The sequence below is a fragment of the Henckelia pumila genome, chromosome 4, assembly GCF_033568475.1.
Source record: "Henckelia pumila isolate YLH828 chromosome 4, ASM3356847v2, whole genome shotgun sequence".
Classification (NCBI taxonomy): Eukaryota; Viridiplantae; Streptophyta; class Magnoliopsida; order Lamiales; family Gesneriaceae; genus Henckelia; species Henckelia pumila.
In genome coordinates, this window is record NC_133123.1 from 170,005,461 (window position 1) to 170,077,549 (window position 72,089).

General features: G+C 40.2%; 3 protein-coding genes across 3 annotated transcripts; 2 read left to right on the forward strand and 1 right to left on the reverse strand.

Annotated features, from left to right (window-relative positions):
- The first annotated feature begins 1,081 nt into the window (after positions 1-1,081).
- Positions 1,082-11,186, forward strand: LOC140862314 (uncharacterized). The gene is made up of 4 exons (XM_073265327.1): positions 1,082-1,915; positions 9,529-9,675; positions 9,907-10,619; positions 11,156-11,186. The coding sequence occupies exons 1-4, from the start codon at positions 1,082-1,084 to the stop codon at positions 11,184-11,186; spliced, it is 1,725 nt and encodes a 574-aa protein (XP_073121428.1).
- Positions 11,187-14,502: 3,316 nt separating this feature from the next.
- Positions 14,503-17,465, forward strand: LOC140864719 (uncharacterized). The gene is made up of 5 exons (XM_073269047.1): positions 14,503-14,764; positions 14,899-15,237; positions 15,384-16,295; positions 16,487-16,720; positions 17,161-17,465. Exons 1-5 carry the CDS (start codon positions 14,747-14,749, stop codon positions 17,335-17,337), a joined length of 1,680 nt encoding a protein of 559 aa, XP_073125148.1. The 5' UTR covers positions 14,503-14,746; the 3' UTR covers positions 17,338-17,465.
- A 6,334-nt stretch (positions 17,466-23,799) lies between these two features.
- On the reverse strand, positions 23,800-50,974 carry LOC140862315 (uncharacterized). Its single transcript, XM_073265328.1, has 3 exons — positions 50,843-50,974; positions 50,409-50,471; positions 23,800-24,669 (listed from the first exon to the last, which is right to left on the reverse strand). Exons 1-3 carry the CDS (start codon positions 50,972-50,974, stop codon positions 23,800-23,802), a joined length of 1,065 nt encoding a protein of 354 aa, XP_073121429.1.
- Positions 50,975-72,089: the final 21,115 nt, after the last annotated feature.

Sequence of the window (72,089 nt, forward strand, 5' to 3'; positions counted from 1 at the left end):
AGTACAGCGTGTAGTGTGTGTTTTCGGATTTATGAGTATTTATGAAATTCTTTTCTATTTTTGAGAGTTTTATTCCTACTAGAAAACTTTTAGGAGATATCTTTGATATCTTTAGCTATATTTCGAATTATTTTGCGATATCTTTTATTATTTTGTAGTTGTATTATAAATACAACAAACATTCATTATTTTAAGAACAATTAAGAATTCAGATTTTTGATATTGATCAATTAAAATTCTCTCTAGAATTTTATCAAGCTTTTGCTTATCCAAAAATCAAACTTATCAAAGTTTTTCAACTTTGTGGCGTTTGTCGATTGATTATCCTCGTGGGTTGTCAGAAACAGGTTTTCTGAAGGTCCCGTTGTGATCAATTGTTTTTTTCGTATTTAACTGTTGCTAGTTTCGTTGTAAGCTAGAGGTGGTTAATCCCAAAACTTTTTACTTGTTTCAAGATTGGGCAATTTCTTGATTTCTTTTGTTATTGGATTGAGGGTACGATTTTAATATAGTCGTGTTTGCCTTCCATACATTAAGAATTCATATCATTTGGTATCAAAGCCAAGGTTTTGAAACAAGTAAATATCTATCTTCATCTATCTCTGTTCTTTGCGTTCTTCGTTCTTCTTATCCGTTCTTCATCGTTCTTCGTTGGAATATTTCCTTCGTCGAATTTTTGTGTCGTTTTTTTCAAACTTGTTATCCAAGTCTCGTGTCTTGTGCTACAAGTTATATATATAAAAAAAATCGATCAAAAAAAAATAGAAAGGATCGAAAGCTTCAAAAAAAAAAAAAAGAAATATTGAAGAAGCAAGATAACTTGTTGTCAATTGTTCATCCTTGGGTTCAAGTCAAAATTCGAGTGTTCATAAATTTATTCATCTTGTTTTTGTCAGTCTTCGAGAGTCAATCTTCAAGTGTCTACAAGTTGTGAGCTTGAGAGTTTGATTCACTTTTACCAAGCAAAAGCCTACATAAATTTTGAGTGAAAAAAAAAAAAGTGATTGAGTGAATTTGTTTGGAGGGACTTGTGAGAACTTGTGTGAGGAATTTTATTACTAATATTTTTCTTGCAGGTACGATGAGTTCAAATAGTCAAAATTTTTCAAAGGAAGATTTGAGTACAATGATAAGGGAAGCAATGAGAGCGGAGTTGGAAACAATGCATGAAAGGATAAGTAAACTTGAAGTTAGTGAGTATGATGAGAGTTTTGGTGAGAATTCGGGTAGGAATAGGCGAGGTCAAGACGATGGAAGAAATAGAAGAGAAGCAATGCGAGGGAGGTATACTGAAGGGGGTAGAGAAGATGGAAATATTAATGGGATTAAGATGAAAATTCCATCGTTTAATGGGAAATCTGATCCAGAGGCTTATTTGGAGTGGGAGATGAGAGTGGAGTCGGTGTTTGACTGCCACAACTACAACGATTCGAAAAAAATAAAGTTAGCGGTTGTTAAGTTTGTGGATTATGCTCTAATTTGGTGGGATCAACTGACTACATCTAGGAGGAGAAATCGTGAGAGGTCTATTGAAACATGGGAGGAGATGAAGCAAATAATGAAGAAAAGGTTTGTTCCTAATTACTATTATCGTGATATGTTTAAGCGATTGAAGAATTTGAAGCAAGGCTCGAGAAGTGTAGAAGACTACTACAAGGAGTTGGAGATTACTATGATCCGGGCTAACATTGAGGAGGATAGTGAGGCAACAGTGGCTCGATTTCTTTGTGGTTTGAATAGAGATATTCACGACCAAGTGGAGCTACGACATTGTGTGGATCTTGAAGAGATGGTACAATTAACTATGAAAGTGGAGCTACAGCTTAAAAGGAGAGGCATTGGTCGAGTGTCCTCGGGTGGAGGAACTACTACACCTTGGCATCCAAACGTTGGCAAACGAGAGGATGTCAAGCCGGTGTCCAAACCAAAAGTTGACACCAAGCAAGAAACACAAAATCAAGGAGTGCAAGATAAATTTGAAACTCCCAATAATCGTTCTAGGGATATTAAATGCTTTAGATGTCAAGGTCTTGGTCATATTGCTAGTCAGTGTCCTAACAAAAAAATAATGATTGTGAATGATAGTGATTTAAGTGTTGGAGAATGTGAAGTGGTAGATGATTTTGTATGTGTTGAAGATTCATCTAATATTTTTGTTGTAGATGAGAGTCTTATGGATTTTCATAGTGGGACTAGTAATTTGTTGGATGAGTCTTGTAGTGACCCTAACCCGGATCACCTACTAAACAGAACTTATGCATGCAATTAACTTAATAAAACAGATATCAGAATAAAACTGCGGAAACCAATAACATTATACAATCCCAAGTAAAGGAATCTGTAATTATCCAATATTATACAACCAAATCGAATAGCTGTATAAACCCAAACAACAGTAATAAAGCCTAGACGAAGCTCCAGCTGGCCAACCACTGACTAGCCCCTCCTGGATCCACCCTCCTCGTCCAATCGCAAACCTGCCCCATGGAATAGGGTGTCCAGAAAATACAGAGTACGAGACGTGAGCATAAAACGCTCAGTGCGAGAGTATGAGTATACATGCATGCAAAGTGAACTCCCTATAGACTCGAGGTCAAGGATCAGATAACAGAGACAGACCGGGCCCTGGTATGTAGCACACTGTGCCGTCGCTTCAGGAGGTGGCTCCCATACCGAGATAACTGTGGATACGCCGGACCCAAATCGATGGAAGTCCATCCACTAACAGGATAGGGTACAACCCTACTACAGACATCTCGAAGGAGATACAGCAAGATGCAAATGAATGCAGCATAATATCATGGCATATAAATCATGCAGTCACATAATACATGCATACTCAGTCAGGATATCTCGAACAGTACTTTCGTACCTCAAATACCAGGTAGGCACTACCAGCTCTAAGTCCAAGCCTAAAGTCCGCCTACACAGCGAAATGATACTACTATCATTACAGTGCTCTAAAAGCCTTAACTAAGCTATTGCATACTCCTAAATATTTATAGGAAGCAAAAGCTATACCTTCGTCCGTCGTTAGCCCTTTGATGTCGATGCCTCCAGAACTTGGGCACAACTCCGCTACGACTATCGAACGCCTCTCCGACCTCCGGACCAAGCCTAAGAAGACTAGAACAGCTCGAATATGACTAGAAATAGAGAGGAAATCCGGAATTGGCAAGGAGAAATGAAGTCTCGGCCTTCTATTTATAGACAACGATCAGAGCCTCCGATCCTCGATCGGAACGTCCGAACCTCGATCGGAACGTCCGATCCTGCCATCGGAGCTTCCGAAGATCCTGATCTGCCACGTGTCAAAATATCACTTGATGACTCCGGATAGGGGTGATCGGAGCCTCCGGTCCTGATCGGAGCTTCCGATCCAGCCACACGTCATGGATGACGTAATATCATCGGTGCCTCCGATCCTCATCGGAGCTTCCGATCCCGATCGGAACTTCCGATCCCGATCGGAGCTTCCGATCGTCCCTTTGGAGCTTCCGATCCGTCCAATCCCAAATTTATTTAATTAGCATTAATCCTTTAATTACTCAATTAGGGTTCGGGCTACTACATTCTCCCCCACTTAAGATATTTCGTCCTTGAAATCAGATCTTAAGTACCGAATGCAAATACAGAAATCAGAAACATTCTTTATTCAAACAAACGTTTACAGAGTTTGCAACTGAATACAACTTAAAGAATGAAATCAAAACAACTCAGGATGGTCTTTACGCATCCTGTCCTCAAGCTCCCAAGTAGCTTCCTCAGTGTTTCGGCGCTGCCACTGAACTAAAACCAAAGGAATGACTTTGTTCCGTAAAACCTTATCCTTAAAATCAAGGATGCGAAGAGGTTTCTCAACATAAGTCAAATCCTTATCTACCTGAACCTCAGACTGCTGCAGAATATGAGATTCATCCGCCACATACCGTCGCAACAGAGATACGTGGAACACGTCGTGAATGCTGGATAGATGCGGTGGCAATGCTAGTCGATAAGCCAAATCGCCAATGCTCTCCAAGACCTCAAACGGACCGATAAATCTGGGAGACAACTTGCCCTTAAGGCCAAATCTGAGAATCTTGCGGAAAGGTGACACTCTCAGAAACACTTTCTCCCCGACCTCGAACTGCAAAGGCCTACGCTTGATATTAGCATAGATGGCCTGACGATCCTGTGCAGTCTTAATCCGTTTCTTGATCTGATCAACAATATCTATCGCCTGCTGGATAAACTCCGGTCCCTCAGCCTGTCTCTCCCCCACTTCTTCCCAGAAGAGTGGAGTACGACAACGTCGCCCATACAACGCCTCAAAAGGTGCCATCCCAATACTAGTGTGATAGCTGTTGTTGTAAGCGAACTCGATCAACGGCAAATGATCCTGCCAGGCTGAACCAAAATCCAAGACGCACGCTCTAAGCATATCCTCTAACGTACGGATAGTGCGCTCTGACTGACCATCAGTCTCTGGATGATAGGCTGTACTCAAACTGAGAGTAGTACCCATCGCACGCTGAACACTCCCCCAGAATCTAGAAGTAAACCTGGGGTCCCGATCGCTGACAATGCTCACAGGCACTCCATGAAGTCGAACGATCTCCTGAATGTACATCCGTGCCATGCGATCCACAGAGTACTCTCGGCTATAGGCAATGAAATGCGCTGACTTGGTGAGTCGGTCCACCACAACCCAGATAGCATCACAGTTCCTCGGGGATACCGGCAAATGGGTCACAAAGTCCATAGTGATAAACTCCCATTTCCATTCAGGAATAGGCAGACTGTGAAGCAATCCTCCAGGTCGTCGGTGCTCTGCCTTGACCTGTTAACACACCAAACATCTGGAAACAAACTGATAAACACTGCGTTTCATTCCCTTCCACCAGAAACGAGTACGTAGATCCTTGTACATCTTGTTGCTCCCAGGATGAATACTCAACTTAGTGCGATGTGCCTGAGACAAAATCTCCTCTCGCAACTCTTCATCCTGTGGAATCACAAGCCTACCAGACAAACACAGAAAGCCATCTGACTGATAATGAAATCCAGACGAGCTAACCTCGTTAGCTAGACGAGCTAAACGCTGGGTCTTCGAATCAGACATCTGAGCATCTCGGATCCGCGAGTACAAGGCTGGCTCAGATAATATCGCAAACATCTGGATACTCTGCATACCTTTCTTATGCTTGAAGGTATAACCTGAAGTACAACAGTCACTGATCGCACTAGACATCGAACAAGTCTGAAGTGCGGATAGTCGCACCTTGCGACTCAAAGCATCAGCGGTGAGATTAGCAGCTCCCGGATGGTACTTAATCTCGCAATCATAGTCCTTAAGCAAGTCCATCCAACGTCTCTGCCTCATGTTCAATTCTGCCTGAGTGAACAAATACTTGAGACTCTTATGGTCGGTGAAGATCTCAAATTTCTCGCCATACAGATAATGACGCCAGATCTTCAAAGCGAACACAATGGCTGCCAACTCCAAATCATGGACTGGGTAGTTGTCCTCGTGAAGCTTCAGCTGTCTAGAAGCGTATGCGATCACATGCCCATTCTGAGTCAGGACACAACCTAACCCCTGAAGAGAAGCATCCGTGTAAACTACATACCCTCCAGATCCTGACGGTAATGCTAACACCGGCGCAGAAGTCAATCGCCGTCGAAGCTCACGGAAATTCTCCTCACACTCGGAGGACCACTCGAAATCCACACCCTTGCGGGTAAGCTGCGTCAACGGTCGAGCTAACTGAGAGAAATTCAGAATGAAGCGACGATAATACCCTGCTAGACCCAGAAAACTACGGATCTCAGCAACCGTCGTCGGACGCGACCAATTAAGTACCGCTTCAATCTTGCTTGGATCAACAGAAATCCCCTCCCTGGATATGATATGGCCAAGAAAAACCACTCTATCCATCCAGAACTCACACTTGCTCAGCTTGGCGTACAATTGCTCATCTCGAAGAGTCTGTAGTACCAACCGCAAGTGAGAAACATGCTCTTCCGTATTACGCGAATACACCAAGATGTCGTCAATGAAGACCACGACAAACTTGTCCAAATACTCCCTGAAGACACGGTTCATCAGATCCATGAATATAGCCGGCGCATTGGTCAAACCAAATGGCATCACTAGGAACTCGTAATGCCCATAGCGAGTACGGAATGCAGTCTTGGCTACGTCCTGATCACGGACTCTCAACTGATGATACCCAGATCTTAAGTCAATCTTGGAGTAAATAGAAGTACCCTGCAACTGATCAAACAAGTCATCAATACGAGGCAACGGATACTTGTTCTTCACAGTGACTCGATTCAGCTGTCGATAGTCAATGCACAGCCGCATCGACCCATCCTTCTTCTTCACGAAGAGAACAGGAGCTCCCCAAGGAGATACACTAGGACGAATGTACCCCTTGTCCAAAAGATCCTGTAGCTGATTCTTCAACTCACGCATCTCTGACTGAGCCAGACGATACGGTGCTCTAGAAATAGGCGAAGTACCCGGCATCAACTCTATGCCAAACTCGACTTCCCTAGCAGGAGGAAAACCCGGAATCTCATCAGGAAACACATCTGAAAATTCATCCACAACAGGAATGCTCTCTATCCCAATACTCTCAGCGGACAAATCAACTGCATAGATAAGGTAGCCTTCCCCGCCAGACTCTAGAGCTCGACAGGCTCTCAAAGCTGATACCAAAGGCATCGGGGGTCGCGCTCCCTCACCATAGAAAAACCAACTCTCACTCCCTTCCGGATGAAAGCGTACTAATCTCTGATAGCAGTCCACTGAAGCTCGATAGGTAGTCAGCACATCTATTCTCAGAATGCAATCAAAGTCGTCCATCGCCAGGACCATGAGATTCGCTAACAGAATGTTCCCTTCGAACTCTAAAGGGGAACCCATCACTAGACGCTTAGCCAAAGCAGATTGGCCCGTCGGAGTAGAAACAGACATCACTACGTTTAGTGCAATGCATGGTAACTTATGCCTCTTAACAAAACGTGCAGAAATGAAGGAATGAGATGCACCAGTGTCAATAAGTACAAGAGCAGGTATACCATAAAGCATAAATGTACCTGCGATGACTTTCTCATTCTCCTCCACAGCCTGATCATGTCTCAGGGCAAACACCTGGCCAGAAGCTCGTGGCCTCAAATGAGAACTCCCAGCAGACTGTCCCTGCGACCTCTGCTGTACGGTAGCCTGAGAACCAGATCCTGAACCAGATCCAGAACCGCCTCCCCCAGACTGTGGACAATCCCTCCGGATATGACCAGTCTCTCCACAACGGAAACAAGCTCCAGAAGCTCTGCGGCACTTGTCGGATGGATGGTTCTTCCCACAGTGATCACACTTGTCCTTCTTACCGAAACAGACAACACCTCCCGAACCAGAGGAAGAAGTAGATCCGGACTTCTTGAATGACTGGGCACGGGGGGCCAAAGAACTAGCAGGTCTCGACTGAGAGAAAGACCTGTTCCGCCGAATGCTGTCCTCCGCCTGGTGACAACGGCTCACCAAACCCTCGTAGGACATGTCGTCGCCAACCGCCACACGGTCATGGATCTCAGGTTTAAGGCCCTGAAGGAACAGATTATACTTCATCTCTGAGCTATCAGCAATCTCGGGGCAATAGGATAGCAGATCAAAGAACCTCTGCTGATACTCATCGATAGACATAGTTCCCTGTCGCAGACTCAGTAGCTCGCCTGCCTTCGACTGTCGGAGTGCAGGAGGAAAATACCGCTTTTGGAAAGCTGTGCGAAACTCGGCCCAGGTGGCCACTCCTCTCGCCGCAACAAAAGGTGCAGAAGTAAACCTCCACCACCTGCGCGCACGCCCATCCAGAAGATAGCCAACGGTCTCCACCTTCTGCTCATCAGTGCATTGGAAAGTCTGAAAAGTCGTCTCCATGCGGTCTAACCAGTTCTCCGCATCCTCCGGAGACTCACCTCCAACTAAGGGCTTAGGACCCATAGCTAAGAATCGACGCACAGTGAAACGCTCGTCGTCATGGTGACGATGACGCCGTTCTCGACGAGGCTCCCGGTCGGCATCACCCCAACGCCCACCAACACTGCCATGAGAACTCTGGTCGTCACGATTTGACATCTACAAAAATACCTCAAGATGAGACTAAATCCCAAGAAATCTTTTGAATGCTCTGATACCATAAATGTAGTGACCCTAACCCGGATCACCTACTAAACAGAACTTATGCATGCAATTAACTTAATAAAACAGATATCAGAATAAAACTGCGGAAACCAATAACATTATACAATCCCAAGTAAAGGAATCTGTAATTATCCAATATTATACAACCAAATCGAATAGCTGTATAAACCCAAACAACAGTAATAAAGCCTAGACGAAGCTCCAGCTGGCCAACCACTGACTAGCCCCTCTTGGATCCACCCTCCTCGTCCAATCGCAAACCTGCCCCATGGAATAGGGTGTCCAGAAAATACAGAGTACGAGACGTGAGCATAAAACGCTCAGTGCGAGAGTATGAGTATACATGCATGCAAAGTGAACTCCCTATAGACTCGAGGTCAAGGATCAGATAACAGAGACAGATCGGGCCCTGGTATGTAGCACGCTGTGCCGTCGCTTCAGGAGGTGGCTCCCATATCGAGATAACTGTGGATACGCCGGACCCAAATCGATGGAAGTCCATCCACTAACAGGATAGGGTACAATCCTACTACAGACATCTCGAAGGAGATACAGCAAGATGCAAATGAATGCAGCATAATATCATGGCATATAAATCATGCAGTCACATAATACATGCATACTCAGTCAGGATATCTCGAACAGTACTTTCGTACCTCAAATACCAGGTAGGCAATACCAGCTCTAAGTCCAAGCCTAAAGTCCGCCTACACAGCGAAATGATACTACTATCATTACAGTGCTCTAAAAGCCTTAACTAAGCTATTGCATACTCCTAAATATTTATAGGAAGCAAAAGCTATACCTTCGTCCGTCGTTAGCCCTTTGATGTCGATGCCTCCAGAACTTGGGCACAACTCCGCTACGACTATCGAACGCCTCTCCGACCTCCGGACCAAGCCTAAGAAAACTAGAACAGCTCGAATATGACTAGAAATAGAGAGGAAATCCGGAATTGGCAAGGAGAAATGAAGTCTCGGCCTTCTATTTATAGACAACGATCGGAGCCTCCGATCCTCGATCGGAACGTCCGAACCTCGATCGAAACGTCCGATCCTGCCATAGGAGCTTCCGAAGATCCTGATCTGCCACGTGTCAAAATATCACTTGATGACTCCGGATAGGGGTGATCGGAGCCTCCGGTCCTGATCGGAGCTTCCGATCCAGCCACACGTCATGGATGACGTAATATCATCGGTGCCTCCGATCCTCATCGGAGCTTCCGATCCCGATCGGAACTTCCGATCCCGGTCGGAGCTTCCGATCGTCCCTTCGGAGCTTCCGATCCGTCCAATCCCCAATTTATTTAATTAGCATTAATCCTTTAATTACTCAATTAGGGTTCGGGCTACTACAAGTCTTGTAATCTTGCAATTCAATTGAATCCAAAGGAATTTCTTGAGGATCAATTGGGATTTGAAATTTTGAGTGATATGGCTGAAAAAAAATGTGAGATAGCCATAGAAAAAGAAAAAGAAATCTTTAAGGTCGAAAAAAGAGTTCAAAAGAGTGAGATGACCTTTGAGAGAAAAAAAGAGAGGAAAGAAAAGTGAAAAAAGAGACCAATAAAAAAAGAAAATATTATGGTCCAAAATAGTGAGGTTGAAAATTTTGTTCAAATGAATAAAATCCCTAAAGTACTTTTGTACAAAGAGGTTTTATCTCATTGTCATGATTTAGCCGGTTCAATCCCGAGCATTGTTTGTTCTTCTTTGCAGGATTTTGGTGATGCATTGATGAGAAAACAAAGGAGATACAATATTAAAAGTCTTAACATGTTGGATCCATGTGAAGGTGAGGTTGAATGTTTGAAAGTTGTTCTCTTTGAGAGGTATGATTTAGATGCAAATCAAAGGTACAATTTCAATACAAACTTTCAAAGGTATGAATTTAATTCAATGTTGCATGGATTTAATTACTTTGTTGAAGGATTTGAGAAAGTGTTAGCTATAAATTATGCTTTAAGTTCAAATCTTGATGTTAAGTCTCTTGAGTTTGTGCATACTACAAGAGTTGGTTATTTGGTTTATGTTGATATGTGCGAGTGTTGCAAGAATAGTATAGGTGGTAAGTCGTATTTGCCTGATTGGTTATTGTTGACTTTTGGACTAACTAATGTGCGTAATACTTTCATGGGATTGATGGGTTGTGTTTTTCATGCATCTATGGGTAACTTTATTGTGATATACTTTGATTTTATCTTAGTATATAGCAAAATTTTTAAAGTGCATGTTGAACATTATGGAATTGTGTTAATCATGTTGGGTATAAAGTTTTTGGGTCATGAGCATGTTAGAAATTTGAATGTATTTTGTGCAAGAGAACTTGTTGATTTTGGTGTAAGTTCTCACGGATTTAGAGTTGTTGGTGAAGCGTTGATTACGTACCAACGAGGTCATGAAAATGTGGTAGTTACTACATTATCACCAAGGTATGAGTTCTTATCTCTTTTGGTTACAAGGTGCTTATGGTTTGAAAATGTTAATGAATTGCAAGAATGGGTTAATAATTTTGAGGATGTGTTTGAAAAATACTTGTGCAATGTTAATGAAAAATTTTATGTGAGCACGTATTTGTTTAAAGAAAATAAGTTTTTCTTTATATGTTCGTCATTGCATGATTTATTTGATGAAAGGACATGTGTGTTCAAAATGAAGTGTAATTTTGAGAGGTCCAAAAGAATGAGTATAATGGATGAATATTTGTTGTGGTTACACATGAAGAGATATGTTGAGTGGAGTTGTAAGTGGGATAATGCATGTGAGTTGTTTCTTATTCATAGAAAACAATGGTTGTATTTAACTATGCATTTTGTGTTAGGGTTAACTAGGTCTAAGAAGGGGAGGAACTTGAGTTTTGTAATGCTTAACGGAATTGTGATCATGTTTATGCATGCTAGTGGTTATAAGGTGTTTAGTTTGAGTATGAGAAAGTTTTTGTGTCTTGACATAGTTTTGAGTGTGCAAGGTATATTATTGCTTATGAGAAATATTTTTAAAGTTTCTAAGTTTTGCTTGGTTTTTGTAGACAAGGGGCAAGATTTGAGGACAAATCTTTTTGAAGAAGGGGAGTCTGATATGAATTTAGGAGGTGCTCGAAGATTCATATTTTTCCAAGATTTGCTCCGTGATTTACAATCAAGAATTGAAGGATTTTCACGACAGGACAGCGCTCCAGCGCTTCAAAACAGGTGCTCCAGCGCCAAACCTTCGTATTTTGAAGCGCCCCAGCGCTAGTCCATCGGTGCTCCAGCTCTGTACGGAGCGCTCCAGCGCTGACGTCCTAGCGCTCCAGCGCTACCGCACTTACACACAGTATGGCGTGTAGTGTGTGTTTTCGGATTTATGAGTATTTATGATATTCTTTTCTATTTTTGAGAGTTTTATTCCTACTAGAAAACTTTTAGGAGATATCTTTGATATCTTTAGCTATATTTCGAATTATTTTGCGATATCTTTTATTATTTTGTAGTTGTATTATAAATACAACAAACATTCATTATTTTAAGAACAATTAAGAATTCAGATTTTTGATATTGATCAATTAAAATTCTCTCTAGAATTTTATCAAGCTTTTGCTTATCCAAAAATCAAACTTATCAAAGTTTTTCAACTTTGTGGCATTTGTCGATTGATTATCCTCGTGGGTTGTCAGAAACAGGTTTTCTGAAGGTCCCGTTGTGATCAATTGTTTTCTTCGTGTTTAACTGTTGCTAGTTTCGTTGTAAGCTAGAGGTGGTTAATCCCAAAACTTTTTACTTGTTTCAAGATTGGGCAATTTCTTGATTTCTTTTGTTATTGGATTGAGGGTATGATTTTAATATAGTCGTGTTTGCCTTCCATACATTAAGAATTCATATCAGATCTTCTTGTTTTCTTGAAAACCTTGAAAACTTTGGCTATGGTGTGAAGTTTTCTACTGAAGCGTGAGAATGGAGGTGAGGGATATGATGGAGGCGGCTACTCACTAGAAACGTAGGGTTGGAGGGATTTTTTTTTTGGGGGATTATTTTGGGTAGATTAGGTTAATAATAGATATAATTTAGTTAGGTAGATAATATAACATAAACATAAGATTTTAAAATATTCAAAATACCCACTAATCTGATATAAAAGTATAAATCCCGAAATACTAATTTAGGGTATTTTTAAAAATTAATAAAAGTCAATAAAGTGGCTAATTTTGGCTAAAAATTAACCCTTAAATAAACATATAATAAAATACTAAAATTTTTTTGACAAAAATATCTTAAAATAATATTTTAAGGCTCATAAAAACTGATAAAATATTTTTGGCTAAGAATTTTGGTATCTCGTTCGTCCACGATCCCGTCTACGCGATCAAAACCAATAATTCCTTAAAAATCTAAAAATTCTAAAATAGCGGGTTAAATGCTAAAATAAATTAAATCATGCATATAATTCACATAATAACACATAAATGTCATTTAACCCAAATATAAATTTTAAATAATTATTTTCCTTAATTATGCATGCAAATTTACGTATTAAAATTTTCGGGTGTTACAATTATACACTCATCTTTTCCTATTATATTCTTTCTTGTCTTTTATTCTCTCATCTTTCTACACTAAATTTATAACACATTTTTTTATTAATTTTTTTTTGATAGTACAAGATTACAAGTAATCAATTACAACAATGTAATGAAACTACCCGCACAACCGACAAGAGTTGAACATTGACCCGAGAATTTCTTATCTCGGGCAAAAAAATTACTTAAATTTACCTAAATAAATTAAGAAACTACTCACAATCAGCGAAAATCGAATCTTAAACCAATTGATCTGAGGGTCTCACCCTTAGCCATTGGGCTAAAGGCTCACTGGCTTTTATTCAAATTAGTTACATATGAGTAATTAACATTAATTGTCAAAATTTATAATATTATTGTTATTATCTTTTGTTGAGTTAATTAATTTTGGAATAGGTTTCTTGTAACACAGTCTCACAGAAAAATCAATCATGGTCCTATTTAAAAATAAAAATAATATTTTTGACTTAAAATATAATAATTTCTAATTGACTAAAATATGAAATTTTTCACACAATTTATTCGTGAAATCGTTGAGCTTTTATGTAAATTTTGTTTTTAATTCTAATTACTCCAAAACGTGCAAAACACGTGTATGATTTTATATATATATATATATATATATATATATATATATATTTTGAGAAAAAACGATAATTATATTTGTGAGTAGGGCTGATCATTCGGTCGGTTCGATCGAATTTTGCATAACAGAACCGAACCGAATATTTTTTGCATAACCGAACCGACCGATATGTTTCTTATAACCGATCAAAACTGAACCGAAACAAAATCGGTTAATTCGGTCACCGACCGAACTAACCGAATTTTTTTGAAAAAGTTTTAAAAAAAAAGAAAAAACCAGAAACCGATTAACTCATTAAAGTTCAGAAACAAAACTGTACAATTGTTATAGTAAAACTCATTCTTATACTGAAAATCAATAATTGTTTACAAGAAAAAACAAAAAGTTCATGGAATTTCACATTACCCGAGTCCCCACGTCCGCTTTTCTCCGCAACACCATTGTAAAATTCTTACAAACAGAGAGAAATTAATGGAAGGGGTACAGTGTCGGGTACAATGACTCTTTTAAAGGAATTTTATTCGGAGCTCACCACAAAGAAATCGATTTTTGAGAGATGGACGATAAAGCAACGACCGAAGATCTACCGATGACCAACGATGAGCGCAGACAGCAGAGAGGTGAATGGGAGTGGAGAAACGGGAGATGAACGATGAACTGCGCAATTTAGGGATTGATGATTGTGGGCTGGATTGATGATTGTGGGCTGAAGTGTTGAATTTTGCAAGCCCATGTGCAAGGACCAATTTAATTAAAATCTATATAAAATATAAAAATAAATAAATTCATTTAAAATAATCGGTTAAATCGGTTAACCGATTTTTTAAAACCAAAAAACGAAACCGAACCGATTTAACCGATTTGATCGAATTTTTTGAAAATAAAAACCGAATTTTTGAATTTCCGAATTAGATCGATTCGATCGGTTAATTCAGTTTAACCGAATGAATGCTCACCCCTATTCGTGAGTAAAGAAAATGATAAGAGATGGAAAAGAATGATGTTATAAGTTATAACTCCCAGAAACATTAATTCAGTAAATGTAACTTTAAAGTTACTGAAATCCAGTCTCCAAATTGGACCAAAATTTATCACGTGACATTAAATGGGGTTAAAAAATAGTCACGTGGACCTACCCACACCAGATTACAGCTCCGCACCAGACACAGCAAATACCCCACTTGCTAACAAATCTCCCACTTTCGATGGTGCCAATGGCGGCGCGTGAACAACTCGTACTTTCCAACTGCGCCTGGTCGAGCAAAATGTACTTAATGGTCTGATCCCCTGAGGTAATATAAAAAACAAGAAAACAGTAGACGAGGAGCCACGGCCCACAGCTGCATCACCAAACACAAAATTTAACGTTCGTCTGAGCAAGAGCCCTCATCCACACGCGCCGCTTCTTCCTCCGTCGAATGGGTGCCACAGAACCCGTAAGTGAACCAACCACCGCATATCTTTCACAACCCTTTTGGATGAAGTTTAGACTATGTATTTCTTGAGATATTATCTGTTTTATTTTTTTTCCTTCCCTTCATTTAATTGTTCTTGCGATTGCATTTTGTAGGTGCTGGTGCACGGACAAAGAGAAGAAGAATCAGGAGTAGGAAAAGAAGAAGAGAAGGAGAATAGAAGGGAAGAAATAAAGGATTTGGAAAGAGGTGAAATGAATATTCACACTCATCAAGAATCAACGGTGGAAACCCATCCTCCGAGTGGATTTCACATGTCGAGAATGCAAAGGTTGAGCAATACAAATCCTTTAAGACTGGTCATGGATAATGCGACAAGGGTCGCTGCGTCTTCTCCACATCAACACCAGCCTCGCCCCTCGCCGTCGCCTCTGCAGCAGCCTCGCCCCTCGCCTTCGTCTCTGCAGCAGTCTCCCTCCACACCAACGCCACAAGTAAAAGCTAAAAAAAAAAAAAATTAAGAATAAATAAATCTAAAGTTTTATTTTCTCAGTTAAAAACATTCATTTTTTTAAAAATTATTTTCTTGGATTTTGATTGGATGTATTTTCTGGGTTTTGTATTCTGTTTTTTCTACCAGCAATCGGTGGCATCACTGAATTCAAGATCATACACAAACAAGATTTCTCTGCTTTTGTTCCTTGCTCACATTGTTCTTGCCATCGGGCTAATGGGGTTTTTGATATATAAGGGAGTGCAAGGCTTGTTAGGAGAAGGGAGAACACAAAAGGAGGAGAAGAGGGTAGTGAAGCATTTTTTGCCTCAAGTTGAGGCTGCATCTTTTCTTAGCATAACATTAGCTTTTATATGGCAAAAGGCAGTGAGATTATGGCCTAGATTCATGGTTCATTTCATTATCTGGAGTTCTTTTGCCCTTTCTTTATCAGCCGGGATCCTTCTAATCTGCTTCCAAATGCCGGCCACTGATGGGATTGGAGTCGTGTTCATTGCTTTTGCCATCGGTAATGGACTCTATGCTTGTTGGGTCACGCAACGAACTAGTTTTTGCTCCAGGCTTTTCATCAAAGCCCTCGAGCCCGCATCGAAATTCCATGATATTAACCATCCTATTTATTGGATGCTTGGTGCTGGATTCTTGTGGATGTCTGTTTGGATCTTCGCTGTGGTCGGGGCTTTAAATTTCTATGTTCCACCTGCTTTGGTTATAATCGTATTGTTACTGAGTCTTGCATGGGTAGCTGAGGTCATGAGGAATGTGGCTAATATGACAGTCAGTAGAGTGATTGCTCTGTATTACCTCAGAGGAATGCAGTCAAATACTCAGTTCTGCTTCCAACGAGCATTGTCGAAAAATTTGGGGAGCGCTAGCCTTGGGTCGCTATTTGTTCCTGCCATTGAGGCGCTTAGGATCGTAGCACGAGGGCTGAATTTGCTCGAAGGCGAAGATGAATTCATGTTTTCTTGTGCACATTGTTGTCTGAGAGTCATGCAATCTATTTTTAGCCGCGGCAACGGCTGGGCCTATGTTCAGGTAATAGTCTGCTACTATCCCAAATCCATTATCCGAGAAATTTTGGAATGGTTAGTAAGCTTGGTAACCATTTCTCCATTGATAATGGGCTAGTTTTCTGATTCCACCCCTACTTTTAGGCTGATGACCTATCAGAGTAGTCCCTTTCTTATTATTTTTAAACGAAATACCCTGATCAATGATTTGTTTAGATTGCTGCATACGGAAAAGGTTTTGTCAAGGCATCACAAGACACATGGGAACTCTTTAAGAAGAGAGAAATGGAGGAGGTTGTTGATTCTGATATAACTAGTGCCATTTGCTTCCTCACCGGAATTTGCAGTGGCTCGATTTGTACAATTGTCGTCGTTGCCTGGACGTCCGCCACCCACCGAGGCTACATGGCCACCCTCGCGGTGCTCGCTGCGTTCATCGGTTACCTAATGGTTTGTTCTATTCCTAAATGATTGGTTTCTTTCTTAAATTTAATATGTTGGATGCATGGCATTCTCTTAAAGCAAATTTGTCAATGGTTCTGAGCATACTCATCATTTACTTAAATGCATTAAATAGAAAATTGAAGCTAAGAAAGGGAGATAAGTTAAGTTGGGCCACGAGCTTGGGGACTAACTAGAGCTTTCTGACTAGTCAACCCCGAACTCAAATTTAGGCATTCAGATGCCTCTTTATCCTCGAGAAGCAACCGATGAGCTTGTGAAGTGATTCATCAGCTCTAGCTGGCTCGCTCGCACACACACACACACCAAACTTGAGTATTATTATCTTAAGCTTGTATGATCGAACTCGAACTTGTGAAATCCTTCAAGCACAAGTGGAGAAGCTCGAATTCTCAGACTAATTATCGGTTTGTTTGAAATTGTGACAGACTAGGATAGCAATGGCATTACCCCATGCCTGTGTGTGTTGTTACTACGTCTGCTATGCTGAGAATCCAGACAACAGGCTTTTTGATAAAACCATACAAGATCGTATCGACTTGATAAAATCTGGTCGAGACGTGGCCGTACCGACGCCACGGGTTCCTCGTAGATTCACTAGATAATAATCGACTGAAACTCTTAATATTTCTTCTCATTCTATCTATGTGTATATATTAATTTGTTCTAATCGAGCTTCGTTTGATACATATGCAAAATGTTGTATGTGTAGAATCAATGGAGATTTATCATTTGTGTCCTTGTTCACGTTTGAAGTATTGGATTTGATTGGGATCCAAAGAAAAATATTTCAATCAATTATTGAAGATGATCTTTCCCACATAAGTGGTGGAACTTACATGATTTGATAGTGAAAAGGTATGATCAAATGCGAGGCAAATAGGAAATTTATGTTCCAATAAACCTTTTTCTTAAAAAAAATATTCGTTCTATTAAATTTATATTAAAGCATAAAGACACTTTTAGAATCCTTAATTTTATTTAGTTTAGTTCATATATAACGATATTATTGAGTTTATAACATTAATTATTTAGATTACATAATGTAATAAGGTGTAATATATTAATAGATTCATAATTTACATTTGATGAACTAAAAAAAATGTTCTAGTATAAATATTCCTATAACGTTCATTTGAGAGTAAAGTCGAATTGACGAGTTAGAGATAATTAAAGTAGAAACTACGAAAGAACCTACTTGAAAAAGAAAGAAAAAAAATGTTAGATTGAAAATCTCCGATTGTATATTTTGAAAAAAAAAATTAAAATTGGAAGGCACAAGAATTAAGTGGTCATTAGATTCTTATCAAGAGGAGCGTGTGTAAAAAGGATAGGACCAATGATGGGCATAAAAAGGATGCCTTTTTGTCCTCTCCTTTTATTGGGTTCTGGTATTTGGTATATGCTTGTCTTTATCGATATCTTTTTAATTTTGTGTTATATATCTTAGGTTGTTATTTTTGGATAGTTATGATATTATTAATAAAATTGAAAATGAGAGTTTCTCAAACTCTAGCTTCTTTTTTTATCTTGGTTTATATCATTTGGTAATCAGAGCCAGCGATTCCACCAAATTTTTTTTCATCATGCCTCCACGAAGTCGTGTTGTCAATGCTCATGCTATTCTCACAACCCTAATTGACGAGATAACCCTCCTACGACATAAGATTGTTGAAAATTTTGAATGAAAATGTAACGTTCCAATTTCTCAATCGAAACGTTACTCAAACATACTTACTTAAAAATTTGGTAAAAATAAAAACTCTGGGGAAATGTCATCTTATTTATTAAAATAGCGTATAAAATATGCACAAAATAAAATAGCATCTAAAAATATTTGCCAAAACATGGCCATCAACTTAAAAAAAAAATAAAACTTGTTTGCCTCTCATCAAATAAAAAGGTTTAAAACATCTTCTATTCTAAAGCATTCACACTCATGCATTGCCCGTTGGACCGATCCCTGCCTCTTCTTCATGTCCGCCCACATAATCATCAATAAAAGCATCCACATCATCATTACCTGCACCATTCAAATATAGTGAGTCGAAAGACTCAGCAAGAGCATGCAGAAAAGGATTTTCTAACTTTAAAAGGAAAACATTAACTTAGACTCCCATGCAATAAACATAACTTTAATATAGCCATATCATAAAAATATTTGGGGAGATGAAGTATGAGTAGTGTGGTAACCGTCATAACGAGCCATTCATAGTTTCCTGTTGATTAACAAGCATATGGCATTAAGCCCGTAAACTTTCATTCTTTGGATAGCCGCTTCGGAGCTCAACTCGAAGTGCATACCCCGTATAACCATCCCGTGAGCCATGTTTGGATAGCCGCTCCAGAGCTCATCCCGAAGTGCATACCCCATATAATCACCACAAGACACATAAGTCATCAAAATATTTTCCATGCATCATATCATTCATCTTATCATGTCATTTCATAAATCTAGTACATGCTCATAAAGTTTTTCGTGATGCTACATGCTTAAAATCCGTCAAAACATTTCATGAGAAATTAACTTTTATGAGAAAATCACATAATCATGCAATACATAACTTGACTGATCCACGCGAGGCATTCCATCCGTTTCGGACCTTGAAAACTTTAAAATTATTCTTGAACATTCTTAAAAATAATTAAAAACATTAAAGTATCAAAATCATGATTTTTAGGACTCAAAAACTTATAAAATGGGGCGGGAAAATCGAGCCTGAGGCGCGGCCGCGCTGTCTCAACAGCACGGCCGCGCTAGCCCTGCGCGGGCGCGCTGCCCGCTCGACTTCTTGCGACAAAGCGGCGCAGGCATGCTACTTAGTAGCGCAGGCACGCCGTCTGTGCGCAGAGATTTTGCAGCTCAGGCGCGGGCGCGCTGCTCGGCAGCGCGGGCGCGCCGTCGCGGCGTCTGATTCCAAAAACTGATCTTTTCTGCACTTTTTTCAAAACCCACAGTGCTTTGGGACGTTTTTCCATCAAAATACCATTCAACAACATCAAAACTTCAAAATAACTTTTTCCAAAACAACAACCATTTCAAAGATTTTGAATCAAAAACCCTCATTCAACTTTTACCCCAACAATCTGATTTCTTGCCTTCAAATCATTCAAAACTCAATAAAATTGAACCGAAAACATCAGGAATGCTTCTCGTATCACAATCAAGCAACATACTCATAAATTTTCAAGAAAACATTCATAGATCATCAATCAAACACCTAGGGTTTTATCTTAAAAATAACTATATTCTTGAATGGGTTTAAAAAAAACAGTAAAAACTTGCCTGGATCGTCTGATTAGGATTAACCTGGACTGCGGAACGATCTAGCCTTGAGAAGCCTGAAGAACACTAGCTTGGAGATCGCAGTGTTTGAGAGAGATTTTGAGAAAGAAGAGTAAGCGTTCAAATGAGAGTTCAGAAAACTTCTGAACGCTTTTCTTCCGTGACTAATGTGCTCCAACACGGCCCATTAGTTATACTTAAAATTCTTTAAAATTTTTACTCTCTCAATAAAATACTTCTGCATCTACTAACTTTTCTTAAAATATTTTTCTTAACTCGTTTCAAGGCTAGGCTCGTCCCTACGACCCAAAATTAAACCCAACCTAAAACTTTTAAAAAAATAATATAATACATAATTCACATAACAATTAATATTATAAATAACATGCATTAAATCATATAATTAAATCAATTAATCGTGATTAAGCTAGTGGAATTTTTGAACCTTACAACTCTACCCTCCTTAAAAGAATTTCGTCCTCGAAATTTGACTTACCAAACAGTTCAGGATAGCGTGCTCGCATATCTTGTTCTGTTTTCCAAGTAGCTTCTTCAACCAACTGGTTGCTCCATAAGACTTTCACCATTTGAATCTCTCTGTTTCTCAACCTACGAACTTGTCTTTCCAAGATTTGAACAGGCATCTCCTTGTAGGACAAGTCTGGCGTCCATTTCACTGGCTCATGGCGGATAACATGAGAAGGATTTGCCACATACTTCCTTAGCATAGAGATATGGAAGACATTGTGGACACCCTCTAAGTTGGGTGGTAGTGCTACTCGGTAACCTCGAGCCCCAACTTTTTCTAGGATCTCAAAAGGTCCTATATATCTTGGACTCAATTTACCCTTTTTTCCAAATCTCATAACACCTTTCCATGGTGACACCTTTAAAAATACATGGTCACCTACTTCAAACTCCAAATCTCTATGTCGCTGGTCGGCGTAACTTTTCTGTCGACTTTGAGCTGTCAACATTCTGTCTCTGATCTTAGCTATTACATCCACCGTTTGAGTCACTATATCTGGTCCCAAAATAGCTCTCTCTCCAACTTCATCCCAGTGCAAGGGAGTTCTACACCTTCTCCCATACAATGCCTCATAAGGAGCCATACCAATAGTTGCTTGATAACTATTGTTGTAAGTAAACTCCACTAAAGGTAATTTCGATTCCCAATTCCCTCCAAAGTCGATCATACAAGCTCTCAACATATCTTCGAGTATTTGGATCACTCGTTCTGACTGACCATCTGTCTGAGGGTGGAAAGCTATACTGAAAGCTAGCTTTGTTCTCAATCCTCTATGTAAACTTCCCCAAAAGTTCGAAGTGAACTTAGGATCCCTGTCAGATACTATCCTCGCTGGAACTCCATGCAATCTAACAATTTCTCGAATGTACAGCTCTGCATACTGATTCATCGAGAAGTTATTCCTGACTGGAATAAAATGAGCTGACTTAGTTAACCTGTCAACTATCACCCAAATCGAGTTCATCCTTCGCGGTGAGACTGGCAATCCTACTACGAAATCCATAGTGACATCTTCCCACTTCCATGTGGGTATTGGCAAGGGTTTTAGGAGTCCCGCTAGCCTTTGATGCTCAATATTTACCTGTTGACAAGTCAAACATTCACTCACAAATTCTACGATATCCTTCTTCATACCCGGCCACCAATATAAGGATTGCAAATTCTTATACATTTTCGTACTTCCTGGATGAATGGAATATGGAACAGTATGGGCTTCAGTCATCACTTCCACTCTCAATGAGTCTACTGCTGGCACCCACATTCTACCTCGGTGATGAACAATTCCATCTTTGACAGTGTACAATGTACCACCCTTGGCTTCATCTCTGTTCCTCCACAACTTCAACTGTTCATCAGAAGCTTGGCCTACTCTGATTCTCTCAAGCAAACTAGGTACTACTGTTAAGGCTTCTAGAGTGCATACCTCCATTGGTTCAAATACCTCCAAACTCATACGTTCAAATTCAGCAATCAACTCCTGCTGCACTGTCAATTGGTTCAATGTTGCAGACTTGCGACTCAAGGCATATGCTACAACATTAGCCTTACCAGGATGGTAGCTAATGTCACAGTCGTAGTCCTTTACTAATTCCAGCCATCGCCTCTGCCTCATATTCAACTACTTCTGAGTGAAGAAATATTTTAGGCTTTTGTGATCAGTGAAAATCTGACACTTTTTGCCGTACAAGTAGTGTCTCCATAGCTTCAAAGAAAAAACAATTGCCGCCAACTCAAGATCATGAGTCGGCTAATTCCTCTCATGGACCTTCAGCTGTCGAGATGCATATGCTATTACTTTATCATCCTACATCAGCACAGCTCCTAATCCACTCTTAGAAGCATCGGTATAAACCACAAAGCGACCCGTGCCTTCGGGAATTGCTAGCACTGGCGCAGAAATCAGTCTTTCCTTCAATTCTGTAAAGCTCTTCTCACATTGTTCTGACCACACAAACTTCACACCTTTTCGAGTTAAGGAAGTCAGTGGTAGGGCTATCTTGGAGAAGTCTTGAATAAATCTCCTGTAGTAGCCTGCTAAGCCCAAGAAACTTCGTATTTCTGTAGCATTCTTTGGGACAGCCCAATTACGAACCGCTTCCACCTTCGACGGATCCACCTCAATCCCCTTAGCTGAAACTATATGACCCAAAAATGAAATCTGCTCCAGCCAGAATTCACACTTACTGTACTTAGCATACAGTTGCTTTTCTTTCAAAATTTGCAACACCGTAGCCAAGTACTAACGATGCTCCTCCCTACTGCGAGAATATATCAATATGTCATCTATGAAGACTATGACAAACTGATCCAAGAAAGGTTGAAACACCATGTTCATCAAATCCATGAACACAGCTGGTGCATTGGTCAACCCAAACGACATTACCAAGAACTCATAGTGGCCATAGCGAGTCCTGAATGCTGTCTTCTGCACATCTGCATCCTTTACCTTCAGCTGATGGTAACCTGATCGCAGATCAATTTTTGAGAACACCTCTGCCCCTTGGAATTGGTCGAACAAGTCGTCTATTCTTGGCAAAGGATATCTGTTCTTCACTGTAACTCGGTTCAGTTCTCTATAGTCAATGCACAATCTCATTGACCCATCTTTCTTCTTGACGAACAACACCGGTTCACCCCAAGGCGATACACTCGGTCTGATGAACCCCTTATCCAGTAATTCCTGCAACTGATCCTTCAATTCTTTCATCTCGATCGGTGCCAATCTGTACTGTGCCTTAGAAGCTGGCTTAGTTCCAGGCAACAATTCTATCCCAAATTCGACTTCCCTGACTGGAGGCAATCCCGCAACATCATCGGGAAAAACTTATGGAAAGTCCTTCACTTCCTCCACTTCCACAAGTTTCGGTCGCTGTACCTCCAGATCACCAATTAGACTCGCAAGGAAGCCTGTACACCCATTACTCAATAATTGCCAGGCTGTTACTGCAGAAATCATACCTGGTGCGCTCTTCTTAGAGGTTGTGCGGAACGCAAATGGTTTTCCGTTCTGATCTTTCAATGAGACAGTTTTCTGTTTGCAGTCAATAATAGCCTCATGCCAAGACAACCAGTCCATCCCAAAAATCGCATCGAAATCCACCATTTTCAAAACAATAAAATCTGCACACAAAACTAGACTCTGCATCTGAACCTTGCAATTTCTTACCACACTACTACTTTCCAGTTCTTCTCCTGAGGGTAACGACACACAAAATTTCGAAATAGATTCATCCGGCAAGACCCCCAATTTCATCATAAAATTAACAGATACAAAAAGTGCGTAGTTCCTGAATCAATCAACACGAAAGCAGGTAAACCAGCGATACGGATCATAACTGTGACAATTGCAGAATCTGGGTCAACCTGATCGTGAGTCATAGCAAACACTCTTCCCCTGATAGGATCCTTAGACTGCGGGCAATCCTTGGCGAAATGCCCTGGCTTCTTGAAAAGAAAGCAAGTATTGGTCCCAAGCATGCATTGACCTGAGTGTGACTTCTCACACTTTTGACAGATAGGTGCATTCTCCGGCCTTGGAGCATTGGCGTTCGGCTGATTCTGTCCCTGAGGTCGCGCCTGATTGGGGTTTTGGCGCTGCTGCTGCTGTGGTCTCCTCTGAGCTGGGGCTTGGTACGGCCTTTTCTGACTAGACCCTTGTTGTTCTCTCCCTTGGTAACTGGCTCTTTTCGCTTGCGATTCTTTGATAATATCATTCCCCTCTTTTTCTGACAACATAGCCTCATCGACTGCTGCTCGGTACGTTTGTGCCCCACTCAATCTGACATCACGACGGATAGTGGCATTCAGTCCCTCCGTGAAATGCTTCAACTCCTCTCCAGCATTACCCGAAATCATGGGCACAAAATACCTCCCCCTTTCAAACTTCTTCACATACTCAGCAATGGACATGCTCCCTTGGCGGAGCTCCAGGAATTCTCTAGCAAGTCTAGTCCTGGTGCTGATAGTGAAATATTTCCCATAGAACATATCTTTGAATCCATTCCAAGTCAACGTAGTCATATCCACAGCAGAACGGGCTCCCTGCCACCAAACCCTTGCATTATCACGAAACATAAAGATGGCACACCTCACACGGTCTTCATCAGTGTAGTAGCCCGTGCCCTAATTGAGTAATTAAAGGATTAATACTAATTAATTGAATTAGGCATCGGACGGATCGGAAGCTCCGATCAGGACCGGAGGCTCCGATCACCCCTATCCGGAGTCGTCAAGTGATATTTTGACACGTGGCAGATCAGGATCTTCGGAAGCTCCGATGGCAGGATCGAACGTTCCGATCGAGGTTCGGACGTTCCGATCAAGGATCGGAAGTTCCGATCGTTGTCTATAAATAGAAGGCCGAGACTTCACTTTCATTTGCCAATTCCGAGTTCTCCTTTCCTTTCTAGTCCTTTTGGAGCTGTTCTAGTCTTCTTAGGCTTGGTCCGGAGGTCGGAGAGGCGTTCGGTAGTCGTAGCGGAGTCGTGCCCAAGTTCTGGAGGCATCGACATCAAAGGGCTAACGACGGACGAAGGTATAGCTTTTGCTCCCTATAAATATTTAGGAGTATGCAATAGCTTAGTTAAGGCTTTTAGAGCACTTTAATGATAGTAGTATCATTTGGCAGTGTAGAGCAGACTATAGGCGTGGACTTAGAGTTGGTAGAGCTTGCACTGTTTTGAGGTACGAAAGTACTGTTCGAGATATCCTGACTGAGTATGCATGTATTATATGACTGCATGATTTATATGCCATGATATTATGCTGCATTCATTTGCATCTTGTTGTATCTCCTTTGAGATGTCTGTTAGTAGGGTTGTACCCTATCCTGTTAGTGGATGGACTTCCATCGATTTGGGTCCGGCGTTTCCACGGTTATCTCGGTATGGGAGCCACCTCCTGAAGCGACGGCACAGCGTGCTACATACCAGGGCCCGGTCTGTCTCTGTTATCTGATCCTTGACCTCGAGTCTATAGGGAGTTCACTTTGCATGCATGTATACTCATACTCTCGCACTGAGCGTTTTATGCTCACGTCTCGTACTCTGTATTTTCTGGACACCCTATTCCATGGGGCAGGTTTGCGATTGGACGAGGAGGGTGGATCCAGGAGGGGCTAGTCAGTGGTTGGCCAGCTGGAGCTTCGTCTAGGTTTTATTACTGTTGTTTGGGTTTATACAGCTATTCGATTTGGTTGTATATTTTTTGGATAATTACAGACTCCTTTACTTGGGATTGTATAATGTTATTGGATTCCGCAGTTTTATTCTGATATCTATTTTATTAAGTTAATTGCATGCCTAAGTTCTGTTTAGTAGGTGATCTGGGTAAGGGTCACTACATATATGGTATCAGAGCATGCAAAAGAATTCTTGGGATTTAGTCTCATCTTGAGGTATTTTTGTAGATGTCAAATCGTGACGACCAGAGTTCTCATGGCAGTGTTGGTGGGCGTTGGGGTGATGCCGACCGGGAGCCTCGTCGAGAACGGCGTCATCGTCACCATGACGACGAGCGTTTCACTGTGCGTCGATTCTTAGCTATGGGTCCCAAGCCCTTAGTTGGAGGTGAGTCTCCGGAGGATGCGGAGAACTGGTTAGACCGCATGGAGACGACTTTTCAGACTTTCCAATGCACCGATGAGCAGAAGGTGGAGACCCTTGGCTATCTTCTGGATGGGCGTGCGCGCAGGTGGTGGAGGTTTACTTCTACACCTTTTGTTGCGGCGAGAGAAGTGGCCACCTGGGCCGAGTTTCGCACAGCTTTCCAAAAGCGGTATTTTCCTCCTGCACTCCGACAGCCGAAGGCAGGCGAGCTACTGAGTCTGCGACAAGGAACCATGTCTATCGATGAGTATCAGCAGAGGTTCTTTGATCTGCTATCCTATTGCCCCGAGATTGCTGATAGCTCAGAGATGAAGTATAATCTGTTCCTTCAGGGCCTTAACCCTGAGATCCATGATCGTGTGGCGGTTGGCGACGACATGTCCTACGAGGGTTTGGTGAGCCGTTGTCATCAGGCGGAGGACAGCATTCGGCGGAACAGGTCTTTCCCTCAGTCGAGGCCTGCTAGTTCTTTGGGTCCCCGTGCCCAAACTTTCAAGAAGTCTGGATCTTCTTCTTCCTCTGGTTCTGGAGGTATTGTCCGTTATGGTAAGAAGGAGAAGTGTGATCACTGTGGGAAGAACCATCCATCCGACAAGTGCCGTAGAGCTTCTGGAGCTTGTTTCCGTTGTGGAGAGACTGGTCATATCCGGAGAGATTGCCCAATGTCTGGGGGAGGTGGTTCTGGTTCTGGTTCAGGATCGGGTTCTCAGGCCACCGTTCAGCAGAGGTCGCAGGGACAGTCTGCTGGGAGTTCTCATTTGAGGCCACGAGCTTCTGGCCAGGTGTTTGCCCTGAGACATGATCAGGCTGTGGAGGAGAATGAGAAAGTCATCGCAGGTACATTTATGCTTTATGGTATACCTGCTCTTGTACTTATTGACACTGGTGCATCTCATTCCTTCATTTCTGCACGTTTTGTTAAGAGGCATAAGTTACTATGCATTGCACTAGACGTAGTGATGTCTGTTTCTACTCCGACGGGCCAATCTGCTTTGGCTAAGCGTCTAGTGATGGGTTGCCCTTTAGAGTTCGAAGGGAACGTTCTGTTGGCGAATCTCATGGTCCTGGCGATGGACGACTTTGATTGCATTCTGGGAATAGATGTGCTGACTACCTATCGAGCTTCAGTGGACTGCTATCAGAGATTAGTACGCTTTCATCCGGAAGGGAGTGAGAGTTGGTTTTTCTATGGTGAGGGAGCGCGACCCCCGATGCCTTTGGTATCAGCTTTGAGAGCCTGTCGAGCTCTAGAGTCTGGCGGGGAAGGCTACCTTATCTATGCAGTTGATTTGTCCGCTGAGAGTATTGGGATAGAGAGCATTCCTGTTGTGGATGAATTTCCAGATGTGTTTCCTGATGAGATTCCGGGTTTTCCTCCTGCTAGGGAAGTCGAGTTTGGCATAGAGTTGATGCCGGGTACTTTGCCTATTTCTAGAGCACCGTATCGTCTGGCTCCGTCAGAGATGCGTGAGTTGAAGAATCAGCTACAGGATCTTTTGGACAAGGGGTACATTCGTCCTAGTGTATCTCCTTGGGGAGCTCCTGTTCTCTTCGTAAAGAAGAAGGATGGGTCGATGCGGCTGTGCATTGACTATCGGCAGCTGAATCGAGTCACTGTGAAGAACAAGTATCCGTTGCCTCGCATTGATGACTTGTTTGATCAGCTGCAGGGCACGTCAGTTTACTCCAAGATTGACTTGAGATCTGGGTATCATCAGTTGAGAGTCCGTGATCAGGACGTAGCCAAGACTGCATTCCGTACTCGCTATGGGCATTATGAGTTCCTAGTGATGCCATTTGGTTTGACTAATGCGCCGACTATATTCATGGATCTGATGAACCGTGTCTTCAGGGAGTACTTGGACAAGTTTGTCGTGGTCTTCATTGACGACATCCTGGTTTATTCGCGTAATACGGAAGAGCATGTTTCTCACTTGCGGTTGGTACTGCAGACTCTTCGAGATGAGCAATTGTACGCCAAGCTGAGCAAGTGTGAGTTCTGGATGGATAGAGTGGTTTTTCTTGGCCATATCATATCCAGGGAAGGGATTTATGTTGATCCAAGCAAGATTGAAGCGGTACTTAATTGGTCGCGTCCGACGACGGTTGCTGAGATCCGTAGTTTTCTGGGTCTAGCAGGGTTTTATCGTCGCTTCATTCTGAACTTCTCTCAGTTAGCTCGACCGTTGACGCAACTCACCCGCAAGGGTGTGGATTTTGAGTGGTCCTCCGAGTGTGAGGAGAATTTCCGTGAGCTTCGACGGCGGTTGACTTCTGCGCCGGTGTTAGCATTACCGTCAGGATCTGGAGGGTATGTAGTTTACACGGATGCTTCTCTTCAGGGGTTAGGTTGTGTCCTGACTCAGAATGGGCATGTGATCGCATGCGCTTCTAGACAGCTGAAGCTTCACGAGGACAACTACCCAGTCCATGATTTGGAGTTAGCAGCCATTGTGTTCGCTTTGAAGATCTGGCGTCATTATCTGTATGGCGAGAAATTTGAGATCTTCACCGACCATAAGAGTCTCAAGTATTTGTTCACTCAGGCAGAATTGAACATGAGACAGAGACGTTGGATGGACTTGCTTAAGGACTATGATTGCGAGATTAAGTACCATCCAGGAGCTGCTAATCTCACCGCTGATGCCTTGAGTCGCAAGGTGCGACTATCCGCACTTCAGACTTGTTCGATGTCTAGTGCGATCAGTGACTGTTGTACTTCAGGTTATACCTTCAAGCATAAGAAAGGTATGCAAAGTATCCAGATGTTTGCGATATTATCTGAGCCAGCCTTGTACTCGCGGATCCGAGATGCTCAGATGTCTGATTCGAAAACCCAGCGTTTAGCTCGTCTAGCTAACGAGGGTAGCTCGTCTGGATTTCATTATCAGTCAGATGGCTTTCTGTGTTTGTCTGGTAGGCTTGTGATTCCACAGGATGAAGAGTTGCGAGAGGAGATTTTGTCTCAGGCACATCGCACTAAGTTGAGTATTCATCCTGGGAGCAACAAGATGTACAAGGATCTACGTACTCGTTTCTGGTGGAAGGGAATGAAACGCAGTGTTTATCAGTTTGTTTCGAGATGTTTGGTGTGTCAACAGGTCAAGGCAGAGCACCGACGACCTGGAGGATTGCTTCACAGTCTGCCTATTCCTGAATGGAAATGGGAGTTTATCACTATGGACTTTGTGACCCATTTGCCGGTATCCCCGAGGAACTGTGATGCTATCTGGGTTGTGGTGGACCGACTCACCAAGTCAGCGCATTTCATTGCCTATAGCCGGGAGTACAATGTGGATCGTATGGCTCGGTTGTACATTCAGGAGATCGTTCGACTTCATGGAGTGCCTGTGAGCATTGTCAGCGATCGGGACCCCAGGTTTACTTCTAGGTTCTGGGGGAGTGTTCAGCGTGCGATGGGTACTACTCTCAGTTTGAGTACAGCCTATCATCCGGAGACTGATGGTCAGTCAGAGCGCACTATCCGTACCTTAGAGGATATGCTAAGAGCGTGCGTCATGGATTTTGGTTCAGCCTGGCAGGATCATTTGCCGTTGATCGAGTTCGCTTACAACAACAGCTATCATACTAGTATTGAGATGGCACCTTTTGAGGCGTTGTATGGGCGACGTTGTCGTACTCCACTCTTCTGGGAAGAAGTGGGGGAGAGACAGGCTGAAGGACCGGAGTTTATCCAGCAGGCGATAGACATTGTTGATCAGATCAAGAAACGAATTAAGACTGCACAGGATCGTCAGGCCAGCTATGCTAATATTAAGCGTAGGCCTTTGCAGTTCGAGGTCGGGGAGAAAGTGTTTCTGAGAGTGTCACCTTTCCGCAAGATTCTCAGATTTGGCCTTAAGGGCAAGTTGTCTCCCAGATTTATCGGTCCGTTTGAGATCTTGGAGAGTATTGGCGATTTGGCTTATCGACTAGCTTTGCCATCGCATCTATCCAGCATTCACGACGTGTTCCACGTATCTCTGTTGCGACGGTATGTGGCGGATGAATCTCATATTCTGCAGCGATTTGAGGTTCAGGTAGACAAGGATTTGACTTATGTTGAGAAACCTCTTCGTATCCTGGATTATAAGGATAAGGTTTTACGGAACAAAGTCATTCATTTGGTTTTAATTCAGTGGCAGCGCCGAGGCACTGAGGAAGCCACTTGGGAGCTTGAGGACAGGATGCGTAAAGACCATCCTGAGTTGTTTTGATTTCATTCTTTAAGTTGTATTCAGTTGCAAACTCTGTAAACGTTTGATTTGAATAAAGAATGTTTCTGATTTCTGTATTTGCATTCGGTACTTAAGATCTGATTTCGAGGACGAAATATCTTAAGTGGGGGAGAATGTAGTAGCCCGTGCCCTAATTGAGTAATTAAAGGATTAATGCTAATTAATTGAATTAGGCATCAGACGGATCGGAAGCTCCGATCAGGACCGGAGGCTCCGATCACCCCTATCCGGAGTCGTCAAGTGATATTTTGACACGTGGCAGATCAGGATCTTCGGAAGCTCCGATGGCAGGATCGGACGTTCCGATCGAGGTTCGGACGTTCCGATCAAGGATCGGAAGTTCCGATCGTTGTCTATAAATAGAAGGCCGAGACTTCACTTTCATTTGCCAATTCCGAGTTCTCCTTTCCTTTCTAGTCCTTTTGGAGCTGTTCTAGTCTTCTTAGGCTTGGTCCGGAGGTCGGAGAGGAGTTCGGTAGTCGTAGCGGAGTCGTGCCCAAGTTCTGGAGGCATCGACATCAAAGGGCTAACGACGGACGAAGGTATAGCTTTTGCTCCCTATAAATATTTAGGAGTATGCAATAGCTTAGTTAAGGCTTTTAGAGCACTTTAATGATAGTAGTATCATTTGGCAGTGTAGAGCAGACTATAGGCGTGGACCTAGAGTTGGTAGAGCTTGCACTGTTTTGAGGTACGAAAGTACTGTTCGAGATATCCTGACTGAGTATGCATGTATTATATGACTGCATGATTTATATGCCATGATATTATGCTGCATTCATTTGCATCTTGCTGTATCTCCTTCGAGATGTCTGTTAGTAGGGTTGTACCCTATCCTGTTAGTGGATGGACTTCCATCGATTTGGGTCCGGCGTTTCCACGGTTATCTCGGTATGGGAGCCACCTCCTGAAGCGACGGCACAACGTGCTACATACCAGGGCCCGGTCTGTCTCTGTTATCTGATCCTTGACCTCGAGTCTATAGGGAGTTCACTTTGCATGCATGTATACTCATACTCTCGCACTGAGCGTTTTATGCTCACGTCTCGTACTATGTATTTTCTGGACACCCTATTCCATGGGGCAGGTTTGCGATTGGACGAGGAGGGTGGATCCAGGAGGGGCTAGTCAGTGGTTGGCCAGCTGGAGCTTCGTCTAGGTTTTATTACTGTTGTTTGGGTTTATACAGCTATTCGATTTGGTTGTATATTTTTTGGATAATTACAGACTCCTTTACTTGGGATTGTATAATGTTATTGGATTCCACAGTTTTATTCTGATATCTGTTTTATTAAGTTAATTGCATGCCTAAGTTCTGTTTAGTAGGTGATCTGGGTAAGGGTCACTACAATCAGTGAGCTGCATGTAGTCAAAAATGGTCTCCACTGACTGCACCCATTCCTCGGCTACAAGGGGATCAGCCCCTCTTCTAAACTCCTGCGGCCCTAGATCCTTAAACTGTTTAAAGATCGGATTAGTCAGTAGTGGCTGATTGATGTTCCATCCTCTCGCTTGTGCTTGGATTAACTGTTGAATCTGCTCCCCTTGGGCTCTACTCTGCTCTTGCAACAGAGTCGCCAACCCAACCAAAAACTGGTTATTCTGATTGTCCTCATTGTTCGGATTCCTACGGTTAGCCATGATCCTGATGTCCATACAGTCCACATGCTTAATTACGTTATTTAAACATAACATCCTAATTAACATGCATAAATATTAATCGCAAAAGCTATCATGCATCTTAAACAATTCATAACATAGAACTTACAGACATGAAGACGAAGCACATGGTCGTGGCGAGAATGCATGCGTGCAAACAAACCCAGAGAGAACTGCTCTGATACCAAGCTGTAACGTCCCAATTTCTCAATCGAAACGTTACTCAAACATACTTACTTAAAAATTTGGTAAAAATAAAAACTTTGCTGAAGCATCATCTTATTTATTAAAATAGCGTATAAAATGTGCACAAAATAAAATAGCATCTAAAAATATTTGCCAAAACATGGCCATCAACTTAAAAAAAAATTAAAACTTGTTTTCCTCTCATCAAATAAAAAGGTTTAAAACATCTTCCATTCTAAAGCATTCACACTCATGCATTGCCCGTTGGACCGACCCTTGCCTCTTCTTCATGTCCGCCCACATAATCATCAATAAAAGCATCCACATCATCATTACCTGCACCATTCAAGTATAGTGAGTCGAAAGACTCAGCAAGAGCATGCAAAAAAGGATTTTCTAACTTTAAAAGGAAAACATTAACTTAAACTCCCATGCAATAAACATAACTTTAATATAGCCATATCATAAAAATATTTGGGGAGATGAAGTATGAGTAGTGTGGTAACCGTCATAACGAGCCATTCATAGTTTCCTGTTGATCAACAAGCATATGGCATTAAGCCCGTAAACTTTCATTCTTTGGATAGCCGCTTCGGAGCTCAACCCGAAGTGCATAACCCGTATAACCATCCCGTGAGCCATGTTTGGATAGCCGCTCCGGAGCTCATCCCAAAGTGCATATCCCATATAATCACCACAAGACACATAAATCATCAAAATATTTTCCATGCATCATATCATTCATCTTATCATGTCATTTCATAAATCTAGTACATGCTCATAAAGTTTCTCGTGATGCTACATGCTTAAAATTCATCAAAACATTTCATGAGAAATTAACTTTCATGAGAAAATCACATAATCATGCAATACATAACTTGACTGATCCACGCGAGGCATTCCATCCGTTTCGGACCTTGAAAACTTTAAAATTCTTCATGAACATTCTTAAAAATAATTAAAAACATAAAAGTATCAAAATCATGATATTTAGGACTCAAAAACTTATAAAATGGGGTGGGAAAATCGAGCCTAAGGCGCGGTCGCGCTAGCTCTGCAAGCAGCGCGGGCGCGCCACCCGCTCGACTTCTTGCGACAAAGCGGCGCGGGCGCGCCGTCTGTGCGCAGAGATTTCGGAGCTCAGGCACGGGCGCGCTACTCGGCAGCGCGGGCGCGCCGTCGCGGCGTCTGATTCCGAAAATTGATCTTTTTTGCACTTTCTTCAACACCCACAATGCTTTGGGACATTTTTCCATCAAAATACCATTCAACAACATCAAAACTTCAAAATAACTTTTTCCAAAACAACAACCATTTCAAAGATTTTGAATCAAAAACCCTCATTTAACTTTTACCCCAACAATCTGATTTCTTGCATTCAAATCATTCAAAACTCAATAAACTTGAACCGAAAACATCATGAATGCTTCTCGTATCACAATCAAGCAACATACTCACAAAATTTCAAGAAAACATTCATAGATCATCAATCAAACACCTAGGGTTTTATTTTGAAAATAACTATATTCTTGAATGGGTTTAAAAAAAACAGTAAAAACTTGCCTGGATCGTCTGATTGGGATTAACCTGAACTGCGGAATGATCTAGCCTTGAGAAGTCTGAAGAACCCTAGCTTGGAGATCACAGTGTTTGAGAGAGATTTTGAGAAAGAAGAGTAAGCGTTCAAATGAGAGTTCAAAAAACTTCTGAACGCTTTTCTTCCGTGACTAATGGGCTCCAACACGGCCCATTAGTTATACTTAAAATTCTTTAAAATTTTTACTCTCTCAATAAAATACTTCTGCATCTACTAACTTTTCTTAAAATATTTTTCTTAACTCGTTTCAAGGCTAGGCTCGTCCCTACGACCCAAAATTAAACCCAACCTAAAACTTTTAAAAAAATAATATAACACATAATTCACATAACAATTAATATTATAAATAACATGCATTAAATCATATAATTAAATCAATTAATCGTGATTAAATCAATATAAACCCAGGAATCGAACCTTGTACCTCCAGGCTTAAGTACAAAGTTTTATGATTTCCCAGGGCAAAAACCCACTGCTAGGAGTGGAGAGGTCATGAAGTGCGATGCCCGTCGAACCATGCGGTCCGAGCCCATGCAATAGGCTGGGGAGGGATGCGGTGGAAGGACGTGGGTCGTTACATAAAAAGGGCGCCCTTTTTTGTAACAACCCACGTCCTTTCACCGCATCCCTCCCCAGCCTATAGCATGGGCTCGGACCGCATGGTTCGATGGGCATCGCAATCATGACCTCCCCACTCCTGGAAGTGGGTTTTTTGCCCTTCCCAGGAATCGAACCTTGTACCTCCAGGCTTAAGTACAAAGTTTTATGATTCCTGGTACCATTGAGCTTAAGCCTGGAGGTACAAGCTTCGATTCCTGGGGAGGGCAAAAAACCCACTGCCAGGAGTTGGGAGGTCATGAGTGCGATGCCCGTCGAGCCATGCGGTCCGAGCCCATGCTATAGGCTGGGGAGGGATGCGGTGGAAGGACGGGGGTCGTTACAACTGAGACGACCCGCAACTTCTATTTTAAATAAACTTAAATAAAAATGCGGATTTTTCAAAAATTTTGGCATGACCTTTCTAAAACTGCTATAACCCACCTGTCTCAGACAACAAATAAAAAAACGCAAACAACAATAACATATAACTAGACCGAGAAGGAGCGAGAATAAAAGAGAAAAAGGTTCGACAACACAAACATCTAACGTTTAACGAATATGATATTTACAAGCCAACAAACAAACCTAGAAGTTATTACATTTACATTTACTCAATAACCAAAATAACAGACTTCGAACTTTTAAATTTAAATAACTCCTGCGGAAGTCTGGCATAGGTCGGAGGGATGTGCCGTGCCCGCATCGCAGTACACTTGAGAGTCATGCCCCTCGATCTCAACAAAGTATAACCTGCATCAAGCATAGTAGTGAGCCTAAAGGCCCAACAAGATTGTAGTAGAAATAACAAGGTTTAAAAATACATGCATCATACAAAAAATAATAGTAGGTATACAATGAGCTTGCACGAATGAAATACAATAAATGCCCGAAGTAGAGACAATCACAATATGAAATGAAAATATAACATTCATGATTCATTTCCCTTTTACATTTAACTTGTGAATTTAGATCCTTGATTGTGACTATGGTTTTTGATCGATCAATGGCTACAGTACTATGTCGGCAAGGATGCCGAGATTTCTCCCGTTAAACACCACATTGCCCCTCTAAATTTGGTAGGGATGCCGAGATTTCTCCCGTTAAACACCGATCTGCACGTCTGTTTGGTAGGGATGCCGAGATTTCTCCCGTTAAACACCGTACTACACGTCTGGTTGGTAGGGATACCGGGATGTCTCCCGTTAAACACCGTACTACACGTCTAAATTTGGCAAGTGAGCCAGGGCATCCCCCGACCCATCATTGCACGTCTAAGTCACAATCAACTCACTTCATTCTTTAACTTTTCATTAGATTTAATCTTTTCACATTTAACTTTTCACCTTTACATGCATTCTTTAATTTAAACTTTGGGAGTAGAATATCAATGAATTTGAAGCCAACACACGCGAATGAATAGGGTGTTGAATGAATAAAATGTCATGAATCACAAAATATAGTATAAACTTTGAATTAATGGATGAATGGAGTGTAAGTGACCACTCTTTATGTAGTGACCCTTACCCGGATCACCTACTAAACAGAACTTTGGCATGCAATTAACTTATTAAACAAAAATCAAAATACAACTGCGGAAACCATAACATTTATACAATCACAAGAAAAGGAATCTGTAAATATCAAAAAATATACAACCAAATCGAATAGCTGTATAAACCCAAAACAACAGAATAAAAACCTAAACGAAGCTCTAGCTGATCAACCACTGCCTAGCCCCTCTTGGATCCACCCACCTCGTCCAATCGCAAACCTGCCCCATGGAATAAGGTGTCCAAAAACACAGAGTACGAGACGTGAGCATAAAACGCTCCGCACGAGAGTATGAGTATACATGCATGCAAAGTGAAATCCCTATAAACTCGAGGTCAAGGATCAGAAAACAAAGACAGACCGGGCCCTGGTATGTAGCATGCTGTGCCATCGCTGCAGGAGGTGGCTCCCATACCAAAATACCAGTGGATATGCCGGACCCAAATCGATGGAAGTCCAACCACTAACAGGATAGGGTAGAACCCTACTAACAGACATCTCGAACGAGATAGCTCAATATTCAAATAAATGCAGCATAAATCAATGACATATAAATCATGCAGTCACATAATACATGCATACTCAGTCAGGATATCTCGAACAGTACTTTCGTACCTCAAATACTAGGCAAGTGCTATCAGCCCTAGGTCCACGCCTATAATCCGCGCTACACTGCCAAATGATACTACTATCATTATAGCGCTCTAAAAGCCTTAACTAAGCTAAAGCATACTCCTAAATATTTTTAGGAAGCAAAAGCTATACATTCGTCCATCGTTAGCCCTTTGCTGTCGAATGCCTCAAAGCTAGGCCACAGCTTCGCTACAACGCCTGGACTGCTATGTCACTTCCGTATTCCCAACGGGACGCCTAGAATTCCCTAGCTCTGAGCTGGAAGGCTAAGGAATCGAGAGAGAAGAGAGGAATTGGTGCACTCAAATGTGAGCTCGGCACCCCCTATTCATAGACGGACTTCGGAGCCTCCGAACACGTTCGGATCATCCGAACCCAATATTATGTCTCTGATTACGTCAGCATAATGACGACATCCATGAAGATTGTCGGCAGCACGATTGGAGCATTCGAACCACTCTTCAGACCGTCCGAACTCGGACTTCGGACCGTCCGAACTCACCAATAGAGCCTCCCAACCCGACAACCCTCTTACCATTATCAAGCGTTCTGAATCCATTTCCGAACTCTGTTAATCCATCTGGGACTCCCTTAATCATGTTTTATCGCATCTAAACATGATCGTATTATTAATTACTTGTAAATCGTTAATTCTGGATACGGGTTACTACATTCTCCCCCACTTAAGATATTTCGTCCTCGAAATTTGATCTTAAGTACCGAATGTAAAACAAAAATCCAAAACATTCTTTATTCAACTAAACGAGTACAGAGTTCACAACTGATTACAACTCAAAATGAAATCAAAACAACTCAAGATGTTCTTTACGCATCCTGCTTTCGAGCTCCCAAGTAGCTTCCTCAGCGCCTCGACGTTGCCACTGTACTAAAACCAAAGGAATGACCTTGTTCCGTAATAACTTATCCTTATGATCCAGGATACGAATAGGTCTTTCAACATAGGTCAAATCCTTATCCACTTGAACTTCAGACCGCTGCAGAATATGAGACGGATCTGCCACATACCGTCGCAATAGAGATACGTGGAACACATTGTGAATACTGGACAGATACGGTGGCAAAGCCAGACGATAAGCCAAATCACCAATGCTCTCCAAGATCTCAAACGGACCGATAAATCTTGGAGACAACTTGCCCTTAAGGCCAAATCTTAGAATCTTGCGGAAAGATGACGCTCTCAAAAACACTTTCTCCCCGACATCAAACTTCAAAGGCCTACGCTTAGTGTTAGCATAGCTGGTGTGAGGACCTCAATTCTAATCAACTAATTTCAAATAGTAAAACAATCATCGACAAATAAATGAGCCAATTTTTTTTTTAAAGGAACAGTGCCTCGCTCTAGCGATAGAAAAATATTCGGCTCGAGCGAGACCATCTCGGGCTCAACTATAAAAATCAATTTTAAACTCGTTCTTCGACATACATCAATTCTAATAATAATCGGGGTATAAAAATACATGCAGTAATATAAATCAGCAATAAAAGCATGCTTCAATAAATAACCGAGTTCTAAAAATTATTCGACTCTAAATCGACGCCTCACATCTATCATTCGATCCCAAGCTAACCTTGTCGACTCTGACTAGCTCCTGCCCCACTTGTTGTCAAGTACACATACAAAACAAGACAACAGCCGGATAACTCCGGTGAGAATAAAATCCCAATAAAAGCGACGTAACATGCAATATCAAATAAATATGTCAAAATCATGTTATAACATAAACATTCTTCGATGATAAATAAATATGAAATGCATGTGCTTAAAAATCGGGATTATCAAATCGGATAATCAAGGGAGACTCGATACTTCGGTTGGGATCTCGAGAACAAGATATCGTATCAACTCACCTACGCTCCCGATCGGGGTGGCAATACATATCTCAATCCTCTAGACTTCGAGCAACTATAATGAGTATTCGGGTCTCTAGGCTTAACTCAACAACCTAGGCCACTCAAATATAGCTTCCGAATCGTCTAAATCCTATCGGGGCAACTCAGTCCATTTCAAAATCAATGGATTTATGCTCAAGATGAATGCATATGAAACAGATGCAATTAAATCAAATTAAAATAACAATTCTATTTATTTAGACATCAAAATATTGTAGATGTCATCTCATTAATTCATATATTCAAAATCATGAATATAATATCAAAAATCATTGAAATAATTCCAAATAAGCAAACTCATGCTTTTCAATTTGAATATATGCATCAATTAATTCAAACAATTTCATATAGACAAAATCATGTCTTTTAAGTAATATCGAAATCAATTAATCAGTCAAATTCTCAGTCAATATCAAATAATCAAATAAACATGCAAGTATGTGATTTTAATCGGGAACTCGAGAACCTCAATCTCGCTCGAGTATTCATTTTCTTCGAAATCCACATCAGCTCATACCTCAATTTTCCAATCTAAAAAGCTCAAATCCTTAGACTGCTGATTTCTGCCTCTAATTATCATCGACTAGCTTTCAATCTGCGAAAAATCATATAATGGTCAAAGTCAACCTTAGTCAACTGTGGTCAAACTTTGACCAAAAATTTCTGAACTTAATGCGCTCTCACCGCTTAATGATTTTGAATCTCGACTCGAAATTTGGATATTTGAATTCATCTCGTCGAGACGATCAAAATTGGGTAACACGTCGATGGTCGCCGAAAAATTTGGGGGAGGCGGCGACGCAGCAGCGATGAGCAAATCACCTCCAAAAATTTTGAAGTTTGGCATGGTTGTAGATCTCAACGAGACGATTCCAACCATATAAGCCACGACCGGAACGGAGGTCCGACGCGGCGGAGATCGGAGAAAAACAGGGCGGCGGCGGTGGCTGTTTAAAAACTCCGATCTGCACCAAATATGCCGAAAAAATCTACCAAAAGCTAAAATATTCTACCCATCATCTACTATCATTTAGCAACTCGAAAAATAACAAAAACGAGCTCGAAATCGTGAAATCAAATCGAAGAAGACGATGAACAGTACCGAGAAAATTCTGTGCAGATTTTGTCCGTTCATTCTCCCTTTCCCGCGCGATCCAACCGTTTGATCTTTGATTTCTTTACACCAATAGCTTCGTCTTGATGTTGGCTACAAAGGGACCGATCGGATCTTTGATCGGATCTCCGGTAAACGTCCAGAAAATTCAAAAACTTTGACTGCTACAGTACCCACGAAAATTCTGTGCATAACTCGTCTGTTATTTCTCATTTTCCCGGCGATCCAACCGTTGGATTTTTGATTTCTTTATACTAATAGATTCACCTTGGTCTTGGCTACAATCTGACCGTTTGGATCTTCGATCGGGTCTACGGTGAATGGCCGAAAAAATAAAAAAACTACGGCTGCTACAGTAAAGTCGAGAAAATGGGAAAAATTGGGGAAAAAATCTTGATCCGTGTTTTCTCAATGTGAGTTTTCTATTTATAGTAACCAGATATTTTTGGGTCTCGGACTAATTTATTTGATACCCAACTGGTAAAAAGTAGTCCTAAATCTGATATTTTCCGGTACACGCACCCAACATCAATAACATCATTTTTCTGAAATTATACACTTTGACCAGTCAATTGAACTCATAAATTTCCAATTTAATTTCTAAGTCCAACTTAGACTCGGACCAGTCATCTCAGTCAATATTTTCCCAAATTAAATTTATCTGGCATAAATAATTATTTTTATTTCGATATCTCAATAATTATTTCAAAATGCCAAATAATACCAGATATCCAGAAATAGTCAAATTCATTGATTAACTGGTATGTTTATTTTATAAATACACTCTATAATCTCATTAGCAATAATAATTATTTCATCAACTCAATAATTATTTTAATTGCTAATTAATTCGATAATTAATTTTTGGGGCGTTACAATTCTCCCCCTCTAAGAATTGATTCGTCCTCGAAATCGCATGTAATCTGAGCACATCAGATAAAGATCTGAAAGAATCTGTACTCAATCTTATTGCAATAAAGAGATTCGGATATCTCTAACTCATATCATGTTCTATCTTCCAAGTGATTTCTTCGACCTTTTTTAAGTCATTATACTGAAACAACTAGAATTGACTTGTTCTAGAACTACTTCTCTTTCGGTACGTAATCTGTATCTGTCATCGGTTATCGATCAATCAAAGTAGTTCAAAGTCTCATTCAATTCAGTCTCATCTCGCCAAAGTATAAAGGAACGAATCTTGTTCTATTATTAAAGTCTGAATCAAGACTTACAACTCTGACACATCTGTCTCGCACTGTTCTGATTCTATTAATCACTTTCTCTGACATCTATGACCACATCAGGTCAAATCGTACTCTATCGCTGATGTATTTCAGAATCATCATTCTCGAAATGAGAAGAAAATTTGCAGTACTCATCGTATCTTGCTTCGAAAAGAGTCATCTCTAAACTCTTCTGGTATTTGTTCAAATCAGAACAATCAACCAAATCATGAATCTAGCCAACTAGTGCAAACTTTAGCACTACGGCTCGTGGAATGTCCTCCCAAAACCATGAACATTCTGCTCTAGCTGTCTATCGGTCTGAAATAATATATTATACTCTGATAAGGCAAGGAAAAAAAAGTTTCTTGAATATCTAACTCTGACCTAAATTCAGTTATCAGATTTTAGCTGTCTGTCAGTTGATAATGGATCAACCAAGAATACTTCGAAATCCTTTAACGAGTCAAAAATTCCATCTTCAATCGATCAATATTAATCTAGACTCAATACACAGTTTAGAATTCAGAGAAAACGTATGTCAATCAGACAGTTCCTAATATCCCAAACTCATATACTGAGTTAATCTTAATCAAATCGATATTCCTCTAATGTCTTCAAGTAAAAATTCGATCAATCAACATTTCGCAAAATTCCAAAATTCAATATCGAAAAGTTCTTTCTTCAATATCATTTCGTAGGATCACATATTCATCTGCCAGTCACAATATGTTCTCGCAATCATGGAGCAATCACAAATCAAAACTCAAAAATTTTCATCAAATTCTTCCCAATAACCATCAAATAATCGATCAGTAAGGCAAGTTTAAATCCCAAAATTTCTCATTCGATCATAAATCGCAAACAACATCGTATTAATCTCACCAATTGGAAGAACAACAATCAGGTATTCATCTATATGCTCTGGAACTTATTTGGTACTAGTTACACTAATTCAAGTTTCTTCTTCTTCTAATTCGCTCTTTCTGATCTCAAGTGTTAGTAATTCTCGCAATTGAGTTAGAATGCTAAAAAGAAGATGCAACATCTCTACTAACACTGCAATTCCAGTCTTATTTCTAAATTCAAAATTCTTCTCTTAGTCCACCAATAAAAATTTACCGCAAAGTTCCACAAATTCCCGAACAATCATCACAAAATCCAAAGATCAAAAGATAAATCCGTTATCACTGATTCATCGAGTGAATCATATCAATTCTTCTGAATCATCTGAAATATTCTTAAATCCTAGTTGAATCCACTGCAATTTGTTTCAAAATTTCTCAAAATACCTAAAATTGAACGATCTTCGGACATAATCTTTATCCGGATCGATCAAACACTAAATTCAGATAGTGTTATCAATCTCTATCAGTTACGAGCCAAAAAAATCGTATATACTGAAGATATAACTCAAACCATCAATGACTCTCAGAGTCAGAATCAAATCAATATCAACGAAAATCGCTAAAGTCATGATTATCAATAGAAAGAATTCTGGACAACAAACTCTGCTAAGTGAAAATAACTCACTTGCATTTCAAAATCATGGGTGAATACTTCAGATCATGCTCGAAGAATAAGGAAAACGAGCCAATCAATCAATATAAAATCAAGTGATCACTCATCAACAGGTACGACATAATGCACATCATCAAGACAAACCAAAATCATGGTTGCCAACGTGGCCTCAATCACGAGGAGTTCACACACACTCATCGATTAGGACTCAGTCCTAAGGCATATTCGAATGTCGCAAAAAATAAATCTAGATCACCAAGAAATCAGATAATCAAAATTCACCCGAATCAATATCAATGTCCAGAAAAAAAAAATTCAATTTCTCAAGAATTACGAATTTCTGAAATTCAGACTCGGAATTTCAATCTATATCAAATGACAATAATTATCAAAGTCAATGTCATGCGAATCAAAGTTGCATAACTAAAATAGGATTCAAGAATCTTCAGATTAATCGAAGGAAGACTCAACTATAACTGAATTCGGTGTCATCCCAAAAACACTAATTTCATCCTATTATTCTATAGAAAAAATATTTTCTCCTCAACATTTCTCAAATTCATGTCTTTCCAAAATATCAATCATAATAACTCCTCAAACCAATTCAATACTAGAAATTCATACAAGTTTTCTTAAGACCCAATAAAACATCATATATTGGTTACATCAATGAAATCTCGATATCATCGATTGGGACCTAATCGAATTTTCAAAATATTCAATTAATCCTAATCTTCCCAAAAGTTTAACATAAAAGTGTTGATATTCTTACATTCACAAATAACTTTCAAAAATATCGTAAACTTAGATCAATTCTAAATAATTCAATCATTTATCAACATCTAATCACAATAGATCCAAGCAATCGGACACAGTCTGTTCATTCATATATATCAATCTCATAATGCTATAAATATAAACATCACTCAAAAGACATAATCAACTTAATGCCCTTACTGAGTATATCGGGATCTCAATTCATTTCTACTCAATCTCTTATTAACAAACACAATCAAGTTTATCATTCCTGATAAATCTATCGTCTATTCCGAATGGGCATTTTGAAACATCTAGTTTTGATCTCAGAGTATTATAAAACACTCACTCAAAACTTACACCACATTATTCAAATCAACGAGTCAGGATCAATAAAATTCTTACCTCGAGAATTATTACAGGTTCATTACAATGGATGATCAAATCTGATCTCGTTCTAAAATTTTTTGAAATACTTAATATCAAAGTTCTATCTCTGTTCTGTCTAAAGGTTCATCTGACGCAAATCAATTCAATCATTGCTAAAGATTAAAATATCAACTCTTACCTCGATCAATCTAAGCCACAATAAACTTCGAGTGGTTTTTAATTAAATTTCCTCAAGAAGGAACATCATCTATTAATATTCTAGATCATCTCATCTTTCATCAATACCATTTCTCAATTTCTAGAGTATACAATTCTTCGCTCAACAAGGAGATTTAGTTGATAACGGCAGAGATATAACAATTCAGAATATCATAATAAAATCTCACTTGCCATCATACTCTCCTCAACAAATTCATGAACATAAAACTCTTTCCAAAATGTCAGTTCTCATAGCGAGCAATCTAATCATCACAATTCAAATCTGGTTTGCTAGCTATCTGAACCATATCGGCTTAACAATTATAATCTCAAATAATCACAAGCACAAATCTCAAAATATCAAAATCATCAACTCTGTTTCGATCATCCTCTAATCATCATACTCATGTAATCGCATGAGTGTTTAAATTCTCATCTCGAATTCAGTTCTGATACTCTTTCATATAATGCATGCTTTTAAAATCAATTCACATAATCAAAGAGGCACATAATTCTGAATCAGTAAAGCATGCTCGCATGTAATTCAAGTAATCAAACAATGAAATTCATCACATGCGAAATAAAATAATTCAAGCAGACTCGATCTACCCCACTCACTCACTTCTATTCCAGTCCAAGAATCTTATCGCTTTGATACCACTTAATGTGAGGACCTCAATTCTAATCAACTAATTTCAAATAGTAAAACAATCATCGACAAATAAATGAGCCAATTTTTTTTTTAAAGGAACAGTGCCTCGCTCTAGCGGTAGAAAAATATTCGGCTCGAGCGAGACCATCTCGGGCTCAACTATAAAAATCAATTTTAAACTCGTTCTTCGACATACATCAATTCTAATAATAATCGGGGTATAAAAATACATGCAGTAATATAAATCAACAATAAAAGCATGCTTCAATAAATAACCGAGTTCTAAAAATTATTCGACTCTAAATCGACGCCTCACATCTATCATTCGATCCCAAGCTAACCATGTCGACTCTGACTAGCTCCTGCCCCACATGTTGTCAAGTACACATACAAAACAAGACAATAGCCGGATAACTCCGGTGAGAATAAAATCCCAATAAAAGCGACGTAACATGCAATATCAAATAAATATGTCAAAATCATGTTATAACATAAACATTCTTCGATGATAAATAAATATGAAATTCATGTGCTTAAAAATCGGGATTATCAAATCGGATAATCAAGGGAGACTCGATACTTTGGTTGGGATCCCGAGAACAAGATATCATATCAACTCACCTACGCTCCCGATCGGGGTGGCAACACGTATCTCAATCCTCTAGACTTCGAGCAACTATAATGAGTATTCGGGTCGCTAGGCGTAACTCAACAACCTAGGCCACTCAAATATAGCTCCCGAATCGTCTAAATCCTATCGGGGCAACTCAGCCCATTTCAAAATCAATGGATTTAGGCTCAAGATGAATGCACATGAAACAGATGCAATTAAATCAAATTAAAACGACAATTCTATTTATTTAGACATCAAAATATTGTAGATGTCATCTCATTAATTCATATATTCAAAATCATGAATATAATATCAAAAATCATTGAAATAATTCCAAATAAGCAAATTCATGCTTTTCAATTCGAATATATGCATCAATTAATTCAAACAATTTCATATAGACAAAATCATGTCTTTTAAGTAATATCGAAATCAATTAATCAGTCAAATTCTCAGTCAATATCAAATAATCAAATAAACATGCAAGTATGTGATTTTAATCGGGAACTCGAGAACCTCAATCTCGCTCGAGTATTCATTCCCTTCGAAATCCACATCAGCTCATACCTCAATTTTCCAATCTGAAAAAGCTCAAATCCTTAGACTGCTGATTTCTTCCTCTAATTATCATCGACTAGCTTTCAATCTGCGAAAAATCATATAATGGTCAAAAGTCAACCTTAGTCAACTATGGTCAAACTTTGACCAAAAATTTCCTAACTTTAATGCGCTCTCACCGCTGAACGATTTTGAATATCGACTCGAAATTTGGATATTTGAATTCATCTCGTCGAGACGATCAAAATTGGGTAACATGTCAATGGTCGCCGGAAAATTTGGGGGAGGCGGCGACGCGGCGGCGATGAGCAAATCACCTCCAAAAATTCTGAAGTTTGGCATGGTTGTAGATCTCGATGATACGATTCCAACCATATAAGCCACGACCGGAACAGAGGTCCGACGCGGCGGAGATCGGAGAAAAACAGGGCGGTGGCGGTGGCGGCGGCGTTTTAAAAACTCCGATCTGCACCAAATATGCCGAAAAAATCTACCAAAAGCTAGGGAAATGTTCTACCCATCATCTACTATCATTTAGCAACTCGAAAACTAACAAAAACGAGCTCGAAATCGCGAAATAAAATCGAAGAAGATGATGAACAGTATCGAGAAAATTCTGTGCAGATTTCGTCCGTTCATTCTCAATTTCCCGGGGATCCAACCGTTTGATCTTTTATTTATTTACACCAATAGCTTTGTCTTGATGTTGGCTACTAAGTGACTGATCGGATCTTTGATCGGATCTCCGGTGAACGTCCAAAAAAATCAAAAACATTGACTGCTACAGTACCCACGAAAATTCTGTGCAAAACTCGTCTGTTATTTCTCATTTTCTCGGCGACACAACCGTTGGATTTTTGATTTCTTTATACTAATAGATTCATATTGGTCTTGGCTACAATCTGACCGTTCGGATCTTCGATCGGTTCTCCGGTGAACGGCCGGAAAAATAAAAAAACTACGGCTGCTATAGTAAAGTCAAAAAATGGGAAAATTGGGGAAAAAATCTTGATCCGTGTTTTCTCAGTGTGAGTTTTTTATTTATAGTAACCCGATATTTTTGGGTCTCGGACTAATTTATTTGATACCCAACTGGTAAAAATTAGTCCTAAATCTGATATTTTCCGGTACACGCACCCAACATCAATAACATCATTTTTCTGAAATTATACACTTTGACCAGTCAATTGAACTCATAAATTTCCAATTTAATTTCTAAGTCCAACTTAGACTCGGACCAGTCATCTCAGTCAATATTTTCCCAAATTAAATTTATCTGGCATAAATAATTATTTTTATTTCGATATCTCAATAATTATTTTAAAATGCCAAATAATACCAGATATCCAGAAATAGTCAAATTCATTGATTATCTGGTATGTGTATTTTATAAATACACTCTATAATCTCATTAGCAATAATAATTATTTCATCAACTCAATAATTATTTTAATTGCTAATTAATTCGATAATTAATTTTTGGGGCGTTACAGCTGGCCTGACGATCCTGTTCAGTCTTAATCCGTTTCTTGATCTGATCAACAATATCTACTGCCTGCTGGATAAACTCCGGTCCCTCAGCCTGCCTCTCCCCCCACTTCTTTCCAGAAGAGTGGAGTACGACAATGTCACCCGTACAATGCCTCAAAAGGTGCCATCCCAATGCTAGTATGATAGCTGTTGTTGTACGCGAACTCGATCAATGACAAATAATCTTGTCAGGCTGAACCAAAATCCATAACGCATGCTCGAAGCATATCCTCCAAAGTACGGATAGTGCGCTCTGACTAACCATCTGTCTCCGGATGATAGGCAGTACTCAAACTGAGAGTAGTACCCATCGCACGCTGAACACTCCCCCAGAACCTAGAAGTGAACCTGGGGTCTCGATCGCTGACAATGCTCACAGGCACTCCATGAAGTCGAACGATCTCCTGAACATACAGATGTGCCATGCGATCCACAGAGTACTCTCGACTATAGGCGATGAAATGCGCTGACTTGGTGAGTCGGTCCACCACAACCCAGATAGCATCACAATTCCTCGAGGACATCGGCAAATGGGTCACAAAATCCATCGTGATAAACTCTCATTTCCACTCAAGAATAGGCAGACTGTGAAGCAAACCTCCAGGTCATCGGTGTTCTGCCTTGACTTGTTGACACACCAAACATCTTGAGACATACTGATACACGCTGCGTTTCATCGCCTTCCACCAAAACCGAGTGCGTAAATCCTTGTACATCTTGTTACTTCCCGGATGAATACTCAACTTGGTGCGATGTGCCTGAGACAAGATCTCCTCTCGCAACTCTTCATCTTGCGGAATCACAAGTCTACCAGACAAACATAGAAAACCATCTAACTGATAGTGAAATCTAGACGAGCTACCCTCGTTAGCTAGGCGAGCTAAACGCTGGGTCTTCGAATCAGACATCTGAGCATCCCGAATCCTCAAATACAAAGCTGGCTCAGATAGTATCGCAAACATCTGGATACTCTGCATACCTTTCTTATACTTGAAGGTATACCCCGAAGTACAACAGTCACTGATCGCACTAGACATCGAACAAGTTTGCAGTGCGGATAGTCGCACCTTGCGACTCAAAGAATCAGCGGTGAGATTAGCAGCTCCCGGATGGTACTTAATCTCGCAATCATAGTCCTTAAGCAAGTCCATCCAACGTCTCTGCCTCATGTTCAACTCCGCCTGAGTGAAAAAATACTTGAGACTCTTGTGGTCGGTGAAGATCTAAAATTTCTTGCCATACAGGTAATGACGCCAGATCTTCAAAGCGAACACAATGGCTGCCAATTCCAAATCATGGACTGGATAGTTGTCCTCGTGAAGCTTCAGCTGTCTAGAAGCGTATGCAATCACATGCCCATTCTGAGTTAGGACACAACCTAACCCCTGAAGAGAAGCATCAGTGTATACCACATACCCTCCAGATCCTGATGGTAATGCCAACACCGGCGCAGAAGTCAACTGCCGTCGAAGCTCACAAAAATTCTCCTCACACTCGGAAGACCACTCGAAATCAACACCCTTACGGGTAAGCTACGTCAATGGTCGAGCTAGCTGAGAGAAATTCAGAATGAAGCGTCGATAATATCCTGCTAGACCCAGAAAACTACGGATCTCAGCAACCGTCATTGGACGCGACCAATTCAGCACAGCCTCAATCTTGCTCGGATCAACAGAAATCCCTTCCCTAGATATAATATGGCCAAGAAAGACCACTCGATCCATCCAGAACTCACAATTGCTCAATTTGGCGTACAACTGCTTGTCTCGAAGAGTCTGTAGTACCACTCGCAAGTGAGAAACATGCTCCTCCGCATTACGCGAATACAACAAGATGTCGTCAATGAAGACCACGACAAACTTGTCTAAATACTCCCTGAAGACACGGTTCATCAGATCCATAATATAGCCGGCGCATTAGTCAAACCAAATGGCATCACTAGAAACTCATAATGCCCATAGCGAGTACGGAATGCAGTCTTGGCTACGTCCTGATCTCGGACTCTCAACTGATGATACTCAGATCTCAAATCAATCTTGGAGTAAACCGAAGTACCCTGCAGCTGATCAAACAAGTCATCAATGCAAGACAAAGGATACTTGTTCTTCACAGTAACTCGATTCAGCTGCCGATAGTCAATGCACAACCACATAGACCCATCCTTCTTCTTCACAAAGAGAACAGGAGCTCCCCAAGGAGATACACTGGGACGAATGTACCCCTTGTCCAAAAGATCCTGTAACTGATTCTTCAACTCACGCATCTCTGACAGAGCCAGACGATACGTTGCTCAAGAAATAGGCGAAGTAACCGGCATCAACTCTATGCCAAACTTGACTTCCCTAGCAGGAGAAAAACCCGGAATCTCATCTGGAAATACATCTGGGAATTCATCCACAACAGGAATACTCTCTATCCCAATACTCTCAGCAGAAAAATCAACTGCATAGATAATATAGCCTTCCCCGCCAGACTCTAGAGCTCGACAGGCTTTCAAAGCTGATACCAAAGGCATCAGGGGTCGCGCTCCCTCACCATAGAAAAACCAGCTATCACTCCCATCCAGATGAAAGCGTACTAATCTCTGGTAGCAGTCCACTGAAGCTCGATAGGTAGTCAGCATGTCTATCCCCAGAATACAATCGAAATCGTCCATCGCAAGGACCATGAGATTCGCTACCAGAATATTCCCTTCGAACTCTAAAGGGCAACCCATCACTAGACGCTTGGCCAAAGAAGATTGACCCGTCAGAGTAGAAACAAAAACTACTACGTCTAGTGCAATGCATGGTAACTTATGTCTCTTAATAAAACGTGTAGAAATGAAGGAATGAGATGCACCAGTGTCAATAAGTACGATAACAGGTATACCATAAAGTAGAAACGTACCTGCGATGACCTTCTCATTCTCCTTCACAGCCTGATCATGCCTCAAGGCAAACACCTGACCAGAAGCCCGCGGCCTCAAATGAGAACTCCCAGCAGACTGTCCCTGCGACCTCTGCTGAACGGTGGCCTGAGAACCTGATCCTAAACCAGAACCGCCTCCCCCAGATAGTGGACAATCCCTCCGGATATGACCAACCTCTCCACATCGAAAACAAGCTCCAGAAGCTCTACGACACTTGTCTGACGAATGGTTCTTCCCGCAATGGTCGCACTTGTCCTTCTTCCCAAAGCGAACAACACCTCCAAAACCAGAGGAAGAAGTAGATCCAGACTTCTTGAAAGATTGGGCACGGGGACTCAAAGAACTAGCAGGCCTCGACTGAGAGAAAGACCTGTTCCGTCAAATGCTGTCCTCTTCTTGGTGACAACAGCTCACCAAATTCTTGTAGGACATGTCATCTCCGACCGCCACATGCTTGTGGATCTCAGGGTTAAGGCCCTGAAGGAACATATTATACTTCATCCCAAAGCTGTCAGCAATCTCGGGGCAATAGAATAGCATATCAAAGAACTTCTGCTAATACTCGTCAATAGACATGGCTCCCTGTCGCAGACTCAGTAGCTCTCCCGCCTTCGACTGTTGGAGTGCAGGAGGAAAATACAGCTTCTGAAAAGCAGTGCGGAACTCGGCCCAGGTGGCCACTCCTCTCGCCGTAACAAAGGGTGTAGAAGTAAACCTCCACCACCTACGAACTCTCCCATCCAGAAGATAGCCAAGGGTCTCCATCTTCTGCTCTTCGGTGCAATGAAAAGTCTGAAAAGTCGTCTCCATGAGGTCTAACCAGTTCTCCGCATCCTCCGGAGACTCACCTCCAACCAAGGGCTTAGGTGCCATCTGCAAGAATTGGCGAACGCTAAAATGTTCCTCATCACGACGACGATGATGGCGGTCCCAACGATGCTCACGATCGTCATCTCCCCAGCATCCACCTCCACTACCATGGCTAATCTGGTCATCGTAGTTCGCCATCTACAAAAGTACCTCACGGTTACCTTATGCAGAATCTAAATTCCCAAGAAAACTATGCATGCTCTGATATCATAAATGTAGTGACCTTTACCCGGATCACCTACTAAATAGAACTTAGGCATGCAATTAACTTAATTAAACAGAAATCAAAATACAACTGCGGAAACCATAACATTTATACAATCCCAAGAAAAGGAATCTGTAAATATCAAAAAATATACAACCAAATCGAATAGCTGTATAAACCCAAAACAACAGAATAAAAACCTAAACGAAGCTCCAACTGATCAACCACTGCCTAGCCCCTCTTGGATCCACCCGCTTCATCCAATCGCAAACCTGCCCCATGGAATAGGGTGTCCAGAAACACAGAGTACGATACGTGAGCATAAAATGCTCAGCACAAGAGTATGAGTATACATGCATGCAAAGTGAACTCCCTATAAACTCGAGGTCAAGGATCAGAGAACAAAGGCAGACCAGGCCCTGGTTTGTAGCACGCTGTGCCATCGCTGCAGGAGGTGGCACCCATACCAAAATACCAGTGGATATGCCGGACCCAAATCTATGGAAGTCCAACCACTAACAGGATAGGGTAGAACCCTACTAACAGACATCTCGAACGAGATAGCTCAATATGCAAATGAATGCAGCATAAATCAATGACATATAAATCATGCAGTCACATAATACATGCATACTCAGTCAGGATATCTCGAACAGTACTTTCGTACCTCAAATACTAGGCAAGTGCTATCAACCTTAGGTCCACGCCTATAATCCGCGCTACACTGCCAAATGATACTACTATCATTATAGCGCTCTAAAAGCCTAAACTAAGCTAAAGCATACTCCTAAATATTTTTAGGAAGCAAAAGCTATACCTTCGTCCGTCGTTAGCCCTTTGCTGTTGAATGCCTCAAAGCTAGGCCACAGCTTCGCTACGACGCCTGGACTGCTATAACACTTCCGGATTCCCAACGGGATGCCTAGAATTCCCTAGATCTGAGTTGGAAGGCTAAGAAATCGAGAGAGAAGAGAGGAATCGGTGCACTCAAATGTGAGCTCGACACCCCTATTTATAAACGGAGTTCGGATCATCCGAACTGGACTTAGGATCGTCCAAACCCAATATTATATCACTACTTACATCAGCATAATGATGTCATCCATGACGATTGTCGGCAGCACGATCGGAGCGTCCGAACCACTCTTCGGACCATCCGAACTCGGACTTCGGACCGTCCGAACTCACCAACGGAGCCTCCAAACCCAAACACCCTCTTACCATTATCGAGCGTTCTGAATCCATTTCCGAACTCTGTTAATCCATCTGGGTCTCCCTTAATCACGTTTTATTACATCTAAACATGATCGTATTATTAATTACTTGTAAATCGTTAATTCTGAATACGGGTTACTACACTTTAGGCTTAAGAACTTTTCTAGTATTACTTGACTTATACCAAAAAGGTTAAACCCGAGAATTCGGCCCGTACAGCCCATAACTTAGCTCATTCTTATCCAAAAGGTATCCCGTTCGAACCAACAGCTCAAATAAATCTTAAAACACACCTAGGATCAGTATTCATCCTTTAATGATGGCCTGAACACCCCGAACTATTTGATTTCCCGGACAGCCCCTAAATGTTTGAAAAATCTACTCACGACATCTCAACTTAAAACACACCTTCCTTAATCGATTCTTATCCAAAATAAACCCAATTCGCACTGACACGACCCTAACATCACCTACAATCAGAGGAGCTAGGATAGACCCTGTCCAGACCTCCCTAAGGACCGTTCAGATGTAGTGACCCTGCATAGAATCACCTACTAACTGGCAACTAATAGCATGCATTAAACTTAATACATCAAAATGCTTAACAGAGTAAAACGTGCGGAAACATAATCCATAATTTACATATCAGTATAGTAAAACAAGTCCAGGCTTAATACTTTAGTGATACAACCATATCGAAAAAACTTAAAGTAAACTGTCTAAAACATTTATACAGCTAAACAAATCCTTCTGTATAAAATCCCCTGAAAAGCTCCGGCTTCCTAGTCCTGCCTCGAGCTACGGGCTCCGTCCATCCTGCGACCTGCCCCGTGGAATAGGGTGTCCAAGATAACAACTAGGACGTGAGCACTAACGCCCAGTACATAAACATGAGTACATGTATATATATGATGCATGCAACATGAAGACTGGTAAAGGGTCATCTGAAAAGTCATGCTCAGTACCGGCACCACATGATTGCTGCCACCGCACGGATCAACCTCTGGGTGCACATGATATATGAATATAAAAAGCAATAAAACATACATCATGCCACATAATAATTCCAAATAAATGCAACATGTAAACATGTATACTCGCTGGTAATCTCAGTCAATGTGTACATACCTCTAAGCTAGTTCAAGTCTAGTAGGATCCTAGGTTCCAAGCCTATATTCAAAAGTTCACCGTATCACTACACAAGTTCTATAAGCCTTAACTAAGCTAATAAATACTCCCAAAACATAAATAGATTCCCGAACCATACCTTCGTCCGTAGTAATCCCTTTGATGTCGCTGACTCTGGATGACTATAACAACTTCTTTGTTATTCCAGAATCTCACTATTACCGATAGGGCCCTCTGTATAACGCTTGCTATAAATTGAACACTCGGAATGCTTGATTTATATCTAATTTCTCGTCCGAATGGCCCTATTTATAGGCAAAATCTGCTGGAGTTCGGAGCCTCCGAACTGGGGTTCGGACCCTCCGAACATGCATGTACGACACTTGTCGAAAATCGCGGATTAGTCATCTAGCATTGCTATCAGGGGGAGTTCGGAGCCTCCTAAGAGCTGGGTTCGGATCCTCCGAACCCAGGTTCGGATGGTCCGAACTTGGTATTTGAGTTCGGGTGGTCCGAACTCATTTCGGTGCCTCCGAAATATCCGAGAGCCCCGGAACCCTTCCTACCATTTTCGGACGTTCCGGAGCTGATTTTCCACTTATTTTTATCAAATAAGGACTCCTTAATCATGTTTTGCAACTTTTAAAATTATATGTCATATCATAGCATGTAAAGTGGAACTTGGCTACTACCTTTATTTGTAGCGCTCCATCTGGTGATTCAGAAGTCCTATTAAGCCCTGGAATTGGTTAATTACTAACGTTTAATCATGTTTAACATATCATTATCTTAAAATAGAATTTGGGTTACTACATTCTCCCCTCCTTTAGACATTTCGTCCGCGAAATAGAATCTAAAGACAAATCAAGATAACAATATAAAACATCAAACCATTTTTTATTACAACAACTGTAATTACATCTTTACATGGTAATCAAAAGTACAAAGCAAACAACTCAGGATATTCCGCTCGCATACGACTCTTGGTTTCCCAAGTTGCTTTTTCAACGCCTCGACATTGCCACTGTACCATCACAAGTGGTATAGTCTTGTTCTGAAGAACTTTCTCCTTCCTGTCTAGGATACGGAGTGGTCGTTCAACATAAGACAGATCTGGCTCTAGCTGAACATCAGTAGGCTGAATAATATGTGATTCATCACCTATGTACTATCAAAGTAATGACACATGAAAAACATCATGTATACTGGAAAGATATGGCGGTAATGCCAAAAGATATGCAACATCTCCGATTTTTTCCAGTATCTGGAAAGACCCAATGTAACGAGGTGACAACTTGCCTTTCACACCGAATCTCATCACCTTCCTGAAACGTGATACTCGTAGGAACACATATTCACCAGGCTCGAACTGAAGTGACCTGCGGTGAATATTAGCGTAACTGGCTTGCCGATCTTGAGCAGCTTTGATCCTCCTCTTGATCAAATCTACCTAGTCTACAATATTTTGCACAAACTCAGGACCCTTGACTTGTCGTTCCCCGACTTCATCTCAGAATAACGGAGTATGACATCGTCGACCATATAATGCCTCAAAATGTGCCATATCAATACTACGATGATAACTATTATTGTAGGCAAATTTGATCAAAGGTAACTGATCCTGCCAAGATAAGCCAAAATCCATGACAGAAGAACGTAGCATATCCTCCAACGTATGAATCGTCTGCTCTGACTGCCCGTCAGTCTTCGGATGATATGCAGTGCTCAAACTCAAAGGTGTACCCAACGCCTGCTGAAAACTATCCCAGAAACGTGAGGTAAATTACGGGTCTCTATCACTTACTATGCTCACTGGAACCCCATGCAATCGCACTATTTCCTGGACATATAAGCGTGCCATGAAATCATAAGAATATTCTTGGTTGTAAGGAATGAAATGTGCTGATTTTGTCAAACGATCAACAACGACCCAGATAGCATCACACTGAAGTGAAGTCATAGGCAAGTGGGTGACAAAATCTATAGTCACATGCTCCCACTTCCATTCGAGAATCTCAAGATTCTGCAGTAATCCATCTGGTCGTCGGTGTTCAGCCTTGACCTGTTGAAAAACCAAACATCTCGAAACAAACTGATATACACTCCGCTTCATCCCTTTCCACCAAAATCTAGTTCGCAAGTCCTTATACATTTTAATACTACCAGGATGAACTGACAATCGACTCCTGTGTGCTTGAGAAAGAATATCGTTCCTGAGCTCCACATCATCAGGTATAACCACTAGATTTGATAAGCACAATAAATCATCTGCCTGATAATGGAATCCAGATGTATTAACCCCATTGGCTAGACGTTCCAAACGCTGAGTCTTAACATCAGATATCTGAGCTTTCCTGATCCGGGAATACAATGCTGGCTCAGATAATATAGTATACAAACGAATTTCATTTCTTCCTTTCTTGTGCTTGAGTGTAAAACTCAATGAACAACACTCCTGAACCATATGAGATATTTCACTAGTCTGAAGTGCAGAAAGTTTCACCTGTCGACTCAAGGCATCAGCAGTAAGATTAGCAGAACCTAGATGATATTTGATTTCACAATCATAATCCTTCAAGAGATCCATCCAGCGTCTCTGTCGCATATTCAACTCCGCCTGAGTGAATAAATATTTCAGACTCTTGTGATCCATGAATATCTCAAATTTCTCGCCATAAAGATAATGTCTCCAAATCTTGAGCGCAAATACAATGGCGGCTAACTCGAAATCATGCACTGGATAATTATTCTCATGCGTCTTCAATTGTCGAGAAGCATAGGCAATAACTGTAACGCACCACTGTATCAAGACGGGTCTTTTCAGCGTGCTTATGTCCTCACTCACACGCACCCTGGAAAACTTTCCAGGGGTCACCCATCCTATAATTGCCCCAAGTCAAGCACACTTAACTTTTGAGTTCTTATGTGATGAGCTTTCGAAAAGAAGATGCACCTTCTTGATATGAATAGTACATATGAAATCTTTTTAAGCCCTCCTCAATCATGTAGTTCCATACCTACACAGTCTCAGAATCCCTCTCATTTCGGCACGGGATCGGTTCATTCATGTCTCCCTCCGCCTAGAAGCCTACCAGGAGCCGCCCATTGTCCGTGCAACTTCTTGGCACCGACGATCACTCCCTGCCTCTTCAGCCCCGGGCGTCACATGCCCACTAGCTTCCGCTTGGTTCATCCCCGAACCATACCGTACTAAGAAAGGTCGGCTCTGATACCATTTGTAACGCCCCACTGTATCAAGACGGGTCTTTTCAGCGTGCTTATATCCTCACTCACACGCACCCTGAAAAACTTTCCAGGGGTCACCCATCCTATAATTGCCCCAAGTCAAGCACGCTTAACTTTGGAGTTCTTATGTGATGAGCTTCCGAAAAGAAGATGCACCTTCTTGATATGAATAGTACATATGAAATCTTTTTAAGCCCTCCTCAACCATGTAGTCCCATACCTACACAGTCTCAGAATCCCTCTCATTCCGGCATGGGATCGGTTCATTCATGTCTCCCTCCGCATAGAAGCCTACCAGGAGCCGCCCATTGTCCGTGCAACCTCTTGGCACCGGCGATCACTTCCTGCCTCTTCAGCCCCGGGCGTCACAATAACATTTCCATGCTGTGTCAGAACACATCCTAACCCCTGACCAGAGGCATCAGTATAGACAACATAACCTCCCGATCCAGAAGGTAGAGCTAATACAGGTGCAGTAGTAAGACGTCTACGCAGCTCGTGAAATGATTCCTCACAATTTGAGGACCATATGAAAATAACATCTTTCCGTATAAGCTGTGTCAAAGGCCTGGACAACTGTGCAAAATTCTCGATGAACCGACGGTAATATCCCGCTAGACCCAAGAAACTTCGAATCTCATCAACCGTCGTCGGACGAGACCAGTTCAGCACTGCCTCTATCTTACTTGGATCTACAAATATTACTTCACTAGAAATCACATGACCGAGAAATACTACCCGATCAAGCCAAAATTCGCACTTACTCAATTTCGCATACAACTGCTTTTCTCGTAACGTCTGCAAAACAATCCTCAGATGCTGTGCATGCTCATCCTTGTTATGAGAATAAACAAGAATATCATCAATGAAGACGATGAAGAATCTATCCAGATATTCTCGAAATACCTGATTCATCAGATTCACAAAGACTATCGGTGCATTCGTCAAACCGAATGACATCACCAAAAATTCATAATGCCCGTATCTGGTCCTAAAAGCAGTCGTAGAAATATCTGAGTCTCGTATCCGCATCTGGTGGTATCCAGATCTCAGATCTATCTTCGAGTAGACAGAAGTACCCTGTAATTGATCGAATAGATCATCAATCAGTGGAAAAGGATACTTATTCTTGATGGTGACACGATTCAGCTGTCTTTAATCAATACATAATCGCATCGATCCATCCTTCTTCTTGACAAACAAAACAGGTGCTCCCCATGGAGAAACACTCGGACGAATATATCCCTTATCAAGCAGATCCTGCAACTGCTGTTTCAATTCCCTCATCTCTGACGGTGCCAGACGAAAAGGTGCTCGGGATATAGGCGTCGTTCCTGGTACTAGATCAATACCAAATTCAACCTCTCGAACCGGAGAAAAACCAGGAATCTCATCAGGGAATACATCAGGAAACTCGCTGACAACCGGTAACTGATCGATACCCGGACTACTCATGGACATATCAACTGCATAAATGAGGTAGCCCTCCCCACCTGACTCTAAGACATGACATGCCTTCAGTGCCGATACAAGTGGCATCGGAGGTCGCGCACCCTCACCATCAAACTACCAGATATCACCCTCATCCGGATGAAACTGTACCAGACGCTGATAAAAATCCACAGTAGCGTGATGCAAAGTCAGCATATCTACTCCCAAAATACAATCAAAATCTGCCATCGCTAAAATCATTAGATTAGCAGAAAACACATGACCGTCAAACTCTAGAAGGAAACCCATCACTAGACGCTTAGTTACTACCTCCTGCTCAAGCGGAGTAGATACAACTAAATCCATATCTAATGATACATAAGGTAATCTATGTATCTTAACGAAGCGACTAGAAATAAAGGAATGCGATGCTCCAATATCAATTAAGACAAGTGCAGGAATACCACATAACAAAAAGGTACCTTTCAACATGCGATCGCTTCCCTCAGTAGCCTGCTCCTGAGACAGAGCAAACACCTGCCCTTGAGTCTGTGGTCGGTAACCAGAAGAACTTTGTGGTGCTGGCTGCTGGCGTGGAAAAGTAGAAGCCTGAGATCCAACCTATGATCCCGATCCACTAGCAGAACTCATACGCTGAGGACAATATCTCCGCAGATGTCTCTGCTCACCACAAATATAACAAGCACCAGTAGCTTTCCTACATGAAGCTGCAGGATGCTTCCCACCACAGTGGCTGCAAAACTCCTCCTTCTTCCCATTCTTCCCAAAATGGAATGTACCTCGTGAGCCACGAGAACCAGACGAAGTAGTAGTAGTAGTAGTAAAAGAAGACATAGGTCCAGTTTGCACAACAGATTGAGCCCTAGGCCCAAAATATCCACTAGGCTATCCTGGAATCATCAACTGTGCCCGCCTATTGCTGTTCTCCACTTGACGGCAACGGTTCACCAAAGTCTCATAAGATGTCGGATCATCACAGACAACAACTTGTGAGTAGATATCTTGATTCAGGTCTTGCAGAAAGATATCATACTTGGATGCATCACTGTCATTGATATGAGGACTAAAAGGTAGCAGATCAAGAAATCGTTGCTAATATTGATCAATAGTCATTGATCCTTGCCTCAGAGTCAGAAACTCCATAGATCGTGCTTGTCGATTTGCTGGAGGAAAATACAGTTTCTGAAACTGCAGACAGAAATCCCCCCAAGTCACATTTCCTCTCTCCGTACGTGCCTGAGTAGCCTTGGAATCCCACCATAAGCGTGCTCGATCCTCTAGAACAAATTCTAGAACTTCCAGTTTTTGCTCTTCAGTGCACTCGAAAGCTCGAAAAGCACTCTCGAGTTTGGACATCCAACCTCTCGCTTGTTTAGGATTTTCTCCACCCAATAAAGGTTTCGGTCCTACTTGCATAAACTTATTGATAGAGTAGCGACGTCTACCCTCATGAGGACGATGTCAATCCTCATGATGATGGCGATGGTGATGATGATGACCACCTCCCTGGCCAACACTACCGTGACACTCTTCGGTCATATCCTGAAAAGAATTGCACATTAATATGCCAAATGCGCAATAATTACTTAAGACTAAACTAAATCCCAAGTATTAATCCCAAAATCTAAGCATGCTCTGATACCAAAAATGTAGTGACCCTGCATAGAATCACCTACCAACTGGCAACTAATAGCATGCATTAAACTTAATACAACAAAATACTTAACAGAGTAAAACGTGCGGAAACATAATCCATAATTTACATATCAGCTTAGTAAAACAAGTCCAGGCTTAATACTGTAGTGATACAACCAAATTGAAAAAACTTAAAGTAAACTGTCTAAAACATTGATATAGCTAAACAAATCCTGCTGTATAAAATTCTCTGAAAAGCTCTGGCTCCCTAGTCCTGCCTCGAGCTACCGGCTCCGTCCATCATGCGACCTACCCCGTGGAATAGGGTGTCCAAGATAACAACTAGGACATGAGCGCTAACGCCCAGTACATAAACATGAGTACACGTATATATATGATGCATGCAACATGATGACTGGTAAATGGTCATCTGAAAAGTCATGCTCAGTACCGGCGCCACATGAGTGCTGCCACCGCATGGATCAACCTCTGGGTGCAACCACACTTGTCTAGTACACCAGAGTAGTCAGACATACATATCCCCGCCGTCGCGGTACTCTCAGTGACAGACTATCGAGTATAGAGCTGAGCGGCTCTATAATGAGGTATAACAAGGTATAGGCTCAATGTGTATGTGCACATGATATATGAATATAGAAAGCAATAAAACATACATCATGCCACATAATAATGCCAAATAAATGCAACATATAAACATGTATACTCGTTGGAAATCTCAGTCAATGTGTACGTACCTCTAGGCTAGTTCAAGTCTAGTAGGATCCTAGTTTCCAAGCCTATATTCGAAAGTTCACCGTATCACTACACAAGTTCTATAAGCCTTAACTAAGCTAATAAGTACTCCCAAAACTTAAATAGATTCCAGGACCATACCTTCGTCCGTAGTAAGCCCTTTGATGTCGCTGACTCTGGATGACTATAACAACTTCTTTGTTATTCCAGAATCTCACTATTACCGATAGAGCCCTCTGTATAACGCTTACTGTAAATTAACACTCGGAATACTTGATTTATATATAATTTCTCGTACGAATGGCCCTATTTATAGGCAAAATCTGCCGGAGTTCGGAGCCTCCGAACTGGGGTTCGGACCCTCCGAACCTGCATGTACGACACTTGTCAAAAATCGCGGATTAGTCATCTAGCATTGCTGTCTGGGGGAGTTCGGAGCCTCCAAAGAGCTGGGTTCGGATGGTCCAAACTTAATATTTGAGTTCGGGTGGCCCGAACTCATTTCGGTGCCTCCGAACTGTCCGAGACCTCCGGGACCCTTCCTACCATTTTTGAACGTTTCGGAGCTGATTTTCCACTTATTTTTACCAAATAAGGACTCTATAATCATGTTTTTCCACTTTTAAAATAATGTAGCCGTGGGCTCACAACTCCTTGTGACTCGGAACAACAATTTCCGACTTGCCCATCGAATCATGGTAAGAGCGTCTAGCAACATCGCCCCATGATTCCCTAGGTATCACTGATAGTGCCTGCAAGAACCAATAGATTTTGGTTAGCGTACAGTACGGTCCCTTCATCCATATATCCCGATCGAATCAACAACCATTGGTAAATCGAGAGTCGTTCGAGATTCGATAACTATGCAATACATCTTGAAGATCAAATAGTGACATCGCATGTGTTACTAAGAAACCATTTCTTAAAACACATCATGTACTCTGGCCAGAGATTCGTCACACTAATATCTCCTCAGATCGCATAGGATATCCACACTCGCAAGTATGTGGTGAATCCTTGACAACAAAGCATCGACTCCTATATGTGTTGTAACTGTACCCAATCCCGACACCTTATGACCCCAATAGAGTCGGTAAACGAGTCAAAGCACAGTACTAACATATAGAGTCTCAATGATGTTTCAAGTAGTAAGGACTAATGGTGTACAACCAAAACCGCGGACTTTATCCACTCGATAAGTGATAACCACTTGGAAAGTCCGGATAGGGTAGTTCGATCATTCATCGTATGAATATCCATTTGCATGCTTCGAACATCTCTATGCTCCTTACCGATGAAACGTGGTACTCTGCATCGCAAATGCTAGTCTCAAACTCGAGCGATCCTTATCCTTATTATCGGACGACTCAATCGACTAGGAACAGTTTAGAATATACAGTGACTATAAGATGTGCTTCATGATAGACATCTCCATGTTCTACCACATCTTACATACACTATAGTATATTCAAGGTCTTTATCAAAACAACAATAGTATATCACAATATAACAATATGAAGAAAGATAAAGTCATTGCCATTAATAAAAGTGTAAATTATATTAAACAAAAGATTGTTTATACAAAGAGTCATCAAAGCCCTTAGCCACAAGTTGGCTCACCGGGCACCTACTCTTTCAAAAAACCCATCCAAGCATCCTCTAAGTATCCCTAAATGACCAGCTAGGGCCCTTGAGCTAGTCACTTACCCGGTGCTAGCTCATTTCAAATGTTGCACCCAAAACGATTACCCGGCGCCTTCAAACACTACCAATCAACACTCCAACCAAAATACTATATGTCCAGCCCCTATCACCAATCTAATACTCATTAAATATCACATTTGCATCCCAAATACACTTCATGTCAGCCCCTCCACTCCTTTCATCCGTTTCATCCAAATTTTCAATTCAAACGCCACAAACTCAATACAATTTGCAACATTTCAAAGCATAAGAATAATATGACTTGCATAACACCATGCGAGGCTTAAAACCATTCAAACACACATGAAATGGATTGAACATGGATTGAACACGACATGATATAATCTGGTTTTTCGTTCTAATCATGAAAATTCTATTTAGATGCTAGTAAATTGCTCATACAAGTTCAATATGCAAGCTAGAAATTAAAATGCACAAAAAATCAAATTTCAAATACTTTTCCCTTGCTGAAACCGTTCACCACACACACCATTACACATGAAAAATCTGAAAATTCAAAATTTACAAGAAAGGGCCAAGAAAACTTAATAACCTATGCTTAGGTTTTAAAAGTAGAAAGGAAATTTTCTTGCCTTAACTAGAAGAGCATAAGAAAGGGGCGGCTAAGTGTTATCACCCACGACCAGCAGCTGAAATCTCCTACTATGGTGGACCACAGGGCGGCACAGTGGCGACTTGGTGGCTGGGACGGCTGCTAGAGCGAAGAGAATTGGAAAGATGGTGTAGCCGTGAGGAATGGGGAGCAAGGATGGAAGATGGCATGAGTTTTCTTGGGGTGGATTGAAAGGGGCGGCTGATGAGGTTTTAAAATCCTAGGGTTGTGTGTGTTGTGTGATATTTTAAGTATAGTGTATGTATAGGTAGATGGTGTGAGTGTAGGATGTGCACAAAAGTGCTTTGGTACTAATAAAAGTGCTAGTTTGGATATTACAACTTTAACTTGTAGGATTGCACTCATTTTCAATTTCTAAGTCTAAAATCTTTAAATTTAAATATTAACAATAGAATTTTACTAGTCCGGGTCCAAAAAGTCTAATTTTGAGAAATATTGAGAATTACGTGCAAAGATGCGCTTACGCGATTTTCTTTACCCGGAAAATTTAGAATAAAATTTTATTTTTATTTCCTTCAACTTTTAAGAATTTTAGGCCATAAAAATTTAGAATGTGAGATTTTCCCGCCGTGTCCACCTTTACCGCGTGCCGGAGCCGAAGATCACAAATTTCAAGTGTCTCAAGTAAATAAATTTAAATATTTGAGCAATTAAATTCTAAGGAAATTTTAAGGCATTTAAATCATCATGACTTTAGGAATTTAAATATGAGGCTAACTTAGACATGAAATTTAAATCATGAAACTTAGGCGTCACAAAAACAATTAAACATTTGAAGGAATTTAAACACTAACTTAGAAATTAAAACCAATATTTTAAATATTTTGATGTCACAATAATAAATAAAATATTTGAATAATAAATATATCGATTAAAAATAATTTTAATAAGCTAAATCATGGTTTAAAAATCACCTAAATAAATACACAAGCGGAATAAAAATATTTAAAATGACTAGGACAATTAAAAGCATGTAAATAAATAAGCTAAGCATTTAAAATGATTTAAAATAACTAACCGCTAAAATTAAGTTATTTAAAATACATAAGTTGGAATATACAAAAATATTTAAATAAATAAGATTAACAGTTAAAATCATTTAAATAACTATCCAATAAAATTAAATAATTTTAAATAAATAAGAGAAATAGTTATGATAATTTAAACGAATAAACTAAATAATTAAAGTAATTTAATTAAGAAAACTTATACCTTTAAAATATTTAAAACAAATAAATTGCACAATAAAAATCATTTTGGCGATTAAACTTAAACAATTAAAAGTATTAATTAAATAGTTAGTACAATAAAAATTATTTAAATAATTAAATAATATTTTACTAACAAATAATTAAGATAAAGAATTTTAAATCGATTAAACTTAAAATAATAATCATAATATTTATTTAATTTAATGCATGCGATTTAATAGATTGAATTTTAGGTGCTACAATAACTGTTAAAATCTACCTATCTCAATCAACAAACACTAAATATGCAACCAACAAGACAAACAATTCAAAACGAGAAACGAACAGGAACCTAATGAAAGAGGTTCGAAATCACAAACATCTAAAGTTTTAACAGTTAAATAGTTTACATGCCAACAAAACATATCTAGAAGTTCTTAAATTTACATGTAACCATTATACAAAATAAAAGATATCAAAACATTTAAAACTAAAAATTTAATCATTTCGTAAAAATATTTAACAACAAACTAAACAATTTCTATAATTTTCTAAATATACTCATGACATCCAATTTACATAGATATAACATTTTGCGGAAGACGAGCATGATCGGAGGGATGTCCCGTGCTAGCATCGCAGTCCACTCAAAATTCATGCCCCTCGATCTCAACGAAAGACAAACCTGCATCAAGCAAAGTAGTGATCCTAAAGGCTCAACAAATATAAACCATGTAGTAGCGAAGGATTCAAAATACATGCACGATACTTAAAATACTTTGAAACTTTTCCTCGGAAAAATACATGGAAGTAAATGGAGATGAGACTCAGAACTTTAATGAAATCACATGTAATGAACTCACCTAACTTAACTCAAACTTACGCTTGAAACTTTAACTTTACTCGCACTTGAACTTTAACTTTTCTCATGCCCTTAAACATAACTTTCATAAACTTTAACTTTGAAATTTACTATGAGAATTTAGATCCTCGATTGTGACCCTATTTTGTTTTGATCGATCAATGGCTACAGTACTATGCCGACAAAGAAATTGAGTTTTTCCCGGCTCCACATTGCCCCTCTAATTTGGTAGGGGAGCCGAGATGCCTCTTGACCCCACACTACACGTTTGATTTGGTAGGAGAGCCGGGATGCCTTCCGACCTCACACTACACGTCTATTTTGATAGGAGAGCCGAGATGTCTCCTGATATGAATCTGGTTGATTAACGAAAAGAAACACAAAAATAATCCAATTCGTGACATTAGATCAATTAAAACAAGACTCAATTGAAGTTTACGATCTTTTTAAGACAATTACAAACTCGCAAAAATTAACTAGAAGATAAAATTTAATTTTCACCTTTAATCGATAAACGATTAACAACAAAAATTACGGAACAATTGAATTCAAGAAAACCTTCAGATAACTTGTATCTGACAATCTTCAATGAAAATCAATTGACAAACGCCACAAAGTTCAAAAACTTTGATAAGTTGATTTGATGCAAAGCAAAATGTTCAACAAAATTCTAGAGAGAACTTTTAATTTATGATAATCAAAAATTTTAATTGTAATATTGAAAATAAAACAACGTATTTATAGTTTACAACTCAAAATTAAGAGATGACGCAAAATATATCAAAAGATATTATCTAGATAGTTTCCTAGTAGGTTTCTATCTTCAAAAATAGGAAAAAAGACTCAAAAATAACCAAAAGTCGTACACACACAAAACATGTTGAAGTGTGCGTAAATCCTGCGCTCTCTTGGGCGCAAGAAGGTGCTCTCGAGGGAGAAGTCATCTGCCCAAAAATTTTTATGAAGCTCGCTCGAGCGCAAGAAGTGGCGCTCGGGCGAGAAATCCTCTGCCAAATGTTTTTTCAAAGTCACAATGCTCGCTCGAGCGCATGAAGGTGCGCTCGAGCAAGAGCTCTTATGTCTGAAATTCTAACTCTTCACTTTTTAACAGTTCAATGACGCATAAACTTCTTTCAAAATAATCTTCAAATGTTTCAATTTCATATTTGTAATTTAGCATCAATATTTGAAGTGTTTCATTAAACTTTTTAGCTCAACTCCTCGTCACTGGTCCTAATGAAAACTCCAATGGATCCAGAACATTCCTTGCAACAAGATCCGCATGTGAGCTATCCATGATCGCATCATCCTCTTTTTCTTGAACATGATTTGTCCTCAATATTGCTCATGACTTACATCAAACAACGAAAGATTATCAACATTAAAACTAGTACTCACGTTATACTCACCTAGAAGATCTAGTTTGTAGGCACTGCCATTGATTACTTATGGCATGGAGCTTTCTTCTTTACTTAAAATATTGAATATTATTGAAAAATGATACTGCATATTTCTGTTTAAATTTGAAAATTTAGTTGTTTTGCACTGCCTCTTGTGTATTTATTATTTGAAGTTAGATAATGTTTTTGAGTTTAACTCAAATCTATTTTATCCAATTGTTTCCTGTGATTTTTTTGGTCCAAAGGAATACATTTGTTCATTTGCTGATACTACTCTTATTACTTAAAGAAAAGAAAAAAGATAATATATTTCATTGGATCCTAGTTGTTCATTTCTTTGGATCAAGAACCACAAAAATAATCAAAGGACGGTTATGAAGAGAACATGCAGGTGAACAATCTAACTCCATCCCTGCTTTCAATATTGTTTTTGCCTTCCATCATTAGAGGATCACCAAGCTGCATTATTAAATTTTTATCCAAAGCTTTGAATTATTTAAATTTTTGTGCTAACTAATGAAATGGACTATCTACATGGAAGTATAGTTTATTTCCTTGTGCCTTATGCTATATTTACCATGGCATTTAGTTGTGTTGATCGGAAGAGCAGTGATTTAGGTCTACCAAAAGAGAATACTTACAGACTGACTGTGCTGGTAATGAGGTAAATATGTGTTTAAATGGATTTTTTGATAATTCCAATCGCTTAGTGATAATTTCGTAATCCGTAGTTCATTTGATAATTCCAATCGCTTAGTGATAATTTCGTTATTCGTAGTTGTTATGAAACTTGCTCGCAAGCGTACGAGTGTCAAGTTTTAATATAGTGAAAAATCAAGTATCGTTCCCACAAAGAGTAAAATAAAAATATTCAGTTCTTGTAATTAAAATAGTCTAAACTTTATCTAGAAAATCAAAATCTTAGAATTTCGCAGAATAAAATAATTAACGAGTTCTTAGCAAACACACACACAACTTCACAAAATAATCAATCAGAGAAAAATAGTCTAGAGGTTTAGATTTCACCTGGTTTCAACAACAATCAATCCTAATTAATTTATCTTCATGAATTTCAATCAATTAATAGCCAAGAACACTTATGTGTATTATTTCCCTCTCCCGAGTGCCGAATAAAATATATCAACTACAGGTCAATTCCAATATCCCTATTAAGAATCTACTTGAAGTGATCTATGTAAAACAATGTTCTTTTTTAAAAGCTATGTTAAAATTATATACTCTCCCGAGTTATATAAATAATCAAAAGTTTATTTTCTAATGGTCCTATTCAAAATCTCCTCTCCCGAGTGCTAGATTTCAAATAAATATAAAAAATCAATTATTGATCAGATAATTGAAAAGACAATCAATTCTAGAAAAACAATTAATCTAGAAGAAACTCAATTCAATAAAATCAAAAATTCATGAAAGGGTCTACATCAGGTTCCATCCGACCTCTTGACTCTAAAAAATTAGTTCATAATAAAATTTTGAATAAAACAATAATTCATAAATCCAAACATATTCACAATTAAATAAAAGATAGAAAACAAATCCGTCATCGATGTCGTGTCCGAACTATCGATCTCCATCTTCGTTCTTCAAGTACGCCAAAAATTCTCCTTCATAAATCACGATCAAATCTCTGTCTCTGATATGTGTGTATGTGTGTGACGGCTGCCCCCATTTTCAATTGCACGACCAGATCTTTTCTTTATGTTCACACCAAAAGCCAAATAAAAGAAAGCCCAAAATTTCCTTTCTGATAATTAAAATTCTGAGATTACAATCAGAGCGGGCGCTCCAAATATCCAGGCGGGTGCGCATGAGCTTCTGACTCCAATTCTTTGATTAGCGCGATTGCTCTTCAATTCTCCTCTTTATCTCTTAGTGAAGCGCTAACAATCCAAGCACAATAAGAAGCCCATTAATTTCTCTCGTTTATTTTCATGTTCTTTTCTTTCTGCTTTCTTCTTTTTTTTCTCCATTTTATTCTTTTCTTTTCTCTTCTCAAATTCTTATTTTTCTTCTCTTTTCCACAATACTTCACTAATTTCCTACAATCACCAAAAACAACAAAACTCCGCATAAATCTGTTCGAAACAAACAATTAACGATTAAAAGCATATATAAATTAAGTGTATAAAATACACTTATCAAATACCCACGAACTTAGACTTTTGTTAGTCTCGAGAAAAACTATTAAAACCAATAAATTCCAAAAACTCAAATCACCCAAAAGTATAGTCAAGAAATATTATGAAGCAATGACATAAGAAATAATTTCAAAAAAAATCAAATGCAATCCCATCCAACCTTCTAACACTTGAAAATTTTAATCATAACTAGATAACCTCATAAGCTTACAATCTCCGCAACTCACATTTCAAAACACCTTTATCCAAATTCAAATCAAACATTCATAGATCATGAGGACTTTTTAAGGTAGCAAGGGATCAAAATTAAGGATATGAAATCAAAAACACTCACATTCAGGTAAATGAAAAAAAATAATAGTGTGTGCGTGTTTCGATCAAAATTCATAATCATTAAAAGTATCAATCAACAGTCCATAGGCTAAATTCTCGCAACTCTTCTCCACTAGTATATTGGGCAACTGTGACTCGGTCAATAGGACTTAATCAGCTTATAATGTTAAGTCTGGCTCATGGCTACAAACGAAGGATTAAGAATTCAAAATAAGGAGTAATTTAATGCTCAACTCTAATTTCCACTCATTTTCATTCAAATTTCACACTTCTTCTTCACTTCATTGATTTTTTAAATTTTTCACAACTTCTTTCACAACTTTTTTTTTACAAATTTTTTTCTTTTTTTCACTACTACCTTTTTCTTTTCAATTCATCCACCACACCATTCCATTTTTCACAAATAAAACTAGGAGCATATAACATTTTAGCATTCAAATTACTCCCTTAAAGGTAGAAATTAGTGTTTAGGCTATTCATAGGTAGTAAATGTAGGACCTTGAAACGATGAAGAATGGGGGTTTATCACACGTTTACACGCATGTCATTCGATTTTCAATAAACTCAAATAAGGTACTAGAGATAAAATATATTAATAGGTAGCTTGAAAGACTCAAACAATTTTTCAGAAAAATTGCCTAAATCATTCCTAATCACAGTTATGCCCGTATTTCGCCTCGAAGAGTGTCCGAACTAATTCTAGACAAGTCTCAATCCACAAATAAATCATACAAATTCCAATCAGTGCAGAAAAAATAATCATCAGCAGTAAACGATGATTTTCCAACAAATTCCGATTTTTTATACCTCATTGTACTCATTTATCTCGTGAAGGCTCAAATGGGCAACTAAAGATAAATTATTTCAATGAAAATTAGGCCCAAAAATCCAAACAATGCCTCAATCATATCTATGTTTGTATGTTTCAAAAATCAGATTCAAGTATTAATCACAGAGTATATAAGAAATTTTTCATCTAATTGGTTCCATTTTCTCAATAATATTTGTCAGATAGGTAGACAGTCATGGATTTCAGTTATGGCACAAATTTGTTTTGCATCAGCCATGCATCCAATTCTTCCTTGACTTCTTTTAAACTATACTCACATAACACAAATAAACTCAACAAAAATTTTATCTATAAATCACACAATAAAAATCAACTAATGAACTATCAACCAAACAACGAAATCAAACACTGATTCACCCCCCAAAACTTTGTATAATCACTGTCCCTAATGATTAAAAACAATAAAAAGAACAAGGAATGCGTACCTTCGATACCGAGCATCAGGACTAGGCATCATCATCATCATCTCCATAGAAAGAAGATGCAGCATCAGCAGTATCATCAGGCGACCACTGTGGAGGAGTTGGATAAGGCACTACTGTGGGAGGATAATTCTGGGCGAGAGCGGCAGTGAACTCATGCATGTATGTCATATGTGCTCACATCATCTTCCACTGCTTCTTCATCTGAGCAAGCACGACCTTAGAATCATCAGGAGTGGAATGCTCAGTAGCCGGATGCGACGGTAGTGACATAGGCCCTTCCAAATGGGGAGGTGCTGGCTCAAAGTGTGGTAGTGAATCAGACGGCTGTGGTGGTTCAGTTGACTATTCAAAAGTACTGGCTGCCTTCTTGTTCTTATCTCGTTTCAATGCACCGGTAATTTTTATAGGACCCCGTATCTCAAGAAGCTGCTCAGTATCATCCCATACAACACCGGCTCTCTGGCAAAGTTCTGTAATCAAAGATGAATGGGGTAGACTGATAGTCGAGGATCCCCTAACAACAGCAATGATAGAATCCTGAATCACCCTCCCAGCATCAACAGATTTTCCCGTCACAATGCAGTACACAAGGGTAGCCTTAGCCTTCGTCACATTGGATGTATGCCCAGATGGCAACATCCTGGCAGCCACAAACTCATGCCAGTTATTTGCTTCTCTTTGAAGAAAGATAGATGGAATTGTAACAGGTTCTTGCTTTGAATTTTTATTCCATTCCGCTCCATCATGACATAAAGTCTGAAGTACAATATCATCAGGAAATGGACCCTTTTTGAATGCCTGATACTCATTGTCTTCAATGTTTGGCATGCCATAGATAGTATTCATTGTGATCCTGTCAAAAACCACCAGTTTTCCTCTGACTCTAACCTTAAAATTCACATCTTTGATCATTAGATTGGCGTAAAACTCACAAACCAAAGATATAACGGCCTCTGGTGGACTCTTGACCAATGTTTCCCAACCTCGTCTCCTTGCTTCAACTAATGCCAGAGCATCGTAATCTCTCTGGCTCATTCCTCTTTCTTTCTGCATTCCCTTCTCCGTCAACTCAACACAATAGGAATCGGCCGTGGAATTCCAAAAATGATGTTGATCATATGGGGCAGCAGATGATGAAGAAAGTGCTCCCTTACCTTTAGTTTACGGCGGCATTATAACTCAACAAATTCAATACAATTCAAATGCCACAATCTAATTACCACAGTTTCAAATACACAACTCAAGCAACGTTCAACCACAAAGATATCCCAGAAAATTCATCAAGAACTTACCGTGCACTACTTCAATGATATTCAATTACACGAGCATGAACTATTATTGTTACCGCAAGTCTCAAGAAACTCAAATACACCAAATCACAAGTCATCCACAGCTCAAATTTTAGAGAAGAAGTTGAATTTGTACCGATTCACAAAGGACTTCACAAACCCTTCTAACGACTCCCTGGGTCTGTGCGAATGTGAAGAACTAAATCTGAGTAGTGGCCCTTTTTATGAAGATGAAATACAAGAGATGGTCCAAGTATTTAGAGATGATATCGCGCATAGGAGTGAGAGAGTGAGACAGACTGGGACGAGAAGAGGCCTTGAATGAATTTTAATATGCGAATGATTTTATTGACCGCGTATAAGAGATGCGCGATTGCGCATAATGACGCGCATTTGGGAAACTTGTATACGCAAGGTTTTGCGCTCTTGAGTAGTGCGTTTGCGCAAGATGAAGCGCAGAAGGGGATCGTTGTTTGTGCAAGGTTTTGCGCGGATAAAGAGCGCGTTTGCGCTAAGATGTGCGCGGTTGGGAGTCTCATCTGCGAAAGGTGTTGCGCGTTTGCGCTAGATGCCTGCGCACTTGGAATTTCAAGGGCCCGAAGAGGCTACGCGGGCGCGGAACCAATTACGAGCGAGCGCACATTACTTTTCGATTTCAACTCGCAATCTTGAGCGGGCGCCCTCAAATCTTGAGCAAGCGCGCATAAGCTGTTGCCGGAAGCTCTAAAATCCTGAAAAAAAATTCAAA

What these genes read in the sequence shown, in the direction of transcription:
- LOC140862314 (XM_073265327.1), top strand. Translation starts at nt 1,082, where the DNA reads ATGAGTTCAAATAGTCAAAATTTTTCAAAGGAAGATTTGAGTACAATG. An exon ending in AACGAGAGGATGTCAAGCCG is followed by an intron (nt 1,916 to 9,528) that starts GTGTCCAAACCA and finishes TTACTCAATTAG; the next exon opens with GGTTCGGGCTACTACAAGTC. An exon ending in GTTACTACATTATCACCAAG is followed by an intron (nt 10,620 to 11,155) that starts GTATGAGTTCTT and finishes TGAGTGTGCAAG; the next exon opens with GTATATTATTGCTTATGAGA.
- LOC140864719 (XM_073269047.1), top strand. An exon ending in CCTCCACACCAACGCCACAA is followed by an intron (nt 15,238 to 15,383) that starts GTAAAAGCTAAA and finishes TTTTTCTACCAG; the next exon opens with CAATCGGTGGCATCACTGAA. An exon ending in CGTTCATCGGTTACCTAATG is followed by an intron (nt 16,721 to 17,160) that starts GTTTGTTCTATT and finishes AAATTGTGACAG; the next exon opens with ACTAGGATAGCAATGGCATT.
- LOC140862315 (XM_073265328.1), bottom strand. Translation starts at nt 50,974, where the DNA reads ATGGTAGTGGAGGTGGATGCTGGGGAGATGACGATCGTGAGCATCGTT. An exon ending in ACCTAAGCCCTTGGTTGGAG is followed by an intron (nt 50,472 to 50,842) that starts GTGAGTCTCCGG and finishes ATGTTCCTTCAG; the next exon opens with GGCCTTAACCCTGAGATCCA. An exon ending in ACATGTCCTACAAGAATTTG is followed by an intron (nt 24,670 to 50,408) that starts GTGAGCTGTTGT and finishes TTACTCAATTAG; the next exon opens with GGCACGGGCTACTACACTGA.